Source organism: Hemitrygon akajei, chromosome 7 (genome assembly GCF_048418815.1).
Source record: "Hemitrygon akajei chromosome 7, sHemAka1.3, whole genome shotgun sequence".
Taxonomy (NCBI): Eukaryota; Metazoa; Chordata; class Chondrichthyes; order Myliobatiformes; family Dasyatidae; genus Hemitrygon; species Hemitrygon akajei.
Window position 1 is genome coordinate 5,100,593 of NC_133130.1, and position 69,627 is coordinate 5,170,219.

Genomic DNA, 69,627 nt, shown 5'->3' on the forward strand with positions numbered 1-69,627 from the left:
CAGGGAACTATGCACCATTATTCCTAGATCACTCTGTTCTACTGCATTCTTCAATGCCCTACCATTTACCATGTATGTTCTATTTTGATTATTCCTACCAAAATGTAGCACCTCACACTTATCAGCATTAAACTCCATCTGCCATCTTTCAGCCCATTCTTCTAATTGGCCTAAATCTCTCTGCAAGCTTTGAAAACCTACTTCATTATCGACGCCACCTATCTTAGTATTGTTACGTACCCGTGGGTATCTTATACCTGTCACGTGACCATGATGTAATTGAAGCTATGCTGGAGATGAGGTAATGGTCTTGTGATGGGGGAGTGACGTCATTTTCCTGCCAGTGAGAGGTCATGTGATAGTTTTTTTCAACGGGGTAAAAAAGGAGAGCCCCACCCTGTGACGTGGGTAGTTCATGGTTGAATTTGGTATTGACTCCATACTGCTGCGTATTCCGATGTTATGACGCAGTTTCATTTAAAAGTGGAGTTTTACTTTCTGCCTTAAGTTAAAGGTTATTGCCAGCAGTTTTGCTACAATACTGCCAGTTAAAATCAAGTCGGAGAGTGAAGATTTGTCAAAGTTCGGGAAACTGAAAGATCAAGGAAAGTTGATTTTGATGGTGAAACAAGTTTGACCTTGTTTGATCCTCATTCGGAAGAAATTCGTTAGCTGTGCCCATGTTAGTCCCAGCTGTAAGAGCAGAAAGGACTGGGTGCAAAGTTTCACCAAAGAAAGGACAGTGCCTTTATGCCGTTTCATTTTTCTTCATCGTAAGTCCTTTGATCGAAGCATACTTTGACTGGGCTCAGCAGTAACGCCACAAAAGAGAATTTATTATCAAGGAAAGCCTCTCCTTTAACTGACTGTAAATCATTTTGGACTTTCGCATTACTACTTCTAAGAACTGTTTTTGCATTATCGCTTTAAGAACTGTTTTCGCATTCTCGCTTTAAGAACTGTTCGAGCTGCCTTATCACAGCTGATTTCCGGTTGTTAGTCGTTGTTTTACTTTTTAGGTTTTTTTAAGCAGTGTTTAATAAATGTTTTATTTGTTATAGAAACCCTGTTTCAATCATATATTCATTGTTGCTGGATTGTAACAATATCATCTGCATACTTAATAATCCAATTTACCACCCCACCATCCAGATCATTAATGTATATGACAAACAACATTGGACCCAGTACAGATCCCTAAGGCACATCACTAGTCACCAGCCTCCAACCTGACAAACAGTTATCCACCACTACTCTCTGGCATCTCCCATCCAGCCACTGTTGAATCCATTTTACTACTTCAATATTAATACATAACGATTGAACCTTCCGTGCGTAACGTTGTCAAAAGCCTTACTATTGTCCATATAGACAACATCCACTGCTTTAGCCTCGTCAACTTTCCTCGTAACCTCTTCAAAAAATTCAGTAAGATTTGTTAAACATGAACTTCCACGCACAAATCCATGTTGACTGTTCCTAATCAGACCCTGTCTATCCAGATAATTTTATATATATACCATCTCTAAGAATACTTTCCGTTAATTTACCCATCACTGACGTCAAACTTACAGGCCTATAATTACTAGGTTTACTCTTAGAACCCTTTTTAAACAATGGAACAACATGAGCAATACGCCAGTCCTCCGGCACCATCCCTGTTTCTAATGACATTTGAAATATTTCTGTCAGAGCCCCTGCTATTTCTACACTAACTTCCCTCAAGGTCCTAGGGAATATCCTGTCAGGACCCAGAGATTTATCCACTTTTATATTCCTTAAAAACATCAGTACTTCCTCCTCTTTAATCATCATAGTTTCCATATCTTCCCTACTTGTTTCCTTTACCTTACACAATTCAATATCCTTCTCCTTAGTGAATACCGAAGAAAAGAAATTGTTCAAAATCTCCCCCATCTCTTTTGGCTCCACACATAGCTGTCCACTCTGATTCTCTAAGGGGCCAATTTTATCCCTCACTATCCTTTTGCTATTAATATAACCGTAGAAACCCTTTGGATTTTTTTTAACCTTACTTGCCAAAGCAACCTCGTATCTTCTTTTAGCTTTTCTAATTTCTTTCTTAAGATTCTTTTTACATTCTTTATATTCCTCGAGCACCTCATTTACTCCATGCTGCCTGTATTTATTGTAGATCTCTCTCTTTTTCCAATCCAAGTTTCCAATATCCCTTGAAAACCATGGCTCTCTCAAACTTTTAACCTTTCCTTTCAACCAAACAGGAATATAAAGATTCTGTACCCTCAAAATTTCACCTTTAAATGACCTCCATTTCTCTATTACATCCTTCCCATAAAACAAATTGTTCCAATCCACTCCTTCTAAATCCTTTCGCATCTCCTCAAAGTTAGCCTTTCTCCAATCAAAAATCTCAACCCTGTGTCCAGTCCTATCCTTCTCCATAATCATATTGAAACTAATGGCATTGTGATCGCTGGACCCAAAGTGCTCCCCAACACATACCTCCATCAGCTGACCTATCTCATTCCCTAACAGGAGATCCAACACTGCCCCTTCCCTAGTTGGTACCTCTATGTATTGCTGCAAAACACTATCCTGCACACATTTTACAAACTCCAAACCATCCAGCCGTTTTACAGTATGGGTTTCCCAGTCTATGTGTGGAAAATTAAAATCTCCCACAATCACAACCTGTGCTTACTACAGATATCTGTTATCTCCTTACAAATTTGCTCCTCCAATTCTTGCTCCCCATTAGGTGGTCTATAATACACCCCTATAAGTGTTACTACACCTTTCCCATTCCTCAATTCCACCCAAATAGTCTCCCTAGGTGAGCCTTCTAATCTATCCTGCCAGAGCACCACTGTAATATTTTCTCTGACAAGCAACGCAAAACCTCCCCCTCTTGTCCCTACGATTTTATCACACCTGAAGCAACGAAATCCAGGAATATTTAGTTGCCAATCACACCCCTCCTGCAACCATGTTTCACTAATAGCTACAACATCATTATTTCCAGGTATCAATCCATGCTCTAAGCTCATCCACCCTTCTTACAATGCTCCTAGCATTAAAATAAATGCATTTAAGAAATTCTCCACCTCTTCCTCTCTGTTTATCTCTAACAGTGCAAACAACTTTACTATCTTCTTTTTCTTCCTTCTCCCATACATTTGTTCCTACACTCTGGTTCCCCTCCCCCCTTGTATCTAGTTTAAATCCACTGGAGCCTCTCTAGCAAACCTACCTGCAAGAATATTTGTCTCCCTCCAGCTCAGATGTAAGCCATCCCATTGGAACAGGTCCCACCTTCCCTGGAAAACTGCACAATTATTTATAAATCTGAAGCCCTCCCTCCTGCACCATGTCTTCAGCCACGTGTCGATCTGTGCTATCTTACTATTTCTAAACCCACCTGCACGTGGCACTGGTAGCAATCCTGAGATTGCTATCCTGGAGGTCCTGTCCTTTAACTTGGCACCTAACTTTCTAAACTCACCTTTCTGGACCTCCTCACTCTTCCTACCCACGTCATTGGTCCCTACATGGACCACGACATCCGCTGCTCACTCTCCCTCTTGAGAATACTGAGAACTTGATCCGAGATGTCGCGGACCCTGGCACCAGGGAGGCAACAGACCATCTGATATTCTCGATCGCTTCCACAGAACTTCCAATCTGTCCCCCTATCGAATCCCCTATCACTACTGCTCTCCTCTTTTCCCTCCTTCCCTTCTGAGCTGAGGGTCCAGTCTTGGTGCCAGAGACACAACTGCTGCACATAAATGTGCTAGGTTTTCTAAAATTCTACCTTCGACCGTGAACTTATCAATCACCCCTCGTATTAAGGATCCCACCCATCTATCCAGAATCCTCTTTGACCTTCTACCAGCAGACAGGAGACTCCGATGCACAAAAACAAGAACCGTCAGGATGAGAAATCCCCAGGCCTTTAGGCTTCTGAACTCCCGGTCACATCGTATTTGAAGTGTCACTGGTTAATCTATTCCGTACCTTATGATATTTAGTGTCAATGCACTTCAATTTGTTATTAATGTGCGATTCATCTGCAGATTTTATCCTAACCTTCATAACATCATGTGTTACATGCTTTACACCGTGGTTCAAAGAAAAATCGTCTTGTTTCGACGTACATTATATCGTTATATATGTTGTATTAGTATGTAGTTAAATGACAATAGACTTCACTTGACTTTAATTCATCCTGAAATTTGAGAGGAAGAAGCTAAAGCCAGATGCATCAGTATTTCAGTGGAGTAACAGGAATTGGAGGCACGAGATGAGTTGGCCAGAAAGGAACAACAGGGATGATGGCAGAGCAGCAATGGGTAGAATTTCTGGGAGCGACTCAGAAGGTGCAGGATAAATACAGCCCAAAGAGGAAGAATTGTAAAGGCAGGATGACACAACTATGGCTGACAAGAGAAGTCAAAACCAACATAAAAGCTAAAGTAAGAGCATATAATAGAGCAAAAATTAGTGGGAAGTCAGAATTGGGAAGCTTTTAATAACCAACAGAAGGCAACTAAAAATTTATTAAGAAGGTAAAGATGGCATACAAAAGCAAGCTAGCCAATAATTACCCTTTTGGCATGCATTTTCTATCTCCCATTGTAATTTGTAGGCCACATCCTTACTACTGTTTGGGATTTGGTATATAACTCCCATCAGGATCATTTTACCCTTGCAGTTCCTTTGCTCTATCCACAATGATTCAACATCCTCTGACCCTATGTCACCTCTTTCTAATGATTTGACTTCATTTTTTACCAACAGAGCAACACAGCCCCCCCCCCACCTTCCTGCCTGTCCTTACGATACAATGTGTATCCTTGAACATTAAGCTCCCAGCTATAATCTTTCAGCCATGATTTAGTGATGCCTACAACATCATACTTGCCAATCTGCAACTGTGCTGCAAATTCACCTACCTTATTCCATATAACACCTTCAGTCCTGTATTCACCCCTTTTGATTTTGATTGCATTGCAACTTATCCGGTTAACTGCAATTTTGCTCCATCAACAGCCTCTCCTCACTACACATTGCTTCTGTTGGTAAACCTAATCTTCGGCACTATTATCCACCTTTCCTTCATTACTTTTTGCATTGAAATTTACGCACCACAGGACACTAGTTGCACCATGCTCAACCTTTTGATTCCTAACTTTGTCTGAGGTCTTACCAACAGCTCTCTCCACAGCCTCTCCCCTAACTGGTCTGGTATTCTAGTTCCCATCCCCCTGGAACTCTAGTTTACACTCCACCATGCAGTATTAGGGTTAGTCCCCCTCCAGTTCAGATGCAAACTGTCCCTTCTGTACAGTTCCCACCTTGACAAGAGCCCCATGATCAAAAAATCTTATGCCCTCCCTCCTACAGCAACTCCTTAGCCATGTGTTAAACTGTATAATCTTCCTCATTCTAGCCCTACTAGCACGGGGCATGGGTAACAATCCTGAGATCATAACCCTGGAGGTCCTCCCCTTTAACTTAGCACCCAACTCCCTATGCGGAACCTGTCACTCGACCTACCCACATCATTGGTACCTACATCGATCACGACTCTGGCTCGATCAAGATATCCGGACCTTGGCAGACAGCAGGCAACTTACCATCCAGGGATCTCGTTCTTACCCACAGAATCTCTCGTTCCTTCCCAACAGATCCTCTATCATCACAGCATGCCTCTTTATCTCCCTTCCCTTCTGAGTCACAGAAGCAGACTCAGTGCCAGAGACCCAACTACTGTGACTTTCCTCTGTTAGGACATTCCCACACCCGCCCCCCCCCCCCCCCAATCCTCCGACAGTGTCCAAAGTGTTGTTGTTGTCAACCTGTTGTTGAGGGGGATGGCCACAGGGGTACTCTGCACTGGCTCCTTAACCCATTTCCCCTTCCCGACTGTCACCCAGTTTCCTGCACCTTGGGTGTGACTACCTTTCTATGTCCTGTCTGTCATTCCCTCATTAATGTTAGCATTCATTTCAAGTGGACTAGAATATAAAAGCAAGGATGTAATGCTGGGACTTCATAAAGCACTGGTAAGGCCACACTTGGAGTATTTTGAGCATTTTGGGTTCCCTTATTTAAGAAAGGCTGTGCTGACATTGGAGAGGGTTCAAAGGAGGTTCACAAAAAATAATTTCAGGATTGAAAGGCTTATTTTATAAAGAGAGTTTGATGGTTCTGGGACTCCAGTCATTGGAATTGAGAGAATCAGGAGAGATCTCACTGAAACCTATCAAACGTTGAAAGGCCTCAATAGAGTGGATGTGGAGATGGTGTTTTCTATGGTGTGAGAGTCTTAAGTCCATAAGACACAGCCTCAGAATAAAGGAACGTCCTTTTAGAACAGAGCTGAGGAGGAATTTCTTTAGCCAGGAAGTGGTGAATCTGTGGAATTCCTTGCCACAGGCAACTGTAGATGCCAAGTCATTGGGTATATTTAAGGCAGAAGTTGATAAGATTCTTGACTAGTCAGTGCTTGAAGGGATATGGGGAGAAGGCAAGAGATTGGTACTGAGAGGGAAAATGGATCATCCATGATCAGTCACCAGACTTGAAAGCCTCTAATCCAGCCCTCAGCTGATTGTTGATCTCATGGTTCATTCAAGGCTTTTGGTTGGGGAAGACTTTGAATGATTTGGTGGGGACAAATTCATCTAAATTGTTTTTATAAAGTCCATGACGACTGTGGTGTACTCATTCAAATCCAAAGCTCTTCATATGATCCAAACATGGTCCAGCACTCAAGACTTGAATCAATCCCATAGCTGCTCCTCTACATTCTGTGACCACCTAGTCTCTGGACCTTGCTCTTCAGCCTCTACCTGTACAGACAGCCAAGTGATAGATTTTCTGTCATGTCATCTGGTTACAGAACAATAGGCATTCCTTATCTTAGTATAATAGTGGTCTATTGTGTTGTGACCTCTGGTGCTGCAGGTTATATGCTGATGGTAATTGGGACAGGATTTTCTTCAAACATGACTGGTTGAAGTCCCTGAGTCTGCCATTTGAAACCCATCGGGGTGGACTTCTGGTGAACATTGATGCTAAGACAGTGCTAGAGGGCGACTTCTCCCAGTCCATCTGCAGGCAGTTTAAATTCAATCTAATGCTTCTGTTTTCAAGGTAGCTGGGGCCCTGTCAGAGTCTGTGATCTACAAGTGTACTCAAACCGTGGTTCTACATTTTGGTGGATTCATGCTCTTGGAGTGGTCATTCTTGATATCTCAGGAGTGGCCTGGAAGATGTGCGCCTTTGGGCTTCAGCCTTGTGGACAACTTAATTCCTTATTGGTGTCGTCAACTGAAGTGTCACAGATTGAAACATCGAGACAGCAGATATGGCTGTCAAGAGTCCCTTGCACTCTCTCTCACTTGATATTGTGATACCCTTTTATCTCCGTCATTAATGAGAGAGAGCATGCCGGTGGCATGTCAAACTGTTGGGTGAACTGTGGATTGATGGACTGTAGATCATGGTCTCTAGGGCTTTGCTACTGCTTGCATGGTGGGTGATGAGAAGGAATAAGTGTGGGGGGGGTGGGTTTGATGCTTTGCTGCTGCTTGTGTGTGGGAGGGGGAAGAACACTTTGGGGTTCTAACATTTTCCTGTCATTCATTCTTTGGGGTTTTTCTTGTTTTGTGGAACCATTGAACGACTTTGGCTGAAAGGTTAACTTTCTTTCAGTCACCACAAAGACTGCATGGCCAACTAAATATTTTGTATATTTGAACATTTATTTTAGATTTACAGCATATACAGTATTTTGCTAACACAGCATAAAACTCAGTTGTCCATCAATGTGCAGATTTAAAAGGGCCAATTAGTTTCCAGATCTCTTCACCTGCTCAGTCCAAACATATGCAAAATGGGTGATTTCAGAGCTGAGTTGAGAGAAAATGCCCTTCTGATGTCAAGGCAGCATCTGATCACGTGTGCCACAGATATCAAGCACACACTCACAGGCCTGAAGCGAAGGTGGCTGAAAGAGATCACCTGACAGTTTTGTTTAAAAAAAAATAAGAGGCAGAGATAGGGTCAATCATTCAGGCTTAAGTCATTATCTCAGGGCTATTCCTGAGGTTCAACTACTTCATCTGCGACCTTCTGTCGACTATGTCAGAAGTGCAGATTGTGTGCATTTGATTCTGCTTATACTTTTCTCATCAAATGAAGCAACCAATTTTTCCAGAATGACGTTCCGGCATAGGCTGGCTGATAAATTCAACAAAATAGTTTCAGAGAATGACCATTTAATCAGCTCTCCTTGGCATTCATTTCCATGATTCTAACAGACTCCTAACCATCAGTGTTAGACGAACAGCGGGCCAGAGCTTGGTTTTCCAGTAAAAGTGACTGAACTCCGTCTTCACAGTATGTCATGAGAATGAAGGAATACTCTCTACTTCTATGATGAGTGCATTTTCAACAACTCAAGTTTGAAACCATCCAAGAAACAACAACGATGTTACTGTTATTATTACTGCGTTATTCCTTCCCCTCACCAACCTGTAGTTCAGTTATAATGCCGAGCACTTACAACATGTACTGCTGTTACTCTCACAGATTCTTCCAAATTCATAACCTCTAACACCAAGAACAGCAAGGGTAGTAGTTGCAAGTCCCGTCCAGGATGCCTTAAAACATTTTTTTTTCCTCTGTTGCTGATTTAAATCACAGCATTCATCTCAATAGTGATGTGGAAGCTTCTTCAAGGCAGCTCACAACCATCTACTTGATAGCTATTGATGACAAAGAAAACCCAAAGTTACCAGTGATGCACGTAACACAAACAAAAACTTCACACTATTGAATCATTGGACAAGCTCCAATGATTTATGAATTTCAGTTTTTTGCCAATAATCTGAAATACAGAAAGTCAAATGCATTAACAAATACGATGCAAGTCTCAAGTAAATAAGGTCTGCTTGCAACAATCTGAAAATGTTCCTATTCCCTTCTGGTAGCTGCTCCCTACAACCAGAAGGTGATCTCCTTCCAGCCAGGTTCATCTGTGAGTCAAGACATTAGACCGTCTCTGCTGACAACCTTGACAAGAACATTAAAATCCTGAATTTTCAGTGAGTAGAGATTTACGATACACAGTATAGGTGAGCAAATCCCATACTCGCCATTGATCTGCAAAAGAAAAGTGAATAGCCAACTGGATGATAGAACAGCAAGATGGTATTTAATTTTTACTATGCCATAAGACCATAAGAAAAAGGAGCAGAAGTAGGCCATTCGGCCCATCGAGTGCTCTGCAATTCAATCATGGGCTGATCCAATTTTTCCAGTCATCCCCACTCCCCTGCTTTCATCCCATACGCTTTTTTTTAAGTGATGGCTTTAATCGGATTTCTTAGCTTTTTTAAAAACAAAATATTTCTTTTAATATTTTATTTATAATTTTCCACAAACTACAATGAAAAGAAAATCAATAATATAGAAGGATCATTGCCATATAAACAAAAATAACAATAATACATGTCTTAACAAATAAGCAAGTCACCCATAGTAAAAAAAAAGGGGAAAAAAAGAGAAAAAGAAAGAAAAGCACCCAATCCATCACCTATCCAACTCCAAGCCAACCATTATATGAGATAGACTTTTATTACCCCAGAACTACATATTGTAATTAAAAAAAGGGGGGGCAGCCTGCTACCTGATCAGAAAAACACAAAAGTCAAAAAAAGGCTGGAAATGTAGGGTCTGATTATCAAGGGAAAAAAGAACAAACACCTGTCAATCTAGGTGACAGTTATGAAAATATTCGAGAAAAGATCCCCACACCCTATGGAACTTTATGTCCAAATTAGAAAGTGAGTAGTGAATCTTTTCGAGATCTAAACAAGACATAATATCCCTAAGCCATTGAGCATGGGTAGGGGGGACTACATGTCTCCATTTAAGAAGTACTGCTCGTCTGGCTAGAAGAGAGGCAAAAGACAATGTTCGTTGTTTAGCCGGGGTCAAATGCTTGTTAGGGTCTCGAAGAATACCAATAAGAGCGATCAAAGGATCAGGTTCCAAATGACAATTTAATATAAAAGATAAAGTTAAAAAAAACTTTCCAAATTTTTTCCAGAGTAGGACAGGCCCAATACAAGTGGAAAAGGGAGGCCTCACCTCCTTTGCATTTGTCACACCAGGGACTAATATCAGGATAGAACTTTGCCAATTTGGTTTTGGACATATGAGCCCTGTGGACGACTTTAAACTGCAGGAGACAATGACGAGCACATAAAGAGATTGAAATGACGGATTTAAGAATTGAATCCCAAACCTTGTTGGACAAAGAAAAACCAAAGTCATGCTCCCAAGCAGTTTTAATTTTATCACAAAGGGCTCATCTGAGAATCATAAATTTAACACGAATAGTAGAAATTACGCCTTTGCCCAAGGGGTTCATTTGAAGAAGCAAGTCTACAACATTTTTATCAGGTTGTTCCGGAAAATGTGGCATTAAAGGGCTAATAAAATGTCTAATTTGGAGTTATCTAAAAAAATGAGTATTCGGTAAATTAAACTTTATAGACAACTGTTCAAAAGACGCAAACCGATTGTCTATAAAAAGATCTTCAAAACGCCTGTTACCTCTCCTACACCAGTCTTGGAATGTGGAATCCTGCATAGACGGTTGAAATAAATGATTGTATAGAATAGGACTAGAGAGGGAAAAACTATAAAGACCATGGTATTTTCTAAATTAAGCCCATATTCTCAGAGTATGCCTGATTACAGGATTAATAATAGATTTTGGCAATTGACAAGGAAGAACAAATCCAAGTAAAGCTGGAATAGATAATTTCTTATAAGCGTTTAATTCCATTGCCACTCATGTTGGACAAACAGACTGATTATAAAAGTAGGACCAAAAGATATTACGAATATTGGCTGCCCAATAATATGAACGAAAATTAGGCAACGCCAAGCCACCTTCTCTTTTAGGCTTTTGGAGATGAGCTTTATTGAGTCTGGGCTGTTTACCCTTCCATAGGTATGACGAGATAATAGAATATAAAGAATCAAAAAAAAACTTTAGGAATAAATATAGGTAAAGATTGAAATAAGTATAAAAATTTAGGGAGAATATACATTTTAATTACATTAATTCGCCCAATTAAAGACATGGACAGAGGTGACCACTGTGCTAATCTCTGTTTTGTAAAATTTAAAAGATTATTGAAATTCTCATCGAACAGTCAGTTGTAGTTCCTTGTTACGATAATACCAAGATAAGTAAAACAATTGTTTACTACTTTAAAAGGGAGATTGTGAAATTCTAATTCTTGTGCTTCCTTATTTATCGGAAAAAGTTCACTCATATGTAGATTAAGTTTGTATCCGGATAGCTGACTAAATTTATTGAGAAGTGAAAACAACAAAGGTAAGGAGGTGGTCGGGTTTGATATAAAAAGCAACAAATCATCGGCGTATAGAGAAACTTTGTGCTCAAAACCGCCCCTCCAGATCCCAGTCAGTTCAGTACAACTGCGAAACGCAATTGCCAATGGCTCAATAGCCAGATCAAATAACAGAGGGCTTAAAGGGCATCCCTGTCGGGTGCCACGTTTAAGATCAAACGGTTGGGATTGCTGGGAATTAGTCAAAACTGCTGCAATTGGATGGGAATATAGTAACTTAATCCACTTAATAAAATTATATCCAAAATCAAATTTTTCTAAAACCGCAAATAAATAGTGCCACTCCACCCGAACGCCTTTTCAGCATCAAGGGAGATAACACATTCAGGGGTCCCTGATGAAGATGAATATAGAATATTAAAAAGATGTCTAATATTGAAAAAGGAAGGTGATTTTTAATAAAGCCAGATTGATCCTCAGAGATAATTAAGGGTAAAATAGTCTCCAGCCTACGGGCCAAAACTTTAGTTAAAATTTTAGCATCTACATTTAATAGAGAAATCGGCCTGTATGAAGCACATTCTAATGGATCCTTGCCTTTTTTCACTAAAAGAATGATACAAGCCTCATCAAATGATGCAGGCAATTTATTTTGTTTAAAAGAATCAGAAAAAACTAAACTAAGTTGGGATAAGAGCAATGAGGAAAATGATTTATAAAATTCTGTAGAGAACCCATCAGGACCAGGAGATTTACCAGGCTGCAAAGCAGAAATAGCAGAGGATATTTCCTCTAAGGATAATGGCTCATTCAATTTATGTTTAAGATCAGAAGAAAGTTTAGGAATATTTAAACTATCTAAAAATTGCATAACAGTAGTATTACCATTAAAGGATTCAGAGGTGTAAAGTTGAGAGTAAAAATTCCTGAATGTATCATTAATTTCAGACTGGTCCACACTAATATTCCCATTACTCATTCGAATTTTAGTGATGTGTTGTTTTGCTTTAGAGCGCCTAAGTTGGTTAACTAAGGACTTACCAGATTTATCCCCGTGAATATAGAATTTACTCCGATTGCCCAAAAGTTGGCGTTCAATCAGATAAGTAGAAATAAGATTAAATTTAGTTTGAAGTTCCATTCTTTTCTTATATCACTCCAGATCCTTGACCTGGGCGTATAATTGGTCTATAGCTTTAATCTGACTGATCAGTTCTAAACGTTCTTTGTGAGTCTTTCTTTTCAAATTTGCTGTGTAGGAAATTATTCGACTTCTTAGACATGCTTTCATTGCATCCCAAACAACCTGACTAGAGGTTTCAGGTAGTGCACTGGTATTTAAAAAGAAAGTTATCTGATCCTCCATAAATTTTACAAAGTCGTTATCCGACAACAAGGTCAGATTAAAACGCCAGTGTTTATTTACTTGAGGAAGGCCAGAGAGAACTATGGACAATGTAAGTGGGGCATGATCTGAAATTAATATACTCTTATAGTCACAAGAACGGACGGATGGGATCAATTGATTATCAATTAAAAAATAGTCGATTCTAGTAAATGTATGGTGAACATGAGAAAAAGGAGTAATCTCTTTCATGTGGATGAAAGAAACATCAAATATCAGATATTCTATAATTAGAAAAAAGATTGAATAAATAAAGCAGATTTACTTAATTGTCTAGGGATAGAAGATGATCTATCCAAAACTGGATCCAGCCAACAGTTAAAGTCACCACCCAATATAAGAGAGTATTGTGGCGACCCAATTACTAGCACACTCGAACCGGCTGACAATTAGCCAGAGCCAGAGACAAAGATACATAGCCTCAGGGAGTTTCAGTTACGTGCCTCTCCAAGTTTCGAGTGGGGGGAGACAGGCTTTTAAGCAAGACTGTGTTTGTGAAATAAACTTATTCCGTGGTTGCAGTTTACCGACTCCGTGTCGTAATTTCAGCGCTGCGCGTAGCACATCGCTACATTGGTGACCCCGACGGTCCAACCGTTTTTTTGGACCGGAGATGGCAGACGCTGCGTTTGTTAACGCGGTTTCCTTGAAGCTGCCAAGCTTCTGGACGCTACAACCTCACCTATGGTTTCAGCAAGCAGAAGCCCAATTCCATGTTCGGCAAATAACCTCAGAGGACACCCGTTACTACTACGTGGTGAGCTCCCTCGACCAGGACACAGCGGCCCAGGTCGCAGAGTTCGTACAGTCTCCCCCGGCAGACGGCAAGTACACGGAATTCAAAGCCCTGCTCATAAGGACTTTCGGGCTCTCCCGCCGCGAGCGAGCTGCCCGCTTACTGCACCTGGATGGCTTGGGAGACAGGCCTCCATCGGCTTTGATGAATGAGATGTTGTCTCTGGCCGACGGACACACGCCCTGCCTCATGTTTGAGCAGGCATTCCTGGAGCAGCTGCCCGAGGACATACGCCTGCTGCTGTCCGACGCGGATTTCAGCGACCCCCGGAAGGTGGCAGCCCGGGCGGACGCGCTGTGGAACGCCAAGAAGGTGAGTGGGGCGCCCATCGCACAGATCACCCGGCCACGCTCCCAGCAGCAAACCAGTCCAGGCCCGGCCGCAGAGCCCGCTAAACCCAGAGGCCGGGTTGTGGAGCCCAACGAACACTGGTGTTTCTACCACCAGCGGTGGGGCGCAGATGCCCGCCGCTGTCGCCCGCCCTGCCAATTCCACGGGAAACGCCAGGGCCAGCCGTCGCTGATGGCTACGACGGCTGGCCTTCGGGATAGCCTCCTGTATGTCTGGGACAAACAGTCGGGACGCCGGTTTTTGGTCGACACCGGTGCCGAGATCAGCGTCTTACCTCCGACGAGTTACGACACCCGCAGCAGGGCGCCGGGTCCCCCCCTGCGGGCCGCGAACGGCAGCACAATAAGGACTTATGGCACCCGTCCGGTGCAGCTACGGCTCGACTCCAGCAAGTTTACGTGGGACTTCACACTGGCCGCCGTAGCCCAACCGCTTCTGGGTGCGGATTTCTTGCGGGCTCACAGCCTACTGGTCGACCTGCCCAGGAAGAGACTGGTTCAGACATTCCCCCTGGGTGCAGCCCAGTTGCCGGCCCCTCACCTCGGCTCCATCACGCTGTCCGGCAACGACTTCACCAGGGTCCTGGCGGATTTCCCATCGGTTCTGGCACCACAGTTCACGGCAGCCATGCCCCGACACGGTGTACAGCACCACATCCTGACCCAGGGACCACCCCTCCATGCCCGCGCTCGGCGGCTTCCCCCGGACAAGCTCCGACTGGCGAAGGAGGAGTTTACCCGGATGGAGGAATTGGGGATCATACGGCGGTCTGACAGCCCATGGGCCTCTCCCCTGCACATGGTGCCCAAGGCGACAGGGGGCTGGAGACCGTGCGGCGACTACCGCAGGCTGAACGAGGCTACAACACCGGACCGCTACCCTGTGCCGCACATTCAGGACTTTGCAGCCAACCTGCACGGCGCGCAGATCTTCTCCAAGGTGGACCTAATCCGCGGATACCATCAAATCCCGATGCATCCAGACGACATCCCCAAAACGGCTCTCATCACCCCGTTCGGCCTTTTCGAGTTCCTCCGCATGCCGTTCGGCCTGAAGAATGCCGCACAGACGTTCCAGCGGTTGATGGACGCGGTGGGACGCGACCTGGACTTCGCATTCATCTATTTGGACGACATCCTCATAGCCAGCAGCAGTCGTCAGGAGCATCTGTCCCACCTCCGACAGCTCTTTGCCCGGCTGAGTGACTACGGTCTAACGATCAACCTGGCCAAATGCCAGTTCAGGCTCGACATCATTGACTTCCTGGGCCACAGGATTACTAAAGACGGGGCAACCCCTCTGCCCGCTAAGGTGGATGCGGTCCGTCATTTCCCCCGACCCACCACGGTCAAAGGCCTGCAGGAATTCGTAGGTATGGTCAATTTCTACCACCGCTTCCTCCCTTCAGCTGCCCGGATCATGCGCCCCCTGTTCACCTTGCTGTCCGGTCCGGGCAAGGACATTACCTGGGACGAGGTGTCCGCCGCCGCTTTCATTCAAACGAAGGATGCCTTGGCGAATGCCACGATGCTAGTGCACCCCAGAATGGACGTCCCTACCGTCCTCACGGTGGACGCCTCTAACACGGCAGTCGGTGGGGTACTGGAGCAGCTCATCGCGGGCCGCTGGCAACCCCTGGCGTTTTTCAGCAAACACCTGCGGCCACCCGAGCTCAAGTACAGTGCTTTCGACCGGGAGCTGTTGGCGCTATACCTGGCAATCCGGCATTTCAGGTACTTCTTAGAAGGTAGGCCCTTCACCGCGTTCACGGACCACAAACCGCTTACCTTTACATTCACAAAGGTGTCCGATCCCTGGTCGTCCCGCCAGCAGCGCCATCTGTCCTACATCTCTGAATACACGACGGACGTCCGGCACGTCTCGGGTAAGGACAATGTCGTGGCGGATGCGCTCTCTCGTCCTAACATTCACGCCCTTTCCCAAGGGGTAGACTTTGAGGCGCTGGCAGATGAGGAGATCACGAGTTACCGGACCGCAGTCTCCGGTTTGCAGCTCCAGGACCTCCCCGTAGGCCCAGGTGAGAGGACCCTACTCTGTGACGTCGCCACCGGCCAGCCCCGTCCCGTCGTCCCGGCACCTTGGCGACGACGCGTGTTCGACTCCATTCATAACTTGGCCCACCCCTCCATCCGCACTACCGTCCGGATGGTCTCCAGCAGGTTCGTTTGGCACGGACTCCGCAAGCAGGTCCGTGACTGGGCCAGAACGTGCCTGCACTGCCAGACGGCCAAGGTGCAGCGACACACCAAGGCCCCGCCGCAGCAGTTCCACCCCACCCACCGGCGTTTCGACCACATTCATGTGGATATCGTGGGCCCCTGCCTGTGTCACGCGGGGCGCGGCACCTCCTGACTATCGTGGACAGGTTCACAAGATGGCCAGAGGCGGTCCCGCTCGCCGACACCACCTCCGAATCTTGCGCCCGGGCGCTGATCGCCACCTGGGTGTCCCGCTTTGGTGTCCCGGCCCACATTACCTCCGACAGAGGCGCCCAGTTCACCTCCAGCCTCTGGTCAGCGATGGCCAACCTGTTGGGGACTCAGCTGCACCACACCACTGCCTACCACCCACAGTCGAACGGACTGGTGGAGCGTTTCCACCGCTACCTGAAGTCGGCTCTCATGGCCCGCCTGCGAGGAGCTAACTGGGCGGACGAGCTTCCCTGGGTCCTGCTCGGCGTCCGCACGGCGCCCAAAGACGATCTGCACGCTTCGTCGGCCGAGTTGGTGTACGGCGCGCCCCTGGTCGTTCCTGGGGAGTTCATACCAGCCCCAAGGGGGCGAGAGGAAGAACCCGCAGCGGTCCTGGGCAGACTACGCGAGAGACTCGGTAACCTGGCCCCCATACCCACTTCGCAGCATGGGCAGCACCCAACCTGCGTACCCAAAGATCTGCAGAACTGTAAGTTTGTGTTTGTACGCCGGGGCGGGCATCGGCCACCGCTGCAACGGCCCTACGAGGGGCCGTTTACGGTGATCAGAAACGACGGGTCCACATTCGTGCTGGACGTTGGGGGGAGAGAGGAGGTTTTCACGGTGGACCGACTCAAACCGGCCCACGTGGACTTGGCGCAACCGGTCTAGTTTCCGGCACCGCGGCGCAGAGGCTGACCTCCCAAACAGGGCCCGGCCCAGACTGTGGACATTGGGGGGTGTACCGCCGGTTCTGGGGGGGGGGTTATGTGGCGACCCAATTACTAGCACACGCGAACCGGCTGACAATTAGCCAGAGCCAGAGACAAAGATACATAGCCTCAGGGAGTTTCAGTTACGTGCCTCTCCAAGTTTCGAGTGGGGGGAGACAGGCTTTTAAGCAAGACTGTGTTTGTGAAATAAACTTATTCCGTGGTTGCAGTTTACCGACTCCGTGTCGTAATTTCAGCGCTGCGCGTAGCACATCGCTACAGTATGAACTTAGTTCTGGCAATGAAGAAGAAAAAACGGTCAAAAGACCCTACATCATCTGAGTTAGAAGCGTAAAGGTTGGCTGAGACCACCCGTGTATTACAAAGTTTCCCCGAAACAACAATAAACGACCATTAGGATCAGATTTCTTATTATGAAGGTCAAAAGAAACATTTTTGTTTATAAGAATTGAAACGCCCCTCGCCTTGGCTTGAAAAGTTGAATGAAAGTGTTGTCCTGCCCATCATGCCATAAGACGACAATTATCTGAGTGATGAATGTGTTTCTTGTAAAAAGACTACCTCTGCTCTAAGCTGTTTAAGATGTGCGAACACTCTCCCCCTTTTAACCGGATGATTCAAACCCTGAACATTCCAGCTGACAAAGTTCAATGGACGAACCACTGAACATAAGAAAAAAAAAGGATAACAGGCATTAAACCATATCTGAAATGTATATGTAATTCTGGAGCAAAAGTATAGAAAAAAAAAAAGGATGAAATTACATCCTGTATAGTACAAATATGTCAAAATTCCATATATAATATTAGCATTGGAGTTCCCACCCACACCCTGTAAACCTACAACAAGAATCTGCAAATATAAAGCAGCAAGCTCTCCCCGAGAAAAACTAACCCCCTACTGGACTTCCAATTATGTAACATCTTAATTATCTCCACTCCAACTGTTGAAACAGTAATGGAAATAAACACCAAAAAGCTTTAAGAGTTACAAACAAAGATTTACCTTAACAAGAAAAAACAATACATTCAAAGTTTGTAAATCTTAAAGTATAATAATGGTTAAAAAAAACTTTACCCCAACCTTCCTGCTAGGGTTGATAAACCGAATAAAAGATAATCTATAAACTCAGTTATACAGAAAAAAAATTTAACATCAAAGTAATCCAACCAAATCATAAAAATAAGATAAAAAACACAAATAGCATCTTGAAACACAGGAAAAAAAACCACCAAAGAAAAATCCATTCGAGAGGAATTTGATCCAAACCCGAAACTGAGTTTAAAGGTACAGCATCAACTGCTGCTTAAGGTTAAAATAATCTAACCGGAGAGAAAAAAAAATCATCACCTTTAAAGAACTAAAATTATGTAAGATAGAAACTAAAATTGAGAAAATGGAAAAAAAGCACTTCAATAGGACAATGCAACATAATTAAGCTACTAATTAAATAGATGCGACAACAGCTACATTTTAAATTTAAAAAAGAAAATATCAAGATTTGTAGAAATTGGAGACTGGTCTGAAAAGAAAAACAAAAAAACTATTCAAAGACGTCGTCACTTCACGAATCAATATCAATTTTTTAATGCGACACCGACTCCATTTTGAAATAAAGTCTCCAAATACCTTTAAGAGGTGTCTAATTACAGTTTCACAATCAGCTCTATTAAGGAAAATGAAAATGCCCATACTGAAAAATAGAAATCCATCGTATTGAAATATATTGAGTTAAATGGATAATGAAAAAGATAGAAATAAAGATTAGAATATTAGAAAAAAAATAACCGTTACCTAAACAGAAACGAAAAAGGCTGAAAAGAAAAAATCATATCATATCGTATCTGAAGAAACTCGAAGTAGCAGATAGGCTATCAATGAAGATCTGCGCCTCTGCAACCGAATCAAAACGTTTAAAATCACCGTTCCTAAGCTTGATTCGGAGCCAGGCTGGATAGGTGACAGACGGATGAAGTCCACGATCGTAGAGAACTTTCATTACTCCTCTGTATTCAGCACGTTGACTCATAACTTGAGGTGCATAGTCCTCTACTAAACGGATAGCATGACCTTTATATTGAAGCGTTTTACGTCGGCGAGCTTCTTTAATTAGTAAATCCTTGCTGTGGTAATGATGGAGGCGAATTATCACTGGACGTGGTCCCTGGCCATCCGCTGAGCGAGATGTAAAGATACGGTGCGCTCGATCAATCTCTAGAGGCCTGAAAAGTATTTTGCTTCCAAAAATCTCACATAGAAAGTTCGAGAAAAATTCAACAGGAGATTCCCCTTCAACAGTCTCAGGCAAGCCGAGAATTCGAAGATTTTGGCGTCTACTTCTGCTTTCAAGGTCCATAACTTTAAGAGTTAACTTGCTATTATGCTCCTTTAGAGTAGAGCAAACTCTTTCCAGGTCTTTACAATGACGGTCTAGTTTCTCCGTGACTTCTTCAACATGTGATAAACGTTGAGCATGATTCTCCAGTGTAGAGTTGATTTTATCCAGTTTCAGTTCCAACGAACTAAATTGAGAAAACATATCTTGTTGGGTTTGTTCTAACAGCGACACAATTTCACTCAAGGTTGCTCCCGATGGAGTGTCTTTTTTTGCCGATTTAGTAGGCTTAGATACACTCATTGTGCAGCCAGCAACTTCAATAGTGGCAGGAAGAGTAAGAAATAAATGCAGGTACCATAGATTCCGGATTATAAGCCGCTACTTTTTTCCCACATTTTGAACAGCTTTGAACTCTGCGGCCTTTAATCCAGAGCGGCTAATACATGGTTTTTTTTCATGCCGCCTCGTAAACATTTTGCCTCGTAACAGTAGACCAATAAAATTGATGAGTAGTTCACAGAGGTCCAATGAAATTGTACGATAAATCAAGCGCACTTTCACAATTAAATTATTGTAAATCAGTCATTTGTACTCACCCTCATCAACATGGAAAATACTCGAAGAAAAGCAAGACCCGAGCGCGTCAGACCCGAGCGCATCAGACCCGATCGCGTTACGCAAGCGCGTCAGACCCGATTAGACCCGATCGCGTTACGCAAGCGCGTCAGACCCGATTAGACCCGATCGCGTTACGCAAGCGGGTCAGACCCGAGCGAAAACACCGCTTTTAAGTTAAAGGCGATCAATAACTTTTCCTGGTAGGCTGCAGTCTACATATTTTTACCAGTCGCTAGGAGATATTGGAATGTTGTTCGTGCTGTTCAGTAAAAAAGTATATGCAACGTAATTTGTGTTACCGATACGTATGTATATTTAAAAGTAGCGGTGCGGCCTAAAATCCGGTGCGGCCTTTACAATTAAAAAATTGATTTTATTTCTAAAATTAGAGCCAGCAGCTTTTAATCAGGTGCGCTCTGTAGTCCGGAATCTACGGTATATGAAATGGAGCGGAGCAATAGTTTTAGCGACTTAAGCTACTGCCATCTTAACCAGAAGTCCACCCCATACACTTTGATGCTCTGGCTAATCAAGAACCTATCTATCTCTGCCTTAAATGCACCCAATGACTTGGCCTCCACAGCCACTCGATCACAGATTTGCCACCCTCTGACTAAAGTAATTTCTCTGCATCTCTGTTCTAACTGGACGTCCTTCAATCCTGAAGTTGTGCCCTCTTGTCCTAGACTCCCCTACCATGGAAAATAACTTTGCCATATCTAATCTGTTCAGGCCTTTTAACATTCGGAATGTTTCTATGAGATCCCCCCTCATTCTCCTGAACAGCCCAAGAGCTGCCAACGATCCTCATACAATAATCCTTTCATTCCTGGAATGATTCTCGTGAATCTTCTCTGAACCCTCTCCACATTCAGTCCATCCTTTCTAAAATAAGGAGCCCAAAACTGCACAAAATACTCCAAGTGTGGTCTCACGAGTGCCTTATAGAGCCTCAACATCACATTCCTGCTCTTATATTTTATACCTCTAGAAATGAAGGCATTCGCCTTCTTCACCACCAACTCAACCTGGAGGTTAACCTTTAGGGTATCATGCACAAGGACTCCCAAGTCCCTTTGCATCTCTGCATTTTGAATTCTCTCCCATCTAAGTATTAGTGTGCCCATTTATTTCTTCCACCAAAGTGCACGACCATACACTTTCCAACAATATATTTCATTTGCCACTTCTTTGCCCATTCCCCTAAACTATCTACCGTAGATTCCGGATTTTAAGCCGCTACTTTTTTCCCACATTTTGAACAGCTTTGAACTTTGCGGCCAATAATCCGGAGCGGCTAATGCATTTTTTTTTTCATGCCGCCTCGTAAACATTTTGCCTCGTAACAGTAGACCAATAAAATTGATGAGTAGTTCACAGAGGTCCAATGAAATTGTACGATAAATCAAGCGCACTTTCACAATTAAATTATTGTAAATCAGTCATTTGTACTCACCCTCATCAACATGGAAAACACTCGAAGCATTGTGCTACCTACCCTCTTAGTTTAAACTATATTTGTTTTCTGTACTACATCGCGGGATGCTATGACGACACACCCGGTTTCGCGGCGTCTTGTGGGAAAATGCCGTTTGCGATGAAACGGAAAGGAGGGGGTCGAGCGGCGGAGCGGCTTTGGATCTGAGCGAAATCTGCTTTTAAATGCCGTTTGCGATAAACGGAAAGGAGGGGGGGAGCGGCATTACGCGAGCGGCTTTGGATCCGAGCGAACTCTGCTTTTAAGTTAAAGGTATCAATAACTTTTCCTGGTAGGCTGCAGTATATATATTTTTTACCAGTCGTTAGGAGATATTGGAATGTTGTTCAGTAAAGAAGTATACGCAACGTATATTTAAAAGTAGCCGCGTACGGGCACGGTTCGAAAAAAAGCATTTGCAATATGTATTTGTTTTTGTTACCATATGGATTTAATTAAAAGTTAAAAAAATCCTCACGTGTAATATCTTTCTGTGTAAATATCTCATATTACAACGTGGGACACCTGCGGCCGAAAATCCGGTGCGGCCTAAAATCCGGTGCGGCCTTTACATTTAAAAAAATGATTTTATTTCTAAAATTAGTGCCAGCGGCTAAAAATCAGGTGCGCTCTGTAGTCCGGAATCTACGGTAAATCTTTGTTTCCTCAACATTACCCGCTCCTCCACATATCTTTGTATCATCAGCAAACTTAGCCACAAATCCATTAATACCATACTCCAAACCATTGACATACATCATAAAAAACAGCAATCCGAACACTGACCCCGGGAAACTCCACTGGTAACCGGCAGCCAGCCAGAGTAGGATCCATTTATTCCCACTCTCTGCTTTCTAATGATCAGCCAATGCTCCACCTATGCTAGTAACTTTCCTATAATTCCACGGACTTTTATTTTACTAAGCAGCCTCTTGTGCAGCACCTTGTCAAAGGCCTTCTGAAAATCCAAGAACACCACATCCACTGCATCTCCTTTGTCTACCCTGCATGTAATTTCCTCAAAACATTGCAGTAGGTTAGTCACGCAGGACTTTCCTTTCAGGAATCCATGCTGGCTTTGGCCTATCTTGTTATGTGCCTCCAGGTACTCGGTAATCTCATCTCTAACAATTGATTCCAACAACTTCCCAACTACTGATGTCAGGCTAACAGGTCTATTGTTTCCTTTCTGCTGCCTCCCACCCTTCTTAAAAGCAGAGTAGCATTTGCAATTTTTCAGTTATCCGGTACAATGCCAGAATCTTATTGATTCTTGAAAGATCATTGTTAATGCCTCCTCTATCTCTCCAGCTACTTTCTTCAGAACACGAGGGTGCATTCCACCAGGACCAGATTTATCTATTCAAAGACCATTAAGCTTCCTGAGCACCCTCTCAGTCGTAATTTTCACTGCACATACTTCACTTCCCTGACACTCTTGAATGTTCAGTAGACTGCAGATGTCTTCCATCTCTGCGTCTCTCATTACAATATCTCCAGCGTCATTTTCTATTGGTCCTATATCCAACCTGAACCCTCTTTTATACTTTATATACTTAAAAAAGCTTTTAGTATCTTCTTTAATATTAGTCACCAGCTTCCATTAATAATCCATCTTTTTCTTCCTAATGACCTTCTTAGTTTCCTTCTGCAAGTTTTTAAAAGTTTCCCAATCCTCTCTTCCCACTAGCTCTAGCTTCCTTACATGTCCTTTCTTTTGCATTTACTTTGTCTCTGACTTCACTTGTCAGCCACAGTAGTGTCCTTCTACCGTTCGAAAAAAAAATTCTTATTTGGAATATATCTGTCTTGCACTTTCCTCATTTTTCGCAGAAATTCCAGCCATCATTATCTGCTGTCCTTCCTGCTTGTGTCCCTTTCCAATCAACCATGGCCAGTTCTCCTCTCATGCCATTGTTAATTTCCTTTATTCCAGTGAAATACTGACACATTGGAATTTAGTTTCTCTTTCTCAAATTTCAAAGTGAACTAGATCATATTGTGATCACTGTTCCCTTAGGGGTCCTTAACCTTAAGCTCTCTTATCACCTTCGGATCATTGCGTAACACCCAATCCAGCACAGCTGATCCCGTAGTGGGCTCAGTATCAAGCTGTAATAAAAATCCATCCCTTAGACATTCTACAAATTGTCTCTCGAGATCCAGTACTGGCCTGGTTTTCCCAATCCAGTTTCATGTTAAAATCCCCAGATTATCATGACATTGCCCTTCTGACACGCCTTTTCTATCTCCTGCTGTAATTTGTAATCTACATCCTGGCTGCTATTTGGAGGCCTCTATACAACTGTCATTAGGGTCATTTTACCCTTGCCATTTCTTAACTCAACCCATAGAGACTCTACACCTTCCGATCATGTGTAATTCCTTTCTAATGACTTAATATGATCTCTTATACACAGGGCCACACCACCCCCTCTGCCTACTAACCTCTTTCTGATACACTGTATATCCTTGAACGTTCAGCTCCTAATGGCAGCCATCCTTTAGCGAAGTTTCAGAGATGGCCACAACGTTGTACTTGCCATCTGTAGCTGAATTTCAAGATCGTCCAATATATTTCTTATACAGTGTGCATTCAAATATAATTTTCAGTCCAGTATTTGTTGCTTTCTGTTTTAAGTGCACCACACCTCGATTGCCCTGGAACTCATCCCAATGGCTGTGATTAACCATATAACCATATAACAATCACACCACGGAAACAGGCCATTCCGGCCCTCCTAGTCCGTGCCGAACTCTTAATCTCACCTAGTCCCAAGTACCGCCCACTCAGCCCATAACCCTCCACCCCTTTCCTGTCCATATACCTATCCAATTTTACCTTAAATGACACAACTGAACTGGCCTCTACTACTTCTACAGGAAGCTCTTTCCACACAGCTATCACTCTCTGAGTAAAGAAATACCCCCTCGTGTTTCCCTTAAACTTTTGCCCCCAACTCTCAAATCATGTCCTCTCGTTTGAATCTCCCCTACTCTCAATGGAAACAGCCTATTCACATCAACTCTATCTATCCCTCTCAAAATTTTAAATACCTCGATCAAATCCCCCCTCAACCTTCTACGCTCCAATGAATAGAGACCTAACTTGTTCAACCTTTCTCTGTAACTTAAGTGCTGAAACCCAGGTAACATCCTAGTAAATCGTCTCTGCACTCTCTCTAATTTATTGATATCTTTCCTATAATTCGGTGACCAGAACTGTACACAATATTCCAAATTTGGCCTTACCAATGCCTTGTACAATTTTAACATTACATCCCAACTTCTGTTCTCAATGCTCTGATTTATAAAGGCCAGCGTTCCAAAAGCCTTCTTCACCACCCTATCTACATGAGACTCCACCTTCAGGGAACTATGCACTGTTATTCCTAGATCTCTCTGTTCCACTGCATTCCTCAATGCCCTACCATTTACCCTGTATGTTCTATTTGGATTATTCCTGCCAAAATGTAGAACCTCACACTTCTCAGCATTAAACTCCATCTGCCATCTTTCAGCCCATTCTTCTAACCGGCATAAATCTCCCTGCAAGCTTTGAAAACCCACCTCATTATCCACAACACCTCCTACCTTAGTATCATCAGCATACTTACTAATCCAATTTACCACCCCATCATCCAGATCATTTATGTATATTACAAACAACATTGGGCCCAAAACAGATCCCTGAGGCACCCCGCTAGTCACCGGCCTCCATCCCGATAAACAATTATCCACCACTACTCTCTGGCATCTCCCATCTAGCCACTGTTGAATCCATTTTATTACTCCAGCATTAATACCTAACGACTGAACCTTCTTAACTAACCTTCCATGTGGAACTTTGTCAAAGGCCTTGCTGAAGTCCATATAGACTACATCCACTGCCTTACCCTCGTCAACATTCCTCGTAACTACTTCAAAAAATTCAATAAAGTTTGTCAAACATGACCTTCCACGCACAAATCCATGCTGGCTACTCCTAATCAGATCCTGTCTATCCAGATAATTATAAATACTATCTCTAAGAATACTTTCCATTAATTTACCCACCACTGATGTCAAACTGACAGGTCTATAATTGCCAGGCTTACTTCTAGAACCCTTTTTAAACAATGGAACCACATGAGCAATACGCCAATCCTCCGGCACAATCCCCGTTTCTAATGACATCTGAAAGATCTCCGTCAGAGCTCCTGTTATCTCTACACAAACTTCCCTCAAGGTCCTGGGGAATATCCTGTCAGGACCCGGAGATTTATCCACTTTTAAATTTCTTAAAAGCACCAGTACTTCCACCTCTTTAATTGTCATAGGTTCCATAACTTCCTTACTTGTTTCCCACACCTTACACCATTCAATATCCTTCTCCTTAGTGAATACCGAAGAGAAGAAATCATTCAAAATCTCTCCCATCTCCCTCGGCTCCACACATAGCTTACCACCCTGATTCTCTAAGGGACCAATTTTATCCCTCACTATCCTCTTGCTTTTAATATAACTGTAGAAGCCTTTCGGATTTACTTCCACCTTACTTGCCAAACCAAACTTGTAACTTCTTTTAGCTTTTCTAAACTCTTTCTTAAGTTTCCTTTTACATTCTTTATATTCCTCGAGCAATTCCTTTACTCCATGCTGCCTATATCTATTGTAGATATCCCTCTTTTTTCGAACCAAGTTTCTAATATCCCTTGAAAACCATGGCGCTTTCAAACCTTTAACCTTTCCTTTCAACCGAACAGGAACATAAAGATTCTGTACCCTCATTTCACCCTTAAATGACCCCCATTTCTCTATTACATCCTTCCCATAAAACAACTTGACCCAATCCACTCTCTCTAAATCCCTGCGCATCTCCTCAAAGTTAGCCTTTCGCCAATCAAAAATCTCAACTCTAGGTCCAGTCCTGTCCTTCTCCATAATTATATTGAAGCTAATGCTATTGTGATCACTGGACCCAAAGTGCTCCCCAACACATACATCTGTCAGCTGACCTATCGCATTCCCTAACAGGAGATCCAACACTACCCCATCTCTAGTTGGTACTTCTATGATTAAGCCTCACCTCCTGCCTGTTCTTTCTATATCTGTTGCATGCCATCTTTGATTTATTTCTGTTTTCCCCTTCCTCAGCCCTATCACTCTGACAATAGACAATAGACAATAGGTGCAGAAGTAGACCATTCGGCCCTTCGAGCCTGCACCGCCATTTTGAGATCATGGCTGATCAACTACTACCAATACCCGGTTCCTGCCTTGTCCCCATATCCCTTGATTCCCCTATCCATAAGATACCTATCTAGCTCCTTCTTGAAAGCATCCAGAGAATTGGTCTCCACTACCTTCTGAGGCAGTGCATTCCAGACCCCCACAACTCTCTGGGAGAAGTAGTTTTTTCTTAACTCTGTCCTAAATGACCTACCCCTTATTCTCAAACCATGCCCTCTGGTACTGGACTCTCCCAGCATCTGGAACATATTTCCTGCCTCTATCTTGTCCAATCCCTTAATAATCTTTTATGTTTCAATCAGATCCCCTCTCAATCTCCTTAATTCCAGCGTGTACAAGCCCAGTCTCTCTAACCTCTCTGCGTAAGACAGTCCTGACATCCCAGGAATTAACCTCGTGAATCTACGCTGCACTTCCTCAACAACCAGGATGTCCTTCCTTAACCCTGGAGACCAAAACTGTACACAATACTCCAGGTGTGGTCTCACCAGGGCTCTGTACAAATGCAAGAGGATTTCCTTGCTCTTGTACTCAATTCCCTTTGTGATAAAAGCCAACATTCCATTAGCCTTCTTCACTGCCTGCTGCACTTGCTCATTCACCTTCAGTGACTGATGAACAAGGACTCCGAGATCTCTTTGTATTTCTCCCTTACCCAACTCTACACCGTTCAGATAATAATCTGCCTTCCTGTTCTTACTCCCAAAGTGGTAACCTCACACTTATTCACATTAAACGCCATCTGCCAAGTATCTGCCCACTCACCCAGCCTATCCAAGTCACCCTGAATTCTCCTAACATCCTCATCACATGTCACACTGCCACCCAGCTTAGTATCATCAGCAAATTTGCTGATGTTATTTTCTATGCCTTCATCCAAATCGTTAACGTAAATGGTAAACAGCTGTGGTCCCAATACCGAGCCCTGCAGCACCCCACTAGTCACCACCTGCCATTCTGAGAAACACCCATTCACCGCTACCCTTTGCTTTCTATCTGCCAATCAGTTTTCTATCCATGTCAATGCCTTCCCCCCAATGCCCTGAGCTTTGATTTTACCCACCAATCTCCTATGTGGGACCTTATCAAATGCCTTCTGAAAATTGAGGTACACTACATCCACTGGATCTCCCCCGTCTAACTTCCTGGTTACATCCTCGAAAAACTCCAATAGATTAGTCAAGCATGATTTACCCTTGGTAAATCCATGCTGGCTCGGCCCAATCTAGGCTGCTATCTAGATATGCCACTATTTCATCCTTAATAATGGACTCTAGCATCTTTCCCACCACCGATGTCAGGCTGACAGGTCGATAGTTCTCTGTTTTCTCCCTCCCTCCTTTCTTAAAAAGTGGGATAACATTAGCCATTCTCCAATCCTCAGGAACTGATCCTGAATCTAAGGAACATTGGAAAATGATTACCAATGCATCCGCAATTTCCAGGGCCACCTCCTTTAGTACCCTAAGGTGCAGATCATCTGGACCTGGGGATTTGTCAGCCTTCAGTCCCATCAGTCTTCTCATCACCGTTTCCTTCCGAATGTCAATCTGTTTCATTTCCTCTGTTACCCTATGTCCTTGGCCCATCCATACATCTGGGAGATTGCTTGTGTCTTCCTTAGTGAAAACAGATCTAAAGTACTCATTAAATTCTTCTGCCATTTCTCTGTTTCCCATAACAATTTCACCCAATTCATTCTTCAAGGGCCCAACATTGTTCTTAACTATCTTCTTTCTCTTCACATACCTAAAAAAGCTTTTGCTATCTTCCTTTATATTCCTGGCTAGCTTGCTTTCGTAACTCATTTTTTTCTCCCCGTATTGTCTTTTTAGTTAAGTTCTGTTGTTCCTTAAAAACTTCTCAATCATCTGTCCCCATCTGGTCCCCATCCTGCTGCCAAATTAGTTTAAACCCTCCCTAACAGCTCTATTAACCTACCTGCTAGGATATTAGACCCCTTTAGGTTCAGGTGTAACCCGCCCCTTTTGTACAGCTCATACCTCCCCCATATACCTGATCATGCTATTCTGGCACTCGTTAGCACGTGGCACAGGCAGCAATCCTGAGATTACTACCCTGGAGGTCCTGCTTTTCAGTTTCCTACCCAACTCTCTGAATTCTCCCTTCAGGACCTCCTCCCTTTTTCTACCTATGTCATTGGTACCAACGTGTACCAAGACTTCTGGTTGTTCACCCTCTCCCTTCAGAATACTCCACACCTGATCTGAGACATCCCATACCCTGGCACTATTGGAGAATATGAATATTATGGAGTATTGGAGAATATGAATATTATGGAGTTGGAGAATATGAATATTATGGAGTATTGGAGAATATGAATATTATGGAGTATAAAACTTAATGCTAAAAACTATGGTGTGTTGGTATATGCTAGGGAGAGGTGGCTGGGAGCGGTCGCCAGCTGTGAAGTTGCTGTGTAACCAAAACTGTGTGAAATGCTAAAGGACAATGATGTGTCAATATATGCTAATCAGGTATCCAATTGAATGTAGAGACAATATGTGTTAATGAAAAGTTACTCAGGGATATTTTGCTTTGAACTTGTCGACTGCATAATAAAGCAATGTAGAGACAATATGTAGGGATATTTTGCTTTGAACAGGTCTGCTGTATAATTAAAACTATATAGTCGATTAGACCGAATAAGTCAATAGGTAAAAACAATAGTAACTGTGATATGCACCGCTTGGATATGTTAATGCAGCTAAACCAGGTTTGCTTTAAAAAGCGGCTGTATCCGAGAATCGGGAGGCAGTCAGCGACCAGCTCAATGACTGTCTCAGCTTTGATTTGCAAATTAAAGTTTAACCCTTCTTGAAGAATCTTCTGCGTCTCCTGGTCATTTGAAAAGCACAAAAAACCACGACAGCACCTGGGAGGCAACAGACCATGCAGGTACCTGAGAGGTATCTCAGGTACCTCCTGTCTGTTCCCCTCACTATGGAATCTCCTATGACTACCGCACTCCTCATCTTCCTCTTTCCCTTCTGCACCACGGAACCAGGCTCAGTGTCAGAGACCCGATCGTCGTGGTTGTCCTCTGACAGGTCACCCCCCCACCCCGTCAACCACATCCAAAACGAGATAACGATTACTGAGGGGGATGGCCACAGGGGTGCTCTCTACTATCTGAGCTCTTCCCTCCCTTCCCTGACAGTCATCTACTTGTCTAACTCCTGCAGCCTCGGAGTGACTAACTCCTTGTAGCTCCTATCTATCTCCTGCTCAGGAAAGTACTTTGCAGCTTTACAAAACTCTCGTTAGGCTGTATCAAGTACACCTGCATCCCATTATAGTAAGAATGTTGAGACTTTGGAGAGGGTGCAGAACAGGATTACAAAGAATCTGCCTAGATTAGAAGGCATGTGCAATAACGAGAAGTCAGACAAACTTGTGTAGTTTTCAGCTGTGCGCGACCCTTGCGATTTCTTAATTCCACCCACAAAGATTCAACATTGTCTGACCCTATGTCACCTCTTTCTGAAGATGTAATTCTACCACTTAACCAACAAAGGCGCACACCACCTTTGCTTTCCTGCCTGTCCTTTGATACAAAGTATATCCTTTGATGTTAAGCTCCCAACGATGGTCTTTTTACAGCCACGACTCAGTTATGCCCACATCATACCGACCAATCTCTAAATGTGCCACAAATTCATCCACCTTATTCCAAATGCTACGCATATTTAAATACAGCACCTGCATCCTGCATTCTTTGCCCTTTTGAATTTTGTCTCAGTGGTGCAATTTAACTCATTGCTTTGTCTACATTTGTACCCAATCATTGGCTTGTCCTTCCTTACGTTCATGTTATAGCCATCACCTGGTTGTAAACCTGCTGGCTCATGCTCACCGCTATCATACTAGTTCTCACCCCCCCCTGCCATATTAGTTTAATTGACTCCCAATAGCTCTCTGCAAGAATATTTGATGTTGGACAATATGAGCTCCAAGACGTGCACATTTAGACTGGTTTAATTGTAATGGGCCCTTTTATTCTTTTTCATTTCCCCTTAATAACTGGTTGATAAAGCTGAAATTAGTAAACACACTTACTTTATAATTGTGTATAGTGTAAGATATTATTTCCTGCTGACGGATAATTGTGTATGGGCAGTATTTACACTGCATTCACTAAGTCGGAGTTATGTTAATCGAAACATCCCAAATTTCCTGTATGGTTCAACCCAAATCATACCAACCCTAGACGTATATTATTTAACAAAGGCAGCCTTCTCACCGCTGAGACCAATGACTATTGGCTGTTAGCTGAGCCGGCTAATGAGCCCAATTTCTACACAAGCCGGCCGGTGAGGGGGCTCGATTTGCATGAAGGAATTCATGGCTTTGTGGCTAAATCTCTGGGTGATGCCAAGATAGGTGAAGAGGCAGATAGTTTAGAGGAAGCAGGGTGTCTGCTGATGGACTTACATTGGTGGAATGGGCAAAGAAGTGGCAGGCGGAAAATGATGTAGGGGCTTTGGCAGAAGAAATGAAGGCATGGACTAAATGGAGAGAAAATTCAAAAATCAAAGGGACTTGGGTGTCCTCAATGAAGGATTTCCTAAAAGTTAATTTGCAGGGTGAGTCAGTGGTAAGAAAAGCAAATGCATTCATTTTGAGAGGGCTACAATACAAAAGCAAGCAAGAGGCTTTATAACACATTGATCAGACCATACTTGGAATGTTGTGAGTGGCTTTGGGTCACTTATCTAAGAAAAGATGTGCTGGCATTGGAGAGGATCCAAAAGTGATCCACAAGATTGATCCCAGGAGTGAAAGGGTTACTAAATGAGGAGCATTTGATGGCTCTGAACCTGTACTTGCTGGAGCTTAGAACAACAGATGATCACATAGAAAACCTGCAGTGCAATACAGACCCTTTGGCCCACAAAGCGCCAACCATGTACTTACTTTAGAAATTACCTAGTGTTATCCATAGCCATCTAGTTTTCGAAGCTCCATGAACCTATCCAGCAGTCTCTTGCCTCCTCCACCATCACCAGCAGCCCATTCCACACACTCACCACTCTCTGTGTAAAAAAACTTACCCCTGATATCTCCTCTGTACCTAGTTCCAAGCACCTTAGAACTGTGCCCTCTCATGTTAGCCATTTCAGCCCTGGGAAAAAGCCTCTGACTATCCACACAATCAATGCCTCTCATCATCTTACACACCTCTATCAGGTCACCTCTCATTCTCCGTCGCTCCAAGGAGAAAAGGCTGCGTTCACTCAACCTATTCTCATAAGGCATGCTCCCCAATCCAGGCAACATCCTTGTAAATCTCCTCTGCACCTTTTGTATAGTTTCCACATCCTTCTTGTAGTGAGGTGACTAGAAACTGAGCACAGTTCTCCAGGTGGGGTCTGATCAGGGTTTCATATAGTTGTAACATTACCTCCCACCTCTTGAATTCAATTCCTCCCATGACTGATGAAGGCCAAAGCACTGAATGCCTTCTTAACCAGTCAATCTGTGCAGCAGCTTAGAGTGTCCTATGGAATCAGACCCCAAGAACCCTCTGATCCTCCACACTGCCAAGAGTCTTACCATTAATGTTATATTCTGCCATCATTTTTCACCAACCAAAATGAACCACCTGACACTTACCTGGGTTGAACTCCATCTGTCACTTCCCACCCAGTCTTGCATCCTGTTGTTGTGCTGTAATCTCTGACGGCCCTCCACACTATCCACAACACCTCCAGTATTTGTGTCATCAGCAAATTTACTAACCCATCCCTCCACTTCCTCATCCAGGTCATTTATAAAAATCATGGGGAGAAGGGGTTCCAGAACCGATCCCGGAGGCACACCAGTGTTCACCGACCTCCATGCAGAATGACACGTTTAGAATCACTCTTTGCCTTCTGTGGGCAAGCCAATTTTGGATACACAAAAGAAGGTCCCCTTGGATCCCATGTCTCCTTACTTTCCCAATAAGCTTTGCATGGGATACCTTATCAAATGCCTTGCTGAAATCCATATACACTACATCTACTGCTCTACCTTCATCAATGTGTTTAGTCACATCATCAAAAAATTCAATCACACTCAACAGGCATGACCTGCCTTTCACAAATCATATTATGCCTCTCCAAATGTTTATATATCATGCTTCTCAGGATCTTCTCCATCAACTTATCAACCACTGAAGTAAGACTCACTGGTCTATAATTTCATGGGCTACTCCCTTTCTTGAATAAGGGAACAACATCTGCATCCCTGCAATCCTCTGGAACTTCTTCCATTCACATTGATGATGTAAAGCTCATTGCCAGAGGCTCAGTTATCTCCTCCCTCACCTCCCACAGTAGCCTGGGGTATATCTCATCCGGTTCCGGAGACTTGTCCAACTTGATGCTTTTTAAAGTCCGCTGTAAGTCATCCCTACAATCACCAAGGTCCTTTTCCGTATCTCATTGGAAATATTGAATATTGAAAAGCCTAGATAGGGTGAATGAGAGAAGATGTTTTCTATAGTGAGGGAGTCTAGGACCATAGGGCATAGGCTCTAAATCGAGGGTCATCCACTTAGAACAGAGACAAGGAAATATTCCTTAGCCAGAGGCTGGTGAATCTATGGAATTCATTGCCTCAGACAGATGTTTGGACCAAATCTTTTTGGGTATATTAAAAGCAGAGGTTGGTAGATTCCTGATTAATCAGTATGTCAAAGGTTAAAGGGAGAAGGGAGGAGAATGGGGTTGAAAGGGTTAATAAATCAGCCATGAAGGGATGTCAGAACAGACAGACGCACAATGGTCCAAATGGCATAATTCTGCTCCTATGTTTTATAAACTTATGCTGAATGGCCTTAATAAGGCCAATGTAACAGTGTGGAATTTTCTAAAGGGAACTGTGGCAGTGATGATAATTTGTATTCGCTTCTTTACAATCTGAAAATCAAACACTTTTAACATAACACCCATCTTCCCATCCATTAATACCACAGTAGGAAATCTCAGAGTTATTCACAAATTCCTGGACTCTTAACTACCTTTAATTGAGCTGACGAATGAGTTTATTGATTTCTTTTCCACGATGTCCAGTCTCTCCAAATTCATTGAGAAATCCCATTTTATTCCTTGCTGCGTGTCGGGCTACCGACAGTCTGAAGGGATGGAGAAAATTGCTGGCCTCCTTAAAGTATTTTCCAACTGTGTAGATCTCACATATCAAATCCTCAAGACAAATCAATCCACACTTTCCTGTAAAGAAAATGCAAGCACTAAATCGCAACAGAACTGTTTTAGAACCACAACCCACCCTACCAGAACTGGAATGTTAGTCTGCCCTTCTTTCAACCACATCTCTGATACAGTGTCCTCCCTCCTCCTAATCATTAACCATGTATCGGTTATCAATGACACATAGTGAAAGACTGATTGTGTACTTTTAGACAGCTCAAATTACACAATGCATTAAGTGTGAGGCTAACCCAAACCATAACCCAACAAGGCAAAATAACGATGCAGAATGAAGTGTAAAAATGTTGTGATAAATGATAACAAGGTAAATGGTGAGCAATTCTCTTCAGTTTCTTGGGAGTCACGTAAGAAAACAGTTTCCATAACTAGATGTTATGCACCCAGACAGAATGGTGCACTGGTAAGGGTTGACGACCTCCTCCTGTAGAAGAGTTGCTGAGCTTTCTTGGCTATGCTCTCAATGTGGTTGGATCCAGAAAGGCTATTAGTGATGTTCACATCCAGGAACTTGAAGCTGTCAACCTCAAACCTTTGATACAAGGCAGGAGCAAGTGTACCATTCTTCCTGAAGCCAATAACCAACTCTTTTATTTTATACATTCCCATTTTGTAAAGGTTTCCATTCTCTACAATCAGAGTTGATTTCTTGAATACCTTATGTACTTTTCTGACGGCCTCATACCACATTCATGAACACTCTAAACTTTGTACAAGTTTTCACCCCAAGGAAATGGCCAAGGTCCATCATAGTAGGCTGGACCAGAATGTTAACTCACTTGGGATCCAGTGAGTTGGATACAAAGCTGGCTTGTTACAGAAGGCAGGGTAACAGTGGAAGAGCACTTCTCCAATTGGAGGTTTGTAACCAGTGGTGTTCTGCAAGGATCAGTGTTAGGAGCTCTGTTGTTTATGATATACATCAATGATGGGCTGATTAATTTTGCAGACGACAGACTTGTGGACAGTGATTGAAGCATACAGCAGAATATGGACCATTGAAAAAAGCACAGATGCAGTTTAACTTGGATTTGTAGGAGGTGTTGCATTTTGGGAGACAGAGTGGTAAAGAACGCATAGAATATACTTGTTTGTTGTTCAGTTCAGAAGTCATGTTACAGCTGTATAAAACTATTAGGCCACATTTGGAGCATAATGAGCAGTTATAGAACATAGAACAATACAGCACAAGCACAGACCATTTGGCTCACAATGTCCCAGTTATGTTGACATTTTGGAGAGGGTGCAGAAATTCACTAAGATGTTGGCTGGACAAGACAGCATGTGCTACAAGGAGAAGTTGGACAAACAGATTGTTCTCTCAGGAGTATCAGAGGGTGAGGGGTGATCTGAAAGGAGGTCATAAAATCATGAGAGCAGGGAGGGAGAAACTAAAAAGATTTACATGGCAGTAAAAAGACAGAGTAAAAAGATTTACATGACAGAGTAAAAAGTCGCCTGGAGCATACTGCTGATGGGCGGGGGGGGGGGGGGGCACACATCGGAAGCAAATAAGAAAGCAACATTTCTGAGGCATTTAAACAGGTACATGTACAGACCACGGTGGCCACGTGTGCAGCTTTAACTAGTCAGCACCAACTCTGTGTACCAAAAAGCATGTTCCTTGTGCTGGATTACTCAAGAGGAAGTGGTAGGAGCTCTGATGTACAGAGGTGATCAAGTGCATAGCTCCTTGAAAGTAGCAAAACAAGTGGATATGGTGATAAATGCTTGCCTTCACTGGATGGGAAATTATGCTGCTGTATGAAATGTTGGTTAAGCTGCATTTAAAGTATCGTGTGCTGTTCTGTTCAGTGCTCTCTAGGAAGATGTAGAAGTTTTGGAGTGGGTACTGGAATGTTGCCTGCAGTAGAGGACATGAAACTATAAGGTTGGACAAACCTAAGTTGTTTTCTCTAGAACACTGGAGGTTGGAATGACCTTGAGGTTTATAAGACAAGAGTCTAGACACAGAGGGACACTAAGATTAGAGGGCATTGTTTTAAAGTGCGGTGGAAAAGATGTGAGGGAACAATAAGGATGGATCACCCACACACACAGCAGAAACAATTACGGTTTTTAAAAGACATCTGAACAGGTGTTTGGATAGGATTGAAGAGACACAAGCCTAACGGGCAAGTGGGATAACTGTAAATTGACATCATGGTTGGCAGAGATGGGGGGGGGGGGGGGGGGGCAGAGGGTACACATGCGCAGCAGAACTCTGAGTGCACTGAAAGCCTGCAATTTTAGCCCTGTCTTCCTTCCACAACCTGAGATGCATGCACATATCTGCACTGAATGACTTAATGAGTCTGCTCCAGCAATCCATCATTGCAGATTTATTACCCCTCTCAATCCCATTCTCCTGCCTTCTGCCTGTAACCTTTGATGCCATGACTAATCAGGAGTCCAGCAACAACTGCTTTAAATACACCCAATAACTTGGCCTCCGCAGCCACCTGTGGCATTGAATTCCACACATTCTCTACCCCCTTGTCCAAAACACCACCTCACTATAGAAAACATTCTTTCCATGTCCTTTGATAGCCTTTCAGTGTCTGATAAAAGCTGATGTTTTTCAGCAGTGTAACAGCTCCAGTAAATGTAAACCTGCTGCAAGCAGGATTCTAACCTGCATGGGGCACCCCCACTTAATTTTGAATCCAACATCATAATCACTTGGCCATCACAACTTTCTGATGTTTGATGTAAAATTGGTTTAAATGGATAGCTGAAGGCCAGCAAAGATTTGATGGGCTGAAGGATGACGGAATTGATGGCCTTGTGGCAAAGTTTTTAAAAGATACAAAAATAGGCAGAGGGCGCACGTAGTTTTGAGTAGAGGGACTTAAGACAGTTTAGGAGAATAGGCAAAGTGGCAGATGAAATAGTGTCAGAATGTGTATAGTCATGCACTAAAAAGGCGGACTATTATCTAAATGGAGAGAAAATTTCAAAATCTGAAGTGCAACGGGACTTGTGCGAGTCCTTGTGCAGGATTCCCTAAAGATTAATCTGCAGGTTGAGTTGGTGGTGAGGAAGGCAAATACAACGTGTGCATTAATTTCCAGAGGACTAGAATATAGACAGAGAGACAGACATACTTTACTGATCCCGAGGGAAATTGGGTTTCGTTACAGTCGCACCAACGAAGAATAGTGTAGAAATACAGCAATATAAACCCATAAATAATTAAATAATAAGTTAATTATTCCAAGTGGAATTAAGTGCAGGACCAGCCTATTGGCTCAGGGTATCTGACACTCTGAGGGAGGAGTTGTAAGGTTTGATGGCCATAGGCAGGAATAACTTCCTATGACGCTCTGTGTTGCATCTCGGTGGAATGAGTCTGGCTGAACGTACTCCTAAAAGCAAGGATGTAATGTTGAAGTTTTATAAGGCACTGGTGAGGCCACACTTGGGGGTACTGCAAGCGGCTTTGAGCCCCTTATCCAAGAGAGAGTGGAGAGGGTTCAAAAGTGGTTCACAAAAATTATTCCAGGATGGAAACACTTGTCACATGAAGAACGTTTGATGGCTGTGGACTTCTACTCACTGGAATTCTGAAGAATTGAGCGGTAACCTCATTGAAACCCATCAAAAGTTGAAGAGCCTCGAAGAGTGGATGTGGAATGGATGTTTCCTATGGTGGGGGAGATTAAGAGCAGAGGACACAGCCTCAGAAATAGAGGTGCATACTTTAGAACAGAGATGAGAAGGAATTTTTTTTTAGCCAGAGTGGTGAATCTGTGGAATTCATTGCCAAAGGCAGCGGTGGATGCCAAGTCTTTATGTATATTTAAGGCAGAAGTTGATAGATTCTTGATCAGTCAAAGTGTGAAAGGATACCAGTGGGGGTGGGAAGAATGGAAAGCAGGAGATTGGGGCTGAGGAGGAAATGGATCAGTCACGATAAAATTGCGCAGTGGACTCTGGCCAAATGGCCTACATCTGCTCCTATATATTATGGATCTGATTTCCCTTTCTGCTTCCTTTGATATATTATAAACTCATGACACATCATTAAATCCCTATTGCATTCTCTAAGTTGGAAGTCTATGTACATTCTCTTAGGCTGAGCACAACTTCCTCACGGGTACTTTCTGTTATCCCCTGCTAATCTTTTGTTATCCTCTGATAATTTAAGATTTGTCTGTGTTACCTAGGTGCCCCTCGATAATCGAGTTGTCAGTTAGCGGTATGCGTTTCTTGTTCACTTTTGCTTGACCCCGTTTCAAAATCAGTTCACGGATAGATTTTAAATTAGGAAATCTGCAAAGAAAAATCAAGATGTGTAAACCATACACGTTAATGAAGTGACAAAGGACACAAACAGTAGCATGAACACTGCTCTTCACAAAACAGGACAAATCTCCACACCCTTCCTCCTAGCAGTGACCTCACACTACTCAGCCCACCTGAGCTGTTCTTCGGCTGTGCACTTGCTAAGGAATTTATTGCCCAATAGTGATGTCCAACTCTCCTTCGATTTGACCATGTCTCCTTCCAACTATCATGCTCTGACTTTGAAATTCAAGTGTCTGAGTGCTGCATCATTTCAGCCAAAAAGGAGGCATATGTTTGACTTAGAAGCAGAAACCCAGGAGGGTAAAGGAGTGAGAGAGTTGGGATGGATGAGGAGAATCAGCAGAGCCACAAGGGTTAGGGAACTACAGCCAGAAAGATAAAGGATGGAAGAGGGAAAGGACAACCACAAGGGCGAGGAATGAAAGAGGGAAATGAGAGTCACAAGGGATTGGGATCGAGAAGAATTCGAGCCACAAGGGATCTGGATGGAAGAGGAGAATTTGAGCTACTAGGGTTATGGATGGAAGAAGGGAATTAGGACATCAAGGGATAGGGATTGATGAGGAGAATTACAGCATCAAGGAACAGAGATGAAAGATGGGAATTAAGAACACCAAGGGATAGGGATGGAAGAGGGGAACTAGAGCCAGAAGGGATAGGAATGCAAGAAGGAAATTAGACCCATATGTGATAGGGAAGGAAGAGGGGTCCCAGTTGGATCTACTGTGAATTGGTTCTTGCCCAAAACAGAGGGTTATTCTGGTTGGAAACCTGTGATCTGCAAGGATCCATACCGGGCCCTCTGTCGTTGTTTTTCAATATACACGGAGTGGCTACTTTATTAGGCACACCTGCTTGTTAATGCAAATATTGTATCAGCCAATCGTGTGGCAGCAACTCAATGCATGAAAGCATACAGATGTGGTCAAGAGGTTCAGTTGCTGCTCAAACCAAACAGCCAAACAGGAAAGAAATATGTTCCAAGTGACCTTGACTGTGGAATGATTGTTGGTGCCAGACTGGGAGGCTTTAGTATCTTTAGAAACTGCTGATCTTTTAGGATTTTCACACACAATGGTCTGAAGTTTACATGAAATGGTGTGTAAAGCACAAAGCCAGTGAGCAGTAGTTTTGTGGGTGAAAATGCCTCGTTCATGAGAGGCCAGAGGAGAATAGCCAGACTGGACCAAGCTGACAGGTGACAGTAACTCAAATCACTGTGCGTTACAACGGTGGCGTGTAGAACATCATCTCTGAATGCACAGCACATTGAACCTTGTAGTCCATCCACTTCAGCAGACCACACCAGGTTTCAAGTTGTACCTAATAAAGTGGCCACTGAGTGTATATGAATGACCAGGATGAAAATGTAGATGGATAGGTTAGTAAGTTTGCAGATGATAGATCGGCCCACAAAGCTGTGCCGAACATGTCCCTACCTCAGAACTACCGAGGATTTACCCACAACCTTCTATTTTTCTAAGCTCCATGTAGCCATCCAGGAGTCTCTTAAAAGACTCTATCGTATCCATCTCCACCGCCGGCAGCCCATTCCATGCACTCACCACTCTCTTGAGTAAAAAACTTACCCCTGACATCTCCTCTGTACCTACTTCCAAGCACCTTAAAACTATGCCTTCTGGTGCTAGCCATTTCAGCCCTGGGGAAAAGCCTCTGACTATCCACACGATCAATGCCTCTCATCATCTTGAACACCTCTATCAGGTCACATCTCATCCTCCGTTGCTCCAAGGAAAAAAGGCAGAGTTCACTCAACCTATTCTCATAAGGTATGCTCCCCAATCCAGGCAACATCCTTATAAATCTCCTCTGCACCCTTTCTATGGTTTCCAGGTCCTTCCTGTAGTGAAGTGACCAGAATTGAGCAGAGTACTCCAAGTGGGGTCTAACCAGGGTCCTAAATAGCTGCAACATTACTTCTCAGCTCTTACACTCAATCCCATGATTGATGAAGGTCAATGCACTGTATGCCTTCTTAAGCACAGAGTCAACTGCATAGCAGCTTTGAGTGTCCTATGGACTCAGACACTCTGAGGGAAGATCCCTCTGATCCTCCACACTGCCAAGAGTCTTACCATTAATGCTATTCTGCCATCATATTTAACCTACCAAAATGAACCACCTCACACTCACACTTATCTGGGTTAAACTCCATCTGCCACTTCTCAGTCCAGTTTTGCATCCTATCGATGTCCCACTAACCTCTGAAAGCCCTCCACACTATCCACAAAACCCCCAAACCTTTGTGTCATCAGAAAATTTACTAACTGATTCCTCTACTTCCTCATCCAGGTCATTTATAGAAATCACAAAGAGTCGGGCTCCAAGAACATATCACCGAGGCACACCACTAGTCACAGGCCTCCATGCAGAATATGACCCATCTACAACCACTCTTTGCCTTCTGTGGGCAAGCCAGTTCTGGATCCACAAAGCAATGTCTCCTTGGATCCCATGCCTCCTTACTTTCTCAATAAGCCTTGCATGGGGTACTTGTCAAATGCCTCGCTAAAATCCATATACACTACATCTACAGCTTCACCTTCATCAATGTGTTTAGTCACATCCTCAAAAAATTCAATCAGGCTAGTAAGGCACGACCTGTCTTTGACAAAGCCATGCTGACTATTCCAAATTATATTATGCCTCTCCAAAAGTTCATAAATCCTGCCTCTCAGGATCTTCTCCATCAACTTAACAACCACTGAGGTAAGCCTCACTGGTCTATAATTTCCTGGGCTATCTCTACTCCCTGTTGAATAAGGGAACACATCAGCAAACCTCCAATCCTCCAGAACCTCTCCTGTCCTCATTGATGATGCAAAGATCATTACCAGAGGCTCAGCAATCTCCTCCCTCGCTTCCCACAGTAGCCTGGGGTACATCTCATCCGGTCCCGGCGACTTATCCAACTTAATGCTTTCTAAAAGCTCCAGCATATCCTCTTCCTTAATATCTACAGGCTCAAGCTTTGCAGTCCGCTGCAAGTCATTCCTACAATCGCCTAGATCCTTTCCCATAGTGAATACTGAAGTAAAGTATTCATTAAGTACCTCTGCTATTTCCTCTGGTTCCATACACACTTTTCCAATGTCACGCTTGATTGGTCCTATCCTCTCACGTCTTATCCCTTTGCTCTTCACATACTTGTAGAATGCCTTGGGGTTTTCCTTAATCCTGTCCGCCAAGGTCTTCTCATGGCCCCTTCTGGCTCTCCTAATTTTATTCTTGAGCTCCTTCCTGCTAGCCTTATAATCTTCTAGATTCCTATCATTACCTAGTTTAAACCTTTTGTAAGCTCTTCTTTTCTTCTTGACTAGATTTACTACAGCATTTGTACACCATGGCTGTACCCTACCATCCTTTCCACATTTCACTGGAACGTACCTACTCAGATCCCCATACAAATATCCCCTGAACATTGCCACATTTCTTCCATACATTTCCCTGAGAACACCTGTTTCCAATTTATGCTTCCAGGTTCCTGACTGATAGCCTCATATTTCCCCTTACTGCAATTAAACAGTTCCCTAACTTGTCTGTTCCTATTGCTGTCCAATGCTATGGTAAAGGAGATAGAATTGTGATCACTATCTCCAAAATGCTCTCCCACTGAGAGACCTGACACCTGACCAGATTCATTTCCCAATACCAGATCAAGTACAACCTCTCCTCTTGTAGGCTTATCTACATATTCTGTAAGGAAACCTTCCTGAACACACCTAACATACTCTACACCATCTTAACCCCTCACCCTAGGGAGATGCCAATCAATATTTGGGAAATTACAATCTCCCACAACAACCCGGTTATTAATACACCTTTCCAGAATCTGTCTCCCTATCTGCTCTTCGATGTCCCTGTTACTACTGGGTGGTCTTTAAAAAAAAAACACCCATTAGAGTTCTTGACCTCTTCCTATTCCCAACTTCCACCCACAGAGACTCCGTAGACAATCCCTCCATGACTTCTTCCTTTTCTGCAGCAGTGACACTATCTCTGATCAACAGTGCCATGCCGTCATGTCTTTTGCCTCCCTCCCATACAATACAAAGATTGGTAGCATTGTAGATAGTGTAGAAGGTTGTCAAATGGGATATCTGACAGTTGCAAGTATGAGCAGAAAAATGACAGATGGATTTTAATCTAGTGTGAGGGTGTTGCACTTTGGGAGGTTAAATGTAAAAAGATGGTATGCAGTTAGTGAAGGATCCGTAACAGCATTTATGTACAAAGAGATCTTGGACCCCAAGTCCATGCTCCCTTAATGCGGCTGTACGAGTTGATAAGATTGCAGAGAAGACCATGGTATGCTTTGTTAGCTGAAGCACTGACTTCAAATGTCAGGAGGTTATGTTGCAGTTTTATAAAACTAGTTAGTCCACATCCAGAGTACTGCATTGAGTTCTGGTTGCCCCGTTAAAGGAAGGATATAGAGGCTTTGCAAAGGTGCAGCAGTTTACCAGTACACAGCCTGAATTAGAGGGCATGTGCGTTGGACAAACTTGGGTTGTTTTCTCTTGAGAGGAGGAAACTGAAGAAACCTGATAGAAGTTTAAAGATTATGGAAGTCATAGACAGATAGGCAGTTACCTTGCCCCAAACTCAAAATGTCCAATACTAGACAGCATATCTGTAATCTGAAAATGGACGATTCAAAGGAGACAGGTGGAGAATGTCTACTTTCTCCCCCACAGACTGCGCTACCAGGTGTGGTTGTGGAGGGAAATATGATAGAGGCATTTAAGAAGCTCTTTGATAGACACACAAATGTGAAGAAAATGGAAAAATATGAACATTCTGTGTTGGCAGAAGAAAATAGGCATTTCACTTGTTTAATCAGTTCAGGCATATTGTGGGCTGAAGGGCCTGGTTCTGTGTGGAGAGCCAGAATAAAGATAACTCCAATGATGTTAGTCTGATAATACAGACTAATATTAAATCAAATCTGTCTCCCTTTCCTAGTGTTCACAAAGCTATTGCATTAGTCCAAACCAAGTGGGCCATGTAATAAACCTCTGCATCGCTGTTTGTGTGCAAATTAACCCTGGGTTAAATTAACCACTCCAGTGATTATACAGTCAATAAGGTGCTTCACAAGTATAGTGACTTGGAACATCCTGAGATGGTGTAGAGCAGAATATGGTAACGGTGAGCACCCTCATGTACTATGCTGATATCTCCCTAATGTCACAGAATAACCCCCTGATCTACAGAATCTCTTCCCCTCACGATACAGTTCTCAGTACTAGCCTCATTTGTGTTCCTTTGGACCTTGTTTCTCAGTCTTTAAGTAGCTTTATTTTCCTGTAAATGCCCATAAGAAAATCTCAAGAAGGTATGTGGTAACTACAACTTTCATAATACATTTAACCTCGACTGATTTAATCTTTTGAGGATTTTACTAAACACATTGATGAAGGCAGAGCAGTAGATGTAGTGTCTATGGTTTTCAGCAAGGCATTTGATAAGGTACCCCATGCAAGGCTTATTGAGAAAGTAAGGAGGCATGGGATCCAAGGGGACATTGCTTTGTGGATCCAGAACTGGCTTGCCTGTAAAAGGCAAAGAGTGGTTGTAGATGGGACATATTCTGCATGGAGGTCGGTGACCAGTGGTGTGCCTCCGGGATCTGTTCTGCGAGCCCTTCTCTTCGTGATTTTTATAAATGACATGGATGTGGAAGTGGAGTGATGGGTTAGTAAATTTGCTGATTACACAATAGTCAGGAGTGTTGAGGTTAGTGTGGAGGGGTGTCAGAGGTTACAACAGGACATTGATAGGATGCAAAATTGGGCTGAGAAGTGGCAGATGGAGTTCAACCCAGATAAGTCTGAAGTGGTTCATTTTTGTAGGTCAAATATGATGGCAGAATATAGTATTAATATTAAGATTCTTGGCAGTGTGGAGAATCAGAGGGATCTTGGGGTCCAAGTCCATAGGACACTCAAAGCTGCTGTGCAGGTTGACTCTGTGATTAAGAAGGCAAACAGTTCATTGGCCTTCATCAATCGTGGGATTATGTTTAGGAGCCGAGAGGTAATGTTGCAGCTATATAGGACCCTGGTCAGTCCCCACTTGGAGTACTGTGCTCAGTTCTGGTCGCCTCACTACAGGAAGGATGTGGAAACCATAGAAAAGGTGTAGAGGAGATTTACAAGGATGTTGCCTGGATTGGGGAGCATGCCATATGAAAATAGGTTGAGTGAACTCAGCCTTTTCTCCTTGGAGCGACAAGATGAGAAGTGACCTGATAGAGGTTAGGGTAAGATGATGAGAGGCACTGATCATATGGATAGTCAGAGGCTTTTTCCCCCAAGGCTGAAACGGCTGACATGAGAGGGCACAGTTTTAAGGTGCTTGGAAACAGGTACAGAGATGTCAGGGGTAAATATTTTTGACGCAGAGTGGTGAGTGCGTGGAATGGGCTGCTGGCAACGGTGCTGGAGGCAGATAGGATAGGGTCTTTTAAGAAACTCCTGGATAGGTACATAGAATTTAGAAAAGTAGAGGGCTATGGGTATCCTTGGGTAATTTCTATAGTTAGGACATGTTCGGCACAGCTTTGTGGGCTGAAGGGTCTGTATTGTGCTGTAGGTTTTCTATGTTTCTGTGACTTTGAATCTCTGCCTCATCACCATAGCTTCCCAAACCCTGCAGTTTCATATTTATCTGCTAACAGCAATTTTGTCTTTAACAATTATTTTGTTCTCCTTTACACTTGTGTACTCTAAATGACATCAAAGGATCTTGAATCTTACCCCCAAGCAACATAGGGCTCCACCACCTTCAACATCTTCAATGATGTCTGATTCAATTTCACAAATGTTCCACTGTAAATCTTTCGAAGTCGCAACATTTGAACAACTTTCCGCACTTTGGGACTGACTCCGTGAATCCTGCAACATTTTTGACGCATTTAAAGATTGAGCATTCCTCATCTCAGTTCAGAATAAACATGCAGTCCCTGCAGAGATGACTGCAGCTGTGGTACTTACGGTCTGAGCCGCACTGCAAATGCCAGCTTCTGCTCTTCGGGCACATCATTCTTCACTGTCTTCTTTGCCATCCGAACAAATCGAGCCTCATCCCGGAATTTCCGCCTAGAATCTCTTATAAAATTCTCAACTCGCTTAAAACGAATCTGCTTCCCTTTCTGAAGCTGAAATGCAAAAGCAACTGCACTTCAGATCTAGATCAGCATGAACCCACAGATATTCAGCACTCCACTTTAGTACTCAGGTCAAAACAAAATTATAATCAGCCCTCCTAACTCAACCAGTTAACATTTCATTATTTTGTTCAGGAAGTTATGTAATGTTTAAAATGCCATATTCTTCACTACTTTAGTATTTATGCCTCATAAAAAAAATTCCAGAAGGAAACTGACTGCCACCTTTCCTGAATCTCTGGCACATAATTGGCAACCCTCCCATACGGCCAGACTAGGTGGAACTGAAAATTTGCACCTCAAAACTACAGTTTCCATAAAATTGAGCTGATATGAACCACAACATGTTTGAGGCAAGTAAACTTTCCACTCTGTAGACACAAGTAATACTGTAAACCTTGATCTATCATAAGATGTAGAAAATTAACACTGTACAAAATTCAACATGCAGAATTTGCTGGAATGCTCAGAAAGAAGCCATGAAGCCCCTCATGTTTCAAGTTTCTAGTCATCAAGTAAAGAAACAGTGTGACAAAGTACAAGAATATGATAGTTGACATTCAAAAGTCTTTTAGCAGGTACGTGCAAGGAACGGAGGGACATCAGGAAGAAAGGATTAGTTTAATTAGGCATCTTGCTCAGCAAACATTGTGGGCTGTAGGGTCTGTTTGTGCACTGTTCTAACAGAGCTTGAATTTGTTCCAAACCAAGTATGGCAGGTGAATGGACTAAGGCAAATGCTTTTCCAGAGAAAGAGCAAAGCTACAAGGATGAGGTTTGGAACATGGGAGAAACTCTTATTGAGGCTGGGCTGGATTACTTAAAGTAAGTGGACTTCCTTCTTGAAATGTCATTAAGACTGAATAGAATATCAAGATTTGGGTAGTAACTGGAGCACTGAATCAATCAGCTGTTCCCGCTCTGCAGTAGATACTCAAGAAAGATACAGGTATCCCCCCCTTTACAAAGGTAGAGCATTCCTATGAAACCTTTCTTAAGTCAAAATAGTGTAAAGCGAAGGACCATTAATTTGTATGGGAAAAATTTTCGTAAAAGCAAAAATCCTCTTTGTGATGCAAAAACAGATTACTAATGTAGGTCTTTTGTAAAAGTGAAGTGGCATACCCCGAACATTTGTAAAGCGGGGGACACCTGTAACTGCATTCCAGTTAGGATTCTATCACAGCCAAGGAAACTGTAAATACAGTTAGAAACAGTGACAGAATTCTGCAAATGGTATAACACATTATCAGTGCAATGAAAGTCCTTCAGACCTTTCGCTTTTCCTGTAAAGCTTGTTTGGCCTGGGTAGCCTTAATAGCCTGATAAGCTTTCCTCCTCTTCAGCAGGTTCTCTGGGACGCGTGGCAGTTTTCTCCTCTCTCTGAAAAAAAATAACAAAATCACGTTTAATATCACTGGCGGTGGTGGAGGTGGAAACAATAGGGTCTTTTAAGAGACTCCTGGATGGATACATGGAGCTTAGAAAATAGAGGGCTATGGGTAAACCTAGGTAGTTCTAAGGCAAGGACACTTTCGGCACAGCTTTGTGGGCTGAAGAGCCTGTATGGTGCTGTAGGGTTTCTAAGCTTATCAGAAATATAACTCTGCCTCCTCCCTTTCTTCCACCTATACCCTGGAACCTTTAGCTGCCAGTCTTGTCCCTCCCTCAGACACATTTTAGTAATTAATATCCTAATCCCACATAGATATCCATGCCCAGAATTCATCCATCTGAACTGTCAGACCTCTTGCACTGCAATATATGTTTAATCCAACGGTGTCTCCTCGCTCCCTGCCACACTACTGATCTGTTCATTTTCTCATTCAAACTTGCGTCGTCTAATTTAACAACTGCTACCTTGAAGAAAACAGATTGTGTATATGTCTGGGGGTTCCTTTTTAACCCAAGTATGGTCAACACCTGGAATACGCTCCCTCAGACTGAAGTCACTGACAGCATCTAACAAGTGTTCTAAATCATGGAACCGTGGAAAGGTACAGTCATCTCCCATGTTGCCACCTGTCGTTAATATCAACATCAACCACCATTTCAGCTGCTCAATCTCCCTTACAAATATCCTGTGCTTGCTCAGAGACGTCCTTGAACTTCATGAAGGAACAACCCATTGTGGAGCCTCACACCCATTCACAGTTCATGTTTATTATCATTCAGCCACATTATATACCAACAAATGAGACAATGTGCCCACCTTGATCCTGAGCAACACAGTACACAACACAGAAATCAGAATCACTTCATGTGAAACATACCAAAATTCATTGAAATAAAGTACTATCACAAATAGTTAACAAACCATGCACACCTTTCCGTGTCTGACTAACTTCGACTGTTGCTGCTGTAGTCCTACTGATCTGGCTCATTCGAGAGACTGTCACCCTCACAACAGCATCCAACCAGCCTGGTATGCTTGTTTGAGACGTTTTTATAATTATAATTACAATTATAAAAACAATACTTCACCATTACTTCAACAATACTTCACCATGCCGCTAAGCCACATTACTAAACCTATTTTGGATCCAATAATTCTAGGAATCTCAAAACCATGTGCCAGGTGAGGAAGTGGCACTGAGATAAAAGATAACCTATGAAATTCATGATATATATCTAAATTAAATAAGTTGGTGATACTAAGCTCAACCACTCCATGTTTGAGATGGTGCAAAAAGCTTTCTCAATCAAAGTGAGAAGGGGACGTGGCGAGAGGGGCAGGGGTTTGATGGTTATGAAGGTTGGTCACACGATCGAGACCTAAGTTTTTCAACCACAGTGAACCTGGTACCCCAGCACACCATCAATCTCCAACAGAAACACTGACTCCCCGATGGCGACAACATCACCCCAACATCCAAAGCTCCCTGCCGGTGGTACTGCCCCTCCCTCCACACTCGCCGCCGGTGACACCGACCCCCCCGTCACCACCACAGACAGCGGATGGCAGCGGATTGTCGGAGCACCCAACTCCCCACTTACCCGAGTTCCGCCATGGCCCTCCACGTTCACCACGCGCATGTGCACAACGTCCTCGTTAGTGCGCAGGCGCGGCGCCGCTTCCGTTCAGCGACCAAACTTGCGCGTTCACAGCCAATGCCTCTCGCAGTGCTGAAGTCCGTTCCCTTCCGTACGTGCTGTATGACCTGTAACATTCCTCCCGTACTTTGTGCGTTGCTTTTCAATTTTAGCATCTGCAGCCTCTCTGTCTCCGGTAGTTAAATTATTTTCTTTAAAATCATAGCATAATGGTGGACCCCAGCAATGATTGATCATTAAATTGCGTCAGGGTCTTCCCTCTCAACTCGTGCAGAGCCAGAAGCGGCAAATACTGTGGGCTTTCTTTAATCCTTCCTTCCCACCTTTGTTAGATAAAGGCATAGGCTGTTTTCAGGATCAGAATAAGTATCAGGTTTAATATCACCTGCATAAGTCAAGAAAATATTTAACTTAGCAGCTGCAATGCAATGCATGATAATATGGGGGGAAATCAATTATAGTGCACCCGGTATATTGTGATGAGCATTTGGTCCATGATAGGCGAGAAAAGCTCATTTATCTTACCTATGTGGTGCATGGCCAAGTGGTTAAGGCGTTGATCTAGTAAACTGAAGGTCGCTAGTTCAAGCCTTAGCTTAGGCAGCGTGTTGTGTCCTTTAGCAAGGCACCTAACTACATGTTGCTCTGCAATGACACCGGTGCCAAGCTGTATCAGCCCGACAACATCAGTGGCATGGAGAGGACACCCCCATACAACCCTGCCCTGGAAACTTTCCAAGGCACAAATCCATGGTCTCTCGAGACTAACGGATGCCTATTTTGTCTTTACTGTCTATAGACAGATGGGGGTGATTATTACACACCCCGGTTACAGTCAGGGTAACCCACAAACACACAAGTGAAGAACTATATAACCCAAACTAAAATGTAACAATTAATGAACTGGAGCTCCCCATCATAAACCCACAAACCCAATTTAACACAAGAACAACTAGTAGCGCTGGCTGCCAAGAGTGCTGGTGTGAGCTGTCAACCACGCCCCCTCCCCGAGTGCTACGCTGCCCCCACCTGAGGGGTCAGCAACCCCAGAGTCCTCAACAAAGTTCAAGTGTTCTGGTGGTGTCTGGGGTGCTGGATAATGTCTGGTTTTCCCCTCCTCAGGGGAGGCACCTGTTGGTGAGGGAAGAGGCAGGCCACCTGGAGTGTCACTTCCGTCCTTCAGCTTTGCTGGGTCAGTAGTGGCCGAAGGCTGATACGGTGCCAGCTGGTCCCAGTGCAGTAGAGGTTCAAAGGTCAAATTTAATGTCAGAGAAATGCATACAATACACATCCTGAAATATTTTTTCTTCGCAAACATCCACAGGAACAAAGAAGTGAAATGCCCCAAAGAATGAATGACAGTTAAAAGTGTGAATCCCAAAGACCCCCCCAGCTCCTCCCGTGCATAAACAAGAATCCCCCCTCCCCCCATTGGCAAAAAAAGCATCGGCACCCGTCACCGAGCACTCAAGCGTGAGCAAAGCAACAGCAAAGACACAGACTTGCAGTTACCCCAGAGACTTCATGTTTCACCTGGCATTCGACATACCACAGGTTCTCTCTCTCCATGTGACTTTGGACAAGACACTACCTGCTTTCTCCCGGTACGTGGATTGCTACACCAGGGGTAATAGGACTATTGACCTACTGTATGCAAACGTAGAGGAGGCATATAGTGCATCCCCACTGCCTTCATTGGGGAAAGCTGATCACAACCTGGTTTTGTTACAGCCCCGATATAAATCAATTGTGATGAGGCATCCCACTACCACACGCTCTTTTAGGAAGTGGACTCCTGAAGCTGAACAGGCCCTGAGAGACTGCTTCGGTACTACTAACTGGGATGTACTGCAAGGGGGGCTCTGTGGGGGCGTTGAGGAGGTCACTGAATGCACAACGGACTATATTAACTTTTGTGTGGATGCAGTTGTCCCTGTTAGAACTGTTCGCTGCTATCCCAATAATAAGCCCTGGATCACTAGTCACATCAAAGGCCTCCTAAACCAGAAGAAGAGGGCCTTTAAAGATGGTGATCGGTTGGAGCTTAAAAGAGTTCAGAAGGAACTCAGAGTACAGATAAGGGGGGCAAAGGAGCAGTATAGGAGGAAGCTAGAACAAAAGCTGCAGAAAAAAAGCATGATGGAGGTGTGGGATGGGATGAAGATCATCACCGGATGCGGTGCAAAGCGGGGGGCGAACATAAGTGGAGATGTAGAGAAAGCGAACCAGCTGAACAACTTCTTCAACAGGTTCGACAGCTCAATCTCATCCTCACCGCAGAAATCCACACCAGGCTTACTTCCCTCACAGGAAAATAGCCACTCACAGGAGACCTTGCCCACGCCCAGGATTACGGCTGCACAGGTGGAAGGTCAACTGAGGAAGATCTGTACCAGCAAGGCGGCTGGACCGGATGGAGTTTCCCCACGATTACTGAGGGCCTGTGCGACTGAGCTGGGAGAACCACTACAGCGCATCTTCAACATGAGCCTGGAGCAGAGAAGAGTACCCAGACAGTGGAAAACATCCTGTATTGTCCCGGTACCGAAGAAACCACAACCAAAGGAGTTGAATGACTTCAGACCTGTTGCCTTGACGTCGCACGTTATGAAGACCATGGAGCGGCTGATAATACAGAATCTGAGGCCACAAACCAGGCACGCCCAGGATCCTCTTCAGTTTGCGTATAAGGAGAAGGTGGGAGTGGAGGATGCTATCACGTATTTGCTGCACAAATCACTCTCTCACCTAGAGGGGGTCAGTTGTGCTGTGAGGATTACATTCCTTGACTTCTCTAGTGCCTTTAACACCATCCAGCCCAAGATCTTAAGGCACAAACTAACGGAGATGGGAGTAGACTCTCACATGGTGGATTGGATAGTGGACTACTTGACAGATAGACCTCAGTATGTGCCGTTGGGAGACTGTAGGTCTGACACGGTGGTCAGCAGCACAGGGGCGCCGCAGGGAACCGTACTCTCTCCGGTCCTGTTCACCCTGTACACATCAGACTTCCAATATAACTCAGAGTCCTGCCATGTGCAGAAGTTCGCTGATGACACGGCCATAGTGGGGTGTGTCAGGAATGGACAGGAGGAGGAGTATAGGAAACTGATACAGGACTTTGTGATATGGTGCAACTCAAACTACCTGCGTCTCAATATCACCAAGACCAAGGAGATGGTGGTGGACTTTAGGAGATCTAGGCCTCATATGGAGCCAGTGATCATTAATGGAGAATGTGTGGAGCAGGTTAAGACCTACAAGTATCTGGGAGTACAGTTAGACGAGAAGCTAGACTGGATTGCCAACACAGATGCCTTGTGCAGGAAGGCACAGAGTCGACTGTACTTCCTCAGAAGGTTGGCGTCATTCAATGTCTGTAGTGAGATGCTGAAGATGTTCTATAGGTCAGTTGTGGAGAGCGCCCTCTTCTTTGTGGTGGCGTGTTGGGGAGGAAGCATTAAGAAGAGGGACGCCTCACATCTTAATAAGCTGGTAAGGAAGGCGGGCTCTGTCGTGGGCAAAGTACTCGAGAGTTTAACATCGGTAGCTGAGCGAAGGGCGCTGAGTAGGCTACGGTCAATTATAGATAACTCTGAACATCCTCTACATAGCACCATCCAGAGACAGAGAAGCAGTTTCAGCGACAGGTTACTATCGATGCAATGCTCCTCAGACAGGATGAAGAGGTCAATACTCCCCAATGCCATTAGGCTTTACAATTCTACCGCCAGGACTTAAGAACTTTTTAAAAGCTATTATTAATGCTTTTTGAGATAGTGATTTAGATGCATATCATATTTTTTACTGAGTTAAGTATTGTATGTAATTAGTTTTGCTACAACAAGTGTATGGGACATTGGAAAAAAGTTGAATTTCCCCATGGGGATGAATAAAGTATCTATCTATCTATCTATCTATCTATCTATCTATCTAATAAGGAAAAAAGAGATGTCTGCATTTTCCCAGCGTGCGGGGAGACATAACAAACAACTTGCTGGTTTACGATGTTAAAAGTTTGTTATGTCACTCTTTTCGAGCTGTGTGCCTGAAGATCACAAAGATCTCACATCTTAAAGCACACAGCAGTAGATTTTCAGAATTCCCCAATGACACACGGGTCTCCTGCCACGACACCAACCCTCGATCCGCCCGTCTCCAGAACCCCAAGATCTTAGCTTCCAAATACGAGCTGGACTCTCAGGCCGAACACTTGATGTGCTGAACAACGGCCAGTCCTGAAGCCCCGAGAATGAATCCCATTCCTGCAAAGGACCAAAGTCAGCGTGTAACTCCAGGTCAGGGTCTTCAAAAGAACCTTGAAAGGGAAAAATAAAGATGTTAAAGATGGAAATAGAGCTGTTTTCGAAGATGCAACCATTTAGCACCATCTTAAGTCTGCCTCACGACTGCCTTCCACCTCATCCAGTGTACCACATTGGAGATGCAGTTGAGCACTTCTCCCAGCCTCTTCCAGTGGCTTCCCAGCTTGGGGGGTAATCCCTTCTTCCGGAGAGGGGGAAACCCATACATGTACTGTTGCATTGGTGCCCTAGACAAGTGGCCCAGCCCCTTCTGGGACATGCAAGCATCACCGCAGTACACGAACAGCTCCACAACCTGCCTGTTCCCAGGACAATAGAAGCGTCCACACAGCAAGATAAAGGTCATTGCAACTCCGAAATGGCTGGCCCCACCAGCCCTTGCACTGCAGTATGGAGCCCACAGGGGACTAGCAGCTGTCCGTCATCGGAAAGTGGCTACTGCCAGAATAACAACCTGTTGCACATGTCCAGCATGCCCCACTGAGAATATAGGGCTTTGATCTCTGACACAGGACAGAGACCTCTGCCCACTCTAGCTGCCTTTCCATGCTCAGCCATTCCCTCACCCAGGCCAGCACAGGATCATTCGCCTGCTCACTGTGCAGCTGCTGTGAGACTGGTCCGCTTCCAGGAGCTGCCCTGCCAGACAGCCACAGCTTCTACGCCAAGGTAGAGTGTTACCCCCGACACATCCACACAGGCCCTCAGTGGGACAGCAGGTCTAGGCCAATGATGCAGGGATCCCAGATGTTGGTGAGCCACACCTCATGCTCCACTGCATCATTCTTCCCCACTGCAATGCACAGTCCCCTCTTCCTCTGCTTCCGCTAGCGCCTTGGCCAGCCATGATGGTGATGTCAGGCTCAGGCAGATTGGAGAAGGATACTGGCAGGGACAACGGCAAAGCAGAGAAAGCTGACATTTCTGGGAATAGTTCACAAGGCGCAGGATAGATATGTCTCACAGAGGAAGAAGTTCTCAAATTGCAGGGGTAGGCAACCGTGGCTGACAAGGGAAGTTAAGGGCTGGAGAAAAGCCAAGGAAAGAGCATGCAAAGCAGCAAAAGTGAGTGGGAAGCTTTTAAAATCCAACAATAGGCAACTGAAAAGCTGTAAGAAGGAGAAAGACTGGTGTTGTTCCTCAGGGCTCAGTGCTGGGACCGCTACTTTTTACATTGTTTGTCAGTGATTTAGATCATGGAATTGATGGCTTTGTGGCAAAGTTTACGGATGGTGCGAAGATAGGTGGAGGGGTAGGTAGTGCTGAGGATGCAATGTGATTGCAGCAGGACTAAGGCTTCATCCACACTAGACCAAATAATTTTGAAAATGCCAGTTTCGCATAAAAACGATAGGTGTCCATGCCAAACATTTTTGAAACTACCTCCGTCCACATTAAAACAGGTATTTGGGCGAATATCCTCCTACTGGGTATGTGCAGGACACATCTACGGAAAACAAGTGATATGTTTGGTGTCAGATCTTGCTATGAAAGTGCCCGTTTGGGCAGTTACAGACGAGAAAAACTTAAAAGGAAATTGCCAAATGACAGACAGCTGTTGGTTCTCGCGCAGGAGGACATAAAACTAAAAAAAAAAACAAATACTGGAGCATATGGAGGCAACCAACAGGGAGTTCACAGACAGTGTGACCCAGCTGACAATGAACATTGAAAAACTGACTAACTCTGTTGCATTAATAAAGCACCTTGTTAAATGTATAAAACATGTCTGCATCAGTGTTATCTTGTATTTCCATACAATGTTACAGTAAGCTGTTACACATCTATTGTCAGAGAAGTACTTGCACAAATAGGTAAACCACCTTCATACAAGCAAGGACAGAAACAGGGCAAAGTGAGTACACTTATTTATTCAGTAAGTTATGGATCAAAGTATTCGGGGAGTACATTTCTAACTCTTCTGGTTTCAGTCTCGTTGCCGTCTGTTCTGAAATTGTTAGGTTGTGTGGGGTTGCGTTCAAGAAAACAATGAAATGCCGCGCTGCTGCCACCATCTGTTCTGACACGTCATGACAGTGTTTTAAAAACTCTGGTTACCCCGTCCACACTGCCCTGCCCAACTGGTGTTTTCAAATTTACACACTCTGGAGGGTGTTTTAGAAAAGCTCCATTTTCGGGGGAGGAAAACACCGTTTCAGTGTGGACAGAGGGTCAAAATGAAGAGAAAAAGCTTTGGTTATGGATTTATCCGGTCTAGTGTGGACGTAGCCTTAGGAATCCTCATGCAGGAGTCCCAGAAGGTTCATTTACAGCTTCAGTCTGTGGTAAAGAAGGCGTGAAATGTTGGGATTTATTTCAAAGGAAGTCAAATATAAAAACAAGGAGATGATGCTGAGCCTTTAGAAGGCACTAATTAGGCCGCACTTGGAGTACTGTCAGCAGTTTTAGACCCCATATCTCAGACAGGATGTGTTGTCATTGGAGAGAGTCCAGAGGAGGTTCACAAGGATGATTCTGGGAATGAAGGGGTTAACACGTGAGGAACATTTGGCAGCTTTGTGCCTGTACTCACTGGAATTTAGAAGAATGCGGAGAGATCTCATTGAAACCTACTGAATGTTGAACAGACTAGTTAGGGTGGATGTTGAGAGCATATTTCCTTTGATGGGAATATCCAGAACTAGTGGGCACAGCTTCAAAACCGGGGAGTGACCTTTTAGAAAAGAGGTAAGGAGGAATTTTTTTTTTGCCAGAGTGCAGTGAATCTGTGGAATGTTCTCTCACAGACTGCGGTAGAGGCCAAGTCCGTGGGTATATTTAAGGCAGCTGTTGATAGTTTCCTGATCAGTCAGGGCATCGAAGGATATATGGTGAGAAGGCAGATGTATAGGGTTGAGTGGGATCCAGGATCAGCCATGATAGAATCTCGGAGCAGACTCAATGGGCTGAATGGCCTAATTCTGCTCCCATGTCTTAATGGTCTTATGTTGCTGAAGACACTCCAACATCAGCACCTTTACAAAGGCGTGGTGGGCAAGCTGTTCTTGGGTTGCAGGAGGGAACTTGGGGTAGCCATGCCGCGCACCGTGGCGGAGATCCTCTGTGAATGGGCCTCAGGCTTCTTTCCACACGCTGCCCAGTCCTTCCGTTATTGCTTCCTCCAATGGCCTCTGTCCAAAGCACCACTATGAGTGACCTATAGTCACGCTGCTCAGCCGGTGTTAGGTTGAGGAGATCCCCCTCCAGTGCCAGGGCAGGATGCACCACTGTTTCAGTGGGGATGCCCTGGCTGAAGCACCACAATATTGTGACGCTCCTGGGGGAGGGGGTGTCATGGTCAACAACCCGCCCCCACATTCCTAATGACCAGAACTCGTTATTGTGCTTATGTTAAAATGCTTTTGTGGGATTATGGTGGGAAGCTCCAGTTCAATTATTATTACATTTTAGCTTGAGTTATACAGATACTTGCTCGTGTATTTGTGAGAAACCCTGACTGTAACCAGGGTGTGTGATGGTCACCTCCCCTGTCGGTGTGAGACTGGTTGGGTTCATTTTCGGGGTCATGGTGCCTGATCTGTTTTCTGTTCATCACAATAAAATGGTTGTTGAGTTAACAAGCTTCCTCGCCTGTATGGACCAAATGCTGGCCACAATCTCCTTCATCACCAATCTCTCAAAGCTCTTCATCACATTAGATCTGAGTGCTATGGGATGAAAGTGATTGGGGCAGGTTACCACACTTATCCTAGGTACCTGCATAAATGAAGCCTGCTTGAAGCAAGTGAGTACCTCAGTCTGCCGAAGTGAGAGACTGAAGATCTCAATGAACACTCCAGCCAGTAGATCAACACAGATCTTTAGTGCTTGTCCAAGTACCCTGTCTGGGCCGGATACTGTTTGTAGTTTTACCCTCCTGAAGGCGGCTTGCACGTCAGCCTCAGAAACTGAAATCACAGGGCCACTGGGAGCTGTGGGAGTTTGTGATGGTTCCTCCAGATATTGATGGTCAAAGTGAGCATAGTGGCATTGAGTTCACCGGGAAGCTAAGCCCCATTGTCACCTACGTTGCTTGCTTTCACCTTGTAAGAGGTGATCGAATTCAAGCCCTGACACAGTTGTTGAGCATCCTTTAGTGATTCAAGTTTGGTCTGGAATTGCCACTTCACCTGTGAGATTGTAACTAGGCCTCTTGTGTTTAACTTGGTTGCCAGGCTTGAGGAAGGGAAACCAGAAATAAATCAAAGATAGCATGCAACAGAGATGATAGAAAGGACAGGCAGGAGGTGAGGCTTCATCACAGCCAGTGGCATGAATTACAGGGCAACAGAGGCATGGTGCAGTTAAAACAGAAAGCAACAAATATTACACTGAAAGTGTTATATTTGAATGCACGCAGCATGAGAAATAAAATGGACTATCTTGAAATTCAGCTACAGATTGGCCAGAATGACGTTGTGGCCATCTCTGAGAAGTCATCACCTGGGAACCATTAAGCCAATACATTTACTAATTCCCCACAATTGAAGGGAAATTATTTGTTATGGGTGTAAAATGCAGATTTAGCACAGACCATAAACTGTCTAATGGTTTAACTTTCAGACACACAAAATTCAGCAAATATTCATGGAGGAGAATAAACTATCCTTGTCTTTTTTTTACGTCATACCTTCCCCAGAAGAAATACCAATGATCCAGAAATCTGAAACCCTGCCCCCTGCACAAAAAATGTGATAATTATATTACGTATAAAATAATCACAAAATCAGTGAAGGTTATGAAATGCCAAGGAGGATGTATTCTTCAAAGTATTCAGAGGATTATGTCATAGTAGGCAGATTAGTAGGCATGCTTACATGAGTTTGAACTATTCTGTTAATGAAATGAAATTAATTTATTTTGGTCAGTACAAACATAACAAAAAGCATCATTTACAATGATGATTTCATAGGACAAAATTACAACAAAAAACATAGATATTTTTTAAAACAGACCGAAAGGGTGTAGGCTGAAGTCACAGCTTATTAGGCCTACCCCTCTTACTTGTACAACATATTTAGTATCGATCATCACATCAAAAACAAAAAAATTCATAATCTTTTAAAACAAAATCCAATTCCAAATATTATTTATTTACATTACTCCCATTCATTTTAAATCAAGTATTTAATATGTATTCATTAAATTATTTTTAAATTATTTTTTAAACTTGTTAAGTGTAATGTTATGTGCATGTTTTTAAATTCTTACTACAACTGTTCCATAGATTCACCCCCTGACTGAAATACAATGATTTTTTACATTTGTTCTTATCCTTTGTTTTTGAAATACAGGTGTCCCCCGCTTTACGAATGTATGCTTTACGCCACTTCACTTTTACAAAAGACTTGCATTAGTAACCTGTTTTTGCATTACAAAGAAGATTTTCACTTTTATGAAAATTTTGCCCATATAAGTTAATGATTCTTCACTTTACGCCATTTCAGCAAGAAAAGTTTCATAGAAACGCTCTACCTTTGTAAGGGGGGGGGGGGGTGGAACACCTGTATACATGTTCCTCTCAAATTATGTTGACTCTCTCTTATTTTAAACAACCTTTGGATACTTTGTGGTAGCTGTCCATTTTTTACTTTATACATAATTGGTATTATTTTAAAATCTATGTAATCTCTGAATTTTAAAGTATTTAGTTGATGAAATAGTGGATTGATTGGCTCATAATAACTAGTCTTATTTACAATTTGTATAACTTTCTTCTGGAGTAGAAAAATTGAATTTGTATTTGTTTTGTATGTATTTCCCCTAACCTCTGCGCAGTAGGACACGTATGGGACTATAAGTGAACAGTATAAAGTAGACAAAGATTCCTGATTTAAGAAATCTTCCGCTTTCTACAGTATTGCAATAGATTTTGACATTTTTGCTTTGACATAATTTATTTGTGGTTTCCAGGTTAATTTACTATCTACTACCACTCATAAAACTTTTGTTTCAGATACCTATCAATTTCAACATCATTTATTCTAAGTTTACTCTATGAGTTTGGTACACGGTTTCCAAATATTATGAATTTAGTTTCACTTAGATTCAGTGATAATTTGTTAGTATCAAACCACTTCTTTATAATTTTTAGTTCTTTCTCCACTGTATCCAAAAGTTGTTCTGCTTTAAAGGTTTAATAAAGATATAAATTATGAATGGGCATATTAGTATGAATAACATGACTCATAATGTTTCAAAAGTCAATAATATGTATTTGATCCTTTATCCAGGCTTTAGATGTTTCAGAAAGGACAGGGTGGGATGTAAAAGAGGTGGGGACATGGTACTGTTAATCAGAGATTGTGTCACGGCCATAGAAAAGGAGGAAGACATGGAGGGATTGTCTACAGAGTCTCTGTGGGTGGAAGTTAGGAACAAGAAGAGGTCAATAACTCTACTGGGTGTTTTTATAGACCAACCAATAGTAACAGGGACATCGAGGAGCAGATAAGAAAATGGATTCTGGAAAGGTGTAGTAATAACAGGGTCATCGTGATGGGAGATTTTAGTTTCCCAAATACTGATTGGCATGTCTCTAGAGTGAGGGGTTTAGATGGGGTGGAGTTTGTTAGGTGTGTTCAAGAAGGTTTCTTGACACAGTATGTAGATAAGCCCACAAGAGGAGAGGCTGTACTTGATCTGGTATTGGGAAATGAACCTGGTCAGGTGTCAGGTCTCTCAGTGGCAGAGCATTTTGGAGATGGTGATCACAACTCTATCTCCTTTACCATAGTAGTGGAGAGGGATAGGAACGGACAAGTTAGGAAAGCGTTTAATTGGAGTAAGGGGAAATATGAGGCTATCAGGCAGGAACTTGGAAGCATAAATTGGAAACAGATGTTCTCAGGGAAATGCACAGAAGAAATGTGGCAAATGTGTTCAGGGGATATTTGTGTGGGGTTCTGCATAGGTACACTCCAATGAGACAAGGAAAGGATGGTGTGGTACAGGAACCGTGGTGTACAAAGGCTGTTGTAAATCTAGTCAAGAAGAAAAGAAGAGCTTAGGAAAAGTTCTAAAAGCTAGACAATGATAGAGAACTAGAAGATCATAAAGCTCTCAAGAAAGAAACTAGGAGAGCCAGAAGGAGCCATGAGAAGGCCTTGGCGGACAGGATTAAGGAAAACCCCAAGGCATTCTACAAGTATGTTAAGAGCAAGTGGATAAGACGTGAGAGACTAGAACCAATTAAGTGTGACAGTGGAAAAGTGTGTATGGAACTGGAGAAAATACAGAGGTACTTAATGAGTACTTTGCTTCAGTATTCACTACAGAAAAGGATCTTGGTGATTGTAGGGATGACTTACAGTGGACTGAAAAGCTTGAGCATGTAGATATTAAGAAAGAGTATGTGCAGGAGCTTTTGGAAATCATTAAGTTGGATAAGTCACCAGGATGGAATGAGATGTACCGCAGGCTATTGTGGGAGGTGAGGAATGAGATTGCTGAGCCTCTGGCGATGATCTTTGCATCATCAATGGGGACAGGAGAAGTTCCGGAGGATTGGAGGGTTGTGCATGTTGTTTCATTATTCAAGAAAGGTAGTAGAGATAGCCCATGAAATTATAGACCATTGAGTCTTACTTCAGTGGTTGGTAAGCTGATGGAGAAGATCCTGGGAGACAGGATTTATGAACATTTGGAGAGGCATAATATGATTAGGAATAGTCAGCATGGCTTTGTGAAAAGCAGGTCATGCCTTATGAGCCTGATTGAATTTTTTGAGGATGTGACTAAACACATTGATGATGGTAGAGCAGTAGATGTAGTGTATATGGATTTCAGCAAGGCATTTGACAAGGTACCCCATGCAAGACTTATTGAGAAAGTAAGGAGGCATGGGATCCAAGGGGACATTGCTTTGTGGATCCAGAACTGGCTTGCCTACAGAACAGTGGTTGCAGATTGGTCATAATCTGCATGGAAGCTGGTGACCACTGGTGTGCCTCAGAAATCTCTTCTTGGACCCCTACTCTTCGTGATTTTTATAGGTGACCTGGATGGGTTAGTAAATTTGCTGATGACACAAAAGTTGGAGGTGTTGTAGATAGTGTGGAGGGCTGTCAGAGTTTTCGCCGGGACATTGATAGGTTGCAAAAATGGGCTGAGAAGTGGCAGATGGAGTTTAACCCAGATAAGTGTGAGGTGGTTCATTTTGGTAGGTCTAATATGATGGCAGAATATAGTATTAATGGTAAGACTCTTGGCAGTGTGGAGGATCAGAGGGAGTACTGTGCTCAGTTCTGGTTGCATCACTACAGGAGGGATGTGGAAACCATAGAAAGGGTGCAGAGGAGATTTACAAGGATGTTGCCTGGATTGGGGAGCATGCCTTATGAGAATAGGTTGAGTGAAATCAGCCTTTTTTCCTTGGATGAATGAGGATGAGACATGACCTGATAGAGGTGTTTAAGATGATGAGAGGCATTGATCGTGTGGATAGTCAGAGGCTTTTTCTTAGGGCGGAAATGGCTAGCATGAGAGGGCACAGTTTTAAGGTGCTTGGAAGTTGGTACAGAGGAGATATCAGGGGTAATTTTTTTACGCAAAGTGTGGTGTGTGCTTGGAATGGGCTGCTGGCAATAGTGGTGGAGCCGGATATGATAGGGTCTTTTAAGAGACTCCTGGAGAGGTATATGGAGCTCAGAAAAATAGAGTGCTATGGGTGCCCTAGGTAATTTCTCAGTTCAGGACATGTTTGGCACAGCTTTGTGGGCCAAAGGGCCTGTATTGTGCTCTAGATTTTTAAGTTTTCTGAGTTTTTATGCTTAATAGCAATTAGCAAACATACAATCTTGAAGTGATGAATCTTACAATGTGTACTAAGCATAAACTAAACAGTCAACAAAAGATATGACATCCGTTGGCCCTCTGCTCCAAACTGCCCAGAACATTGCAGGGATACTTAACTTATTCCCTTTGCTTGCACCACACCTGTACTTATTTACCATAATGCACACGATAAACACGCAACGGGCAATACAATGCAGATAGAGAACAGATGCATGCCTCCTACATTTCAGCATCCTGATTATTACACTACAGTAGTTACAACAATGTCCCACCTGGACACAGGGGACATGAAATCTCAATATTTACACAAATGTCCTCTTTCTGGTAAGCTGTCTACCCTGATTCGTGATCTTCTCCTGACAAACTGGGTTGTTCCTCCTGACTGAATTCAGCAAATTCTGTCTTGAATTATTGCTGCCAAAGCTCATCCAAGCATAAAACTGAAATCCTGCCAACAGTCAGGACTGGCAGGGTGTAGTCTCTTTCACTACCATGGTCTTTTCAATGGTCCATTAATAGTCCAACCAGCATTGTTCTGATTGCATAGGGTCCATTATTAACACTGCAAGTCACTGGCAATGGCTCCATTGCCTTTGACACATTCACCCCTACAGCAACTCACATCTGCTTTCACATCTTCCAGTGCTGCCAAGAAAGAGCCTTTTCCATGTAGGCCACAGCAATTTTCTGCTCATCACCAAAAAAGTTCCTGTAGTAAGGCTTTGGCCATTAGATATCTTTACTCTGGGTTGGTTCACTGGCAACTGTGGTGAGCATTTGGTCCATGATGACAGATGAGAAAAGTTTGTGTAAGTCAACAGCCATTTTTATTACCATAAGCACAAAAGCAGACCGCAGGGAGAGACCTGCTCAGTCTCATACAGACAGGAGAGGTGATAACCATGCACCACAGTTATAGTCAGGGTGACCCACGAACACAGAAGTGAATATAACCCAAGCTACGACATAACAATAAATCAACTTGAACAACCCACCACAGTCCCACAAAAACATTTTAAATCAAGAACAATATATACTGTAGCACTGGCCACCAGAAATGTAGGGTGAGCTGTCGACCACAACCCCCCTCCACCCCAGAGTGCCACATAACTTTCTTGGGTACCCTTCAGTGAACTGTTCAAGAAAATCGAAATGGTCATTATAATTGTGAATTTCAGGAAGAATAAGACTAAGAAACACATACCAATCCTCATACAGGGATCAGAAGTGGAGAGAGTGAGCATTTTCAAGTTGCTGGGTATCAAGATCTCTGAGGATCTAACGTAGTTCCACCATATCAATATAGTTATAAAGAAGGGAAGACAGTGGCTATACCTCATTAGGAGTTTGAAGAGATTTGGTATGTCAACAAATTGTCAGTATTTCCAGTTGAACCATGTCTTTTTGTGTCTTTTCCCCCTAGCCGTCAGTCTGTGTTTTTGTACTGTATTGCCACGTGCTTTTATTTGTTTTCATGCTCCATGTGCTTCTGTCTCCGCTCCTGCTCTACTCTGATCCCTGTATTACTGAGTACTCCGCCTCTCACCTGTTACTCATTATTACCTGTTTTGCTGCCACTTCTGACTCATTGTGCCCCACCTATCATCTGCCTCTCTGTTTATTACTCAGTGTATTTAAGTCCTGTGTTTTCACCTGTTTGTTGTGTTACGTCCGTGGCACCCTCCTTTTTGAGAATCGCAAGATCACTATTAAGTCAGTTCAGGAGACCCAGGAAATGAGAGAAAGACTTGTAGAATCCACAAAGAGTTTGGAATGTGTCCTGGCCTCCGAAAGGCGGAACCATGGATAACGGCTATTGTCTCTTGGAGACGGGATTGTATATTGAATACTGTACGATGCATCGAAGCCCCCAGGCAATGAACCAAGGGGGGGTTGGTGGAGGGATTGCATCATCCCAACCTGATTGACATCTGAGACCCTGTGAGTCAGGATAAAAGAGGGTCTGAGGAACAGCCCCTTCAGATGCACCAGAAGAAATGCTAGAACTCCTGTAACAGCGAAAGCCGGTGGAACCAGCCCACGTGCGTCCTTTTCCATTTGCCTCAGAATTGGTGGGTCTTGCTACGGAAGCACGGCTTTAGCTAACCTCGAAGGGGAAATCAGTCCCCCAACAACTCTCAAAGGATTGACATCATAAAAGGAATGGGCAAGTTAAACCTCCGTCTTTCTCTCCAACCAAAAAGGCTGCAGCCTACAGCTTGACTGAACTAAAGTGACTTTTATATTTCCATCGGACAATACCTTATCCCCTAGACAACGATAGAGCTATTTCTTATTGATTATTATTATACCCGCGCTTTTAGATTTAGTATTGACGATGTATATTATCTGTATGTTTCAGATGGAGCACAATGTTGTTAAATGTGAGGTCATCCACTTAGGAAGGATAAATGAAAGAGCAGATAATTATTTAAATAGCAAAAAAATTATAGCATGCTGCTGTGCAGAGGGATTGGTAGTGCTTGTGTATGAATCACAAAATTTTGGTTTGCAGGTGCAGTAGGCTATCAAGATGGCCAATAGAATGTTGACCTTTATTGCTAGAGGGTTTGAATTTAAGAACAGGGAGTTATGCTGCAACTGTAGAGTACTGGTGAGGCTGCACCTGGAGTACTGCATGCAGTTCTGGTCTCCTTATTTGAGGAAGGATATACTGGTTTTGGAGACAGTGCAGAGGAGGTTCACCAGGTTGATTCCAGAGATTAGGGGGTTAGACTGAGGAGAGATTGAGTCACCTGGGGCTGTACTCACTGGAATTCAGAAGAACGACAGGAGATCTTGTATAAACATAAAATTATGAAAGGGATGGATAAGATAGAGGCAGGAAAGTTGTTTCTACTAGTAGGTGAGACTAGAACATATCCTCGGATTCAGAACGAGTTGATTTAGGAAGGAGATAAGGAGTAACTGCTTTTCCCAGAGAGTGGTGAATCTGTGGAGTTCTCTGCCCAATGAAGCAGTAGAGGCTACTCAGTAGGTATATTTAAGACAAGATTGGATAGATTTTTGTATAGTAGGGAAATAAGGGTTATGAGGAAAATGCAGATTAGTGAAGATGAGCCCATGGCCAGATCAGCCATGATCTTATCGAATGGCGGAACAGGCTCAATGGGCCAGATGGCCTACTCCTGGTCTTATTTCTTATTATATGTACTTAATTAGTAAGACTGTATTAGATTATGGGGAGAAGACAAGAATAGGTTGAGGTGGAAAATGAATCAGTCATGATCAAGTGGAGAAGACCCGATGGTCTAATTCCATTCTGAGTCTTAAGGAAATACCTTTTTCACTACCCTGTGTACTTGTGCAGAGAACTTCAGTAAACTCTGCAGCATCGGTGCCTTGCATTGACTGTATGTGACCTGCACTGGCTTGATGGTGCAAAATACATTACACTGCTTGCTGTTCCTTGCCCCATTTCCTGACTAGGAAGATCTTTTTGCAACTCATTATGATCTGCTTCACTATCAATGGGATTCCTAATTAGTAGTAAGAGAAAAATAGAGGGCTATGGGTTGTTGTCATCTCGTCGTCTGAACCCTTAGTGCCTAGGTGGCACATTGGGCCTCTACAAGGGTCTTCCATTTCTGCCTGTCTTTCGCTATGCTGCGCACCGTTACCCAGTTTATGCCTCCTTCTTTCAGTTCTGTTTCCACAGATCTTCGTCACATCATTTTGGGCCTGCCCCTACTTTGCTTTCCCTGTCGGGTCCACCTTAGTGCTACTTTTGCTAGTTGATCATTTGGCATTCTCATTACATGGCCCAGCCATCTCCATTGTCATCTTTTCATACAAACTGAGATTGATTCCATATTGCAAGATGTAAGCAAGTCTTGGTTTCTGATTTTCTCAGTCCAGAAGATCTTCTTGATACGTGGTAGACATTTTGTCTGGAACGTGTCTAGTTTCTTGCAGATATCTTTCACCATCTTCCAACATTCACTTCCATAAAGTAGGATGCTTAGGACTTTGCTTTTGAAAATTCTGATTTTGCTGTTAAGTTTGAGTTGTGTGGACTTCCAAACTGCATTGAGGCTGTCAAAAACTTGATTTGCTTTAGATAGTCTTGCTAATATGTTCTTACCACTATCTCCATCAGTGCTGACTTTACTCCCAAGATACGTGAACTCATCTACCTCTTCCACTTGCTGATAATTGATGATTACTGGTTGGAAGCGTTCATCTTCATGATCTTTGTTTTCACTTTTGAATGTTCATCCCAAGTTGCGATGCATATGATGTAAGTCTGTCTGATTTCTCCTGAATGTCACAATGACAACTAGCTAGCAGACTGATATCGTCAGGAAAAACTAGGTCTTCAAGTGTTGAGGTAAGTGTCCGTTTCTTTTCTGTGATTGTTTCCCTCATAAGCCAATCCATTGCTAAAATGAAGAGAAAAGGTGATAGGATACATCCCTGTTTAACTCCTGTGCATACCCTGAAGCTTTCTGTCAGTTGCTTTCCACAAATCACCTTGCACTGAAAGTCGCTGTACATCATTTGGATAATGTTTACAATTTTTTTTTAATATTAGTTTTTTCTATACATTTTACAAATTAAAAAACCCCAAATCACAATAAGGAACATTGATACAGTGCAAAATTAAGCATACAATGACAATATGCTACAAAGGAAGAGAATTTAACAAAAAAGCACCTAAATTAAAGACAAGTAAACTTAGTATCCACCCCAAGCCCCACAACACAAAAAAAAACTCCAGACCAACCACAGCACAATATCGAGAATACAAATCTGGACAATCAAACTCCCAGACTGTGAATACACTTAGCAACAGAGGATAATAATGCCTACTACCAGGAAAAAAAGGAGCTGAAAGCAAGGGACCAAAAAGAAAAAAAACCCTAGTCAAGAGGAAGGTTATGAAAGTACTCGATAAAAGGTCCCCAGACCTTATGGAACTTTAGATCCGAATTAAGAACTGAATAATGAATTTTTTCAAGGTCCAAGCAGGCCGTAATGTCGTTAAGCCATTGAGCATGAGTGGGCGGGGCAACATCTCTCCATCTAAGGAGGATCAAGCGTCTAGCCAGGAGAGAGGCAAAGGATAATATTCGGCATTTGGTCGGACTCAGACGTAAATCTGTCTTGCCCCAGAAACCGAACAAAGCAATTAAGGGGTTTGGTTCTAGGTGCTGATTCAGAATATACGATAACGTAGTGAAGACATCTTTCCAAAATTTCTCCAAGCTAGGACAGAACCAGTACATATGAATGAGAGAGGCCTCGCCCCTCTTGCATTTATCACAGAGTGGACTAATGTTAGAGTAGAATCAAGATAGTTTAGATTTAGACATATGGGCTCTATGAACAATCTTAAACTGTAAAAGGCAATGGCGAGCACAAAGAGAGGTTGAGTTAACCGATTTGAGAATCGAGTCCCAGCTCTCATCAGATAAGGAGGTATTTAAATCCTGCTCCCAGGCCATTTTAATTTTATCCACAGGAGCCCGTCATAAGGCTGCTAATTTATCTCGAATAATTGATATTAAGCCTTTACCTAGTGGATTAATGGAAAGAAATAAGTCCATAGCATTTTTCGCAGGCATTTCAGGAAAGTTAGGAATTAAAGGAGCAATAAAGTGTCTAATTTGGAGATATCTAAAAAAATGAGCATTGGGCAGATTGAAATTAACAGAGAGCTGCTGAAAAGAAGCGAAGCGATTATCAATGAAAAGATCTTCAAAATGTCTAATGCCCTTCCTATACCAAACATGGAATGCTGAATCGTACGTAGTAGGTAAAAAAAGGTGATTATGTGCGATAGGGCTGGAAATGGAAAAACCATGGAAACCATAGCATTTCCTAAACTGAGCCCATATACGCAAAGTGTGTCCAACAAGAGGATTAGCTATTAATCTGGACAGACTACTAGGGAGTGCAGAGCCAAGAAGTGCAGAGATAGATAATTCTTTAGTGGAGCTCAACTCCATTGCCACCCAATTAGGGCACTCGGGTTGGCCATGGAAGAAAGACCAAAAGGTAGCACAACGTATATTAGCTGCCCAATAATATAAACGAAAGTTAGGTAAAGCCATGCCACCCTCTTTTTTAGATTTTTGGAGATGGATTTTATTAATTCTAGAGCGCTTATTCTTCCACAGATATGACAAAATAATAGAGTCTAAGGAATCAAAAAAAGATTTAGGAATAAAAATTGGGATAGATTGAAATAAGTATAAAAATTTGGGGAGAACATACATTTTAACAACATTAATACCACCTACCAAAGACATAGATAGAGGTGACCATTGTACCAGACTCTGTTTTATAGTATATGAAAGATTGGCAAAGTTTTCACGAAAGAGATCTTTAAACTTCCATGTGACTGTAATTCCAAGATAAGTAAATTGATTATGGACTACTTTAAAAGGGAGATCACGAAATGTTAGTTCTTGTGCTTCTTTATTAATTGGGAAAAGTTCACTCTTATGTAAATTAAGTTTATAGCCAGAGATCTGGCTAAACTGGTCAAGAACTGAAAACATTAGAGGTAAGGATGTAGATGGATTTGAGAGAAAGAGTAATAAGTCATCAGCATAAAGAGAAACTTTATGCTCAACACCCCCTCTCCAAATCCTGGTCAATTCAGGACAATTTCGAAATGCTATCGCCAAAGGTTCTATAGCCAAATCAAAGAGAAAGGGACTTCAGGGGCATCCCTGATGGGTGCCACGTTTGAGATTAAGTACCTGGGATTTCTGAAAGTTAGTTAGAACAGAAGCAGTAGGACACAGGTACAGCAATTTGATCCAAGAGATGAAACTTTGACCGAGGTCAAATTTTTCTAAGACTGCAAAAAGGTAGTTCCACTCTATACGATCAAATGCTTTCTCCACATCAAGGGAAATAACACATTCAGGAATCCCAGTTGGAGGTGAGTATAAGATATTAAATAAACGCCGAATGTTAAAAAAAGGGAGACAGTTTTTGATAAAACCTGATTGGTCATCAGAGATAATGGAGGGAATGACGGTTTCTAATCTATGAGCCAAAACTTTAGCTAAGATCTTTACATCAACATTGAGCAAAGAAATCGGCCTATACGAGGAACACTCTGTTGGGTCTTTGCCCTTTTTTAATAGAAGAATAATAGATGCCTCATTGAAAGAGGGTGGCAATTTGCCGTAATTAAACGAGTCAGATAATACTGAAAGTAACTGAGGAGAGAGAAGTGAAGAGAATGATTTATAAAATTCTACAGGGAACCCATCAGGTCCAGGAGATTTCCCTGAGGACAGTGCAGAAATTGCAAAAGATATTTCTTCTAGTGATATAGGCGCATTAAGTTTGGCTTTGAAATCAGATGAAAGTGAGGGGATATTCAGATTCTGTAAAAATTGATCCACAGAGATATTGTCATTCAGGGATTCAGAGGAGTAAAGCCGAGAATAAAATTTTTTAAATGCGTCATTAATTTCTATACGATCCGATGTAAAGTCTCCGTTCTCCTTCCGGATCTTTGTAATATGTTGTTTGGCTTTGGAATGCCTCAGCTGATTGGCTAGAAATTTACCAGCCAATGAATGTAAATTTACCCCATGAATGTAAAAGCAACTCTTGCTTTCGAGAAGTTGGCGTTTGACAGGTTGAGTAGACAGAAGATTAAATTTAGTTTGGAGTTCAACACACTTCTTGTATAGTTCAGGGTTCTTAGTTTGAGCATATAGTTGATCCAATTCTTTAATCTGGTTAATGAGGTCTAATCGATCTGCACAGGATCTTCTGTTGAGATTTGCTGTGTAAGAGATTATTTGACCCCTCAGATATGCTTTCATGGCATCCCAGACAATCTGGGATGACATTTCAGGTGATGTATTAGTGTTAAAATAAAAGGTTATCTGATCCTTAATAAATTTTAGAAAATCATCATCCGATAATAAAGTTGAATCAAACTGCCAGTGT

General features: G+C 43.2%; 1 protein-coding gene across 1 annotated transcript; it reads right to left on the reverse strand.

Annotated features, from left to right (window-relative positions):
- Window positions 1-7,733: 7,733 nt before the first annotated feature.
- Window positions 7,734-48,602, reverse strand: rpl7l1 (ribosomal protein L7-like 1). The gene is made up of 7 exons (XM_073050350.1): window positions 48,503-48,602; window positions 46,780-46,888; window positions 45,333-45,496; window positions 45,096-45,233; window positions 38,168-38,277; window positions 33,795-34,005; window positions 7,734-8,759 (listed from the first exon to the last, which is right to left on the reverse strand). The coding sequence occupies exons 1-6, from the start codon at window positions 48,514-48,516 to the stop codon at window positions 33,797-33,799; spliced, it is 744 nt and encodes a 247-aa protein (XP_072906451.1). The 5' UTR covers window positions 48,517-48,602; the 3' UTR covers window positions 7,734-8,759; window positions 33,795-33,796.
- Between the last annotated feature and the right edge of the window lie 21,025 nt (window positions 48,603-69,627).

Coding starts and splice junctions, on each gene's coding strand:
- rpl7l1 (XM_073050350.1), bottom strand. Junction 45,234..45,332: donor TTTGCAGTGCGGCTCAGACC/GTAAGTACCACA, acceptor AAAATGTTGCAG/GATTCACGGAGTCAGTCCCA. Junction 34,006..38,167: donor GATTATCGAGGGGCACCTAG/GTAACACAGACA, acceptor TTTTCTTTACAG/GAAAGTGTGGATTGATTTGT.